The sequence below is a fragment of the Myxocyprinus asiaticus genome, chromosome 8, assembly GCF_019703515.2.
Source record: "Myxocyprinus asiaticus isolate MX2 ecotype Aquarium Trade chromosome 8, UBuf_Myxa_2, whole genome shotgun sequence".
Classification (NCBI taxonomy): Eukaryota; Metazoa; Chordata; class Actinopteri; order Cypriniformes; family Catostomidae; genus Myxocyprinus; species Myxocyprinus asiaticus.
In genome coordinates, this window is record NC_059351.1 from 54294110 (window position 1) to 54349630 (window position 55521).

General features: G+C 38.1%; 3 protein-coding genes across 10 annotated transcripts; 1 reads left to right on the top strand and 2 right to left on the bottom strand.

Moving 5' to 3' along the window:
- Positions 1-2252: 2252 nt before the first annotated feature.
- On the bottom strand, positions 2253-10464 carry LOC127444634 (NACHT, LRR and PYD domains-containing protein 3-like). 6 transcript variants are annotated; one of them, XM_051704119.1, is made up of 11 exons: positions 10250-10463; positions 9216-9367; positions 8988-9119; positions 8760-8891; positions 8532-8663; positions 8289-8435; positions 6262-8073; positions 5982-6155; positions 4909-5082; positions 4497-4543; positions 2253-2952 (listed from the first exon to the last, which is right to left on the bottom strand). In XM_051704119.1, the coding sequence occupies exons 1-11, from the start codon at positions 10274-10276 to the stop codon at positions 2423-2425; spliced, it is 3459 nt and encodes a 1152-aa protein (XP_051560079.1). In that variant the 5' UTR covers positions 10277-10463; the 3' UTR covers positions 2253-2422. The 6 variants fall into 6 exon arrangements, with proteins under 6 accessions (XP_051560079.1, XP_051560082.1, XP_051560081.1 ...); XM_051704122.1 differs by lacking the exon at positions 8760-8891 and having other exon boundaries at positions 10250-10464; XM_051704121.1 differs by lacking the exon at positions 8988-9119.
- An 11620-nt stretch (positions 10465-22084) lies between these two features.
- On the bottom strand, positions 22085-37430 carry LOC127444636 (NLR family CARD domain-containing protein 3-like). Of its 3 annotated transcripts, XM_051704127.1 has the most exons (9): positions 37390-37423; positions 35073-35150; positions 34551-34758; positions 33399-33558; positions 31266-33308; positions 30955-31128; positions 30688-30861; positions 24161-24207; positions 22085-24078 (listed from the first exon to the last, which is right to left on the bottom strand). In XM_051704127.1, the coding sequence occupies exons 4-9, from the start codon at positions 33515-33517 to the stop codon at positions 23498-23500; spliced, it is 3138 nt and encodes a 1045-aa protein (XP_051560087.1). In that variant the 5' UTR covers positions 33518-33558; positions 34551-34758; positions 35073-35150; positions 37390-37423; the 3' UTR covers positions 22085-23497. The 3 variants fall into 3 exon arrangements, with proteins under 3 accessions (XP_051560087.1, XP_051560088.1, XP_051560086.1); XM_051704128.1 differs by lacking the exon at positions 35073-35150 and having other exon boundaries at positions 37390-37430; XM_051704126.1 differs by lacking the exons at positions 34551-34758; positions 35073-35150; positions 37390-37423 and adding an exon at positions 34239-34389.
- Positions 37431-43535: 6105 nt separating this feature from the next.
- LOC127444659 (basement membrane-specific heparan sulfate proteoglycan core protein-like) lies at positions 43536-53584 on the top strand. Its single transcript, XM_051704170.1, has 9 exons — positions 43536-43635; positions 46013-46159; positions 46715-46849; positions 47650-47831; positions 47970-48156; positions 48592-48702; positions 49571-49639; positions 53106-53372; positions 53484-53584. The coding sequence occupies exons 1-9, from the start codon at positions 43587-43589 to the stop codon at positions 53486-53488; spliced, it is 1152 nt and encodes a 383-aa protein (XP_051560130.1). The 5' UTR covers positions 43536-43586; the 3' UTR covers positions 53489-53584.
- The last annotated feature ends 1937 nt before the right edge of the window (positions 53585-55521 follow it).

The following is a 55521-nucleotide window of genomic DNA, read 5'->3' on the forward strand; positions in this document are numbered from 1 at the left end:
AGCAGGGCTGCAAACTGTAGTGAGGATTTATAAAAATGGAAAAGTAATGTAATCAGATAATGTATATCGTTAAAAAATGGTGAAACTACTGACCATTGAGGAATTACATGTAAGAAAGCAGTGGCCTGCCTATGGAAATAATATAGTATCAAAATTATTAACACATGCGTAAACACTTATCCATCCATTTCATAAACGTCACACATGTATCTTACTAGCCTCAAACAAATGCCTTTCAACCGATGACTGTGAAATTGAAAACTAAATGCATGTGCTGTGATTTGTACAGATAGAGATATATTTGTGGATACAAAAGTTCCCTTTTGTACAAATCTATCGCAATTTGTGTATGCAAACATAGGAAGATGTTCCAAATCAAACACAAAACGGTCTTGTGAAGTGTTGAATGCATTTGTGGATCATATGACATGCGTGCACTCATTAATGTCTATTTGTGTCTACTCTTTCATTCATTTGAATTTCTAGACTTCCTTTCTGCTGGTTTTGCCTTGCATGATCCACACGTAACTTTGTGTAATAAAAGAAGCTACTACTAGATGGTGGTCTCATTTTACAGATGTACCATCGGGCATAGTGTGGTTTATTCACATTGTCACTTGGCATGCGCTGCGTTATTGACGTAAATTGGTGCCTTAGAACCCACCAGTCAATGGTAACAATTGTCACAGTGGCGATCGAATTTCATGGCCAAATTGTTTTAAATTCAGGACAGTAATATTGCTCATATCACACAAATTAAAGATACATTCCTTAATATTACAACATAAACATTATATTATAATATAAACAGATAATGGGACCTAATGTTAGAATTATAAAACAGACATAACACAAGAAAGACATGGCTGCCAGATCACCACTTCATAGCCTCCGACTAATCAGAAACAAACCTTACTGCATTGTTTTGAATTTTTTATTGAGAGAAATAAAAAGTATTAATGAAGAAGAACAGCAGTACAGCTAGAAGTGCCCATACAAAACATGAATCATGACAACAGACATACCATAAATACCTTTATATTAAGGTTTGTACAAGATCTGCTGTAGGACTGAAACGATTAGTAGACGTTATCGACAACACTGACAATACAAAATATTCATTGCTAAATAGTCATTTGATGTCACTTAACATAACATGAGATCACATTAAACTCTAATGATGACGCGTGAGAGCAGCACTGCAGTTCACTACTGACTGAGGAGAGGAAGAATTACACAGATCACAGTACAGATGCATTCTAAACTTTCCAAACAGCTTCAGCTGATGTAGATCACAAAGTATGAGGGAATTATAATGCAAAAATACAAAATAAGTAAGTACAGAAGCACTCTCGCTGTGGAATAAGTGGAGCTGGAGCTCTTTAAAGGAAACACTCCGGCATAACATCTTTAATGCGGTTATATTTAATGCGTTACATCTTTAATGCAGTTATATTTAATGCGTTATAGTTTTATTAATGTTCAAATAATACAGAAGCAGATCAGGTAAATAACTACAAACTCTGAAACGGTCATTTCTCTGTGCGGTCAGCGCCTCTTCTATGAGTTGTGTGAATGTCCCGACCTATGGGGGAGAGATTGAAACCGCACCTGGCTGATGCACATACAGGGACGCTCATCCCTTGAGCGCACACACTTAATGCAGTTGATTATAATGTGATGACTTATTGAATCATAATATATGTGTCACTGTGCATTTCTTATCGTGAAGAACATTGTCAATACGCAGCTTTATTAATAAGAGTTTGTTTTTTTGTGAGTTAAAGATGGATTGAAGTGAACAGAAAGGTGAGAGAGGGTATTCTTCACCCCATTATACACGGCAACAAAATAAATTTTGATTTGTTTTTGTTTTGGCTTGTTTTCCAATAAAAATATCTAAAACATTTACTTTAGTAGCTATACTGCAGAAGAAAAAATTGTTATCTGAGAATGTTGAATATAATATTAAAAATACAAATATTTCAAAATATCTAAAAATCCTTTAAAAAAAGATGCATTCACCTGAGAAGCAGCATATAAGATATTTAGACTTGCTTTTAGAGAATAGATCTTGAAGTATATTTTGTCTTTGCTGCACTCGCATAAGTATAACCAAGTGAAAAAATATACTTACCTACAAAATACAGTTATTTAAGATACATTCTCTTAAAGGTGCTTAAGTGATTTTTTTTATAAAATTACATGCAGAAAATGTCCTTATTACTTGACAGATATCACTGACATAGGTGCCATGAAATGTCAAACCTGTCTCTGTAAAGCCCAAGTAAACAGCAGTGAAAAACATTTCAGCTGAAAACATTTTTACATATTGTACGATTGTAAAAAAAAACAAAAAAAAACACAAAAAAAAACAATCAGGTGAGTAAATAACATATTTGTCGTTTCTCACAAGAGGCTATTAAATCTGACACAGAGACACCGAGGAATCATTAGAAACCATAAATCCAACATAAAGGGGTTCAGTGAATGTGGTGTGTATTGTGTGTAAGTGTGTGAGTCTGTGTGTGTCAGAGATGCTGTAGAAGGACAATCTGCCAGCCAGCCAGTCCAGATACACTCCGACTCTGTGACATTGGTGTGAAGGTACAAATATGTTTTTGTTCTTATTTTTGTGCCAGATATTGAATCCATTACTAGTGCAGAAAAGACTCCAGGACTTTTCATCGAGCCCAAACATACTGTTACTCCCTTCTTTCCTTCTGACTTCTTTATATGCCACAGCTATACGAGCCCAGCCACTATATTCAGCCTCCCAGTAACAGCGTTCGGTCAGACTCTCTCTACACAAAATTTGAGGAATGTGATCAAATCTCTCTGGATGATCAGGATATGGCTGCTTCTCTTCCACACATGTCACCTTTTTGTTCTCCTCAGACAGTATAAGATGAGTATTTGCTGTGTTTGGATCCACAGTGAGATCACAGAAATCTGAACACAAAGATATTTCCTTCTTTAAAGGGATCATGCCTTTGTTATTACTTTAGTATATTCCTTGAGATTCACTCATAGTATTAGTAAAGTTTTTTGCACAAAATTGTCATATATTTGTAAAACCCTCATTCTGACCCTCAGTCAGAAACACTTGGGCTGAGTTCGGAATGCATACTATCCATTCTATTATATTTTTGCCATATCAGTCTATGGCAAAAATAGTAAGAGTATGTGACGAGGAGGAGGGCGTGGGTCGGGCCGTGACTACACACGCCCGACCCCCAATTGGGCTAATCAGCTGAGGAGAGGGATAAATGCAGTGGAACGTGGCAGTTCGGGAGAGAGAGAGCCACATGCAGCTGCAGTGTGTGCGTTTGTGTTTATGTTTTAATTTATCATTAAACATTACTCTGATGGTTCGTCCAGTTCCCGCCTCCTCCTTTCCATTTTACCCTTTGTTACATTGGTGCCGAAGCCCGGGAAGGGGGAGGGATGTGCTATCATGGAGTCCTCACCACTACCAGCCAACCCAGGAGCAGCCACAGCCGTCTGCCTGGGGATGGAGACGTCACTGCCGGCCGCCGAGGATCTGAGGCACACTGCTGTTCCCCCCACAGAAAATAGAATAGAGAAAAAAGAAAAGAGGTGGGGAAGAACATGACCATCTGCCTGGGGCCGGAGGACCCACTACCGTCCACCGGGGGAGGAGCGAGCTGTTGTCTGCCAGAGGTTGGGGAGTGGCTGAGGGCCAGGCAACAGCTTATATGGGTGTCGGCGAACCAGGTATTTCCTCTCTCTCCTCTCTCTCTCTTGCTGTCACTCCGCTTTGTCCTTTCCCTCTCCTCTGTTTTTTTTCTCCCCTCATCCCCCTCCACAGCCCTAGAGAGGTTATCCCTCTCCTTGACTGATTAGCCCTCCTCCTTGTCACACTCCTCCCTCCTTTGCCTCAGGCCGGGGAACCCCTACCGGCAGTTCAGGAGAGAGAGAGCCACATGCAGCTGCAGTGTGTGCGTTTGTGTTTATGTATTGTCTTTATGTCTTAATTTCTCATTAAACATTATTTTGATGGTTCATCCGGTTCCTGCCTCCTCTTTTCCATTTTACCCTTTGTTACAGAGTAGTATGATAGTATGCCATTCTGAATTCAGCCTCAGTTGTGGTGGTGCTTCTCCTTGACAGTAAACAGCCACTGTTATGATTGGCTCTCTGCCATCTCACTCCTCACCACTACTGGGCGGGGCTACTGAAATTATAAGTTTAAATTAGGCTTTTATGTGCTATTGTTGAGGAGGACAGATGCAAATGTCTCACACAGTGTGACATCACGATGTGGAGGAAGTGGAGAATGAGTCGTTTATGCAGCTTGGTTTCAGCAAATGCTCTTTTTGCAGTGAGGAGGAAGTTTTAAGTTCTGAAACTTACAGTTTTATAGTACAATGTCTTCTATATGTCAAAAGGTCAAGGAAAATTGTATTTCTTGATCCCTTTAAACTAATTTGTTATCACTGAATGTGTATGTGATGGTCAGAAAGAAAACCTACATTTTTGTAGTCCCGGTTTCATCCTACAGGGATCTCCATAGTCCAAACTGTAAAGAGACACAAACATACACATAAAGAATGGTAAGTAGTTAGAAAACATTAGGTATTATTCAGTGCTGCGACACATACAGTCCATGTAAATAAAATAAAGCACTATAATGTGAGGACTTTGTGTAGGCTCATAAATAAAATGTTAGTCTTTACACAAAGTGACCATTTGGCTTCAAAGAATACACAGGTAGACATATGGACTATTTTATTTAATCTTTTTTATTGGCTTGACTGGATAAAGTACCATGCACTTTTGTTGTCCTTCCACAGAAGGAAAAAATACAAAGTATTGGAATGAGTAAATGAGTTGAAGTGAGAATGAGTTTCCATTTTTGGGGGAACTATCCCTTTAACTTCTTGCCTGAGATTGTCCAGACTGCAGTTTGGATCATTGAGTCTCTCATAGAGCAGTTTTACTCCTGATTCTCCTGGGTTATTGTAGCTCAGATCCAGTTCTATCAGGTGTGAAGGGTTTGAATTAAGAGCTGAAGCTACATAACAACAGCCGACCTCTGTCACCATACAGCCAGATAATCTACAGAGAGAAAGTAATTGGATTTTTGAAAGGGAACTTGTGTTTACAGATAGGAAAAGTTCAGATTCTGATTCCTCTAAATGATTCTGGTTCCTTTAAAGTAAATTATTTTAGTACTTTTGAAGATTTATTTGGAGATAAGAAATTCAATTCTTATTGAATTTACTGCCCTCAGCAGCCCGTTACCAAATATTTTTAGATTTCAACAGTGAAGTAAAAACAAATCAGAAATAAGTTTAACATAAATAAAAAATCTAAAACAAGAAATGTGATAAAACTCATGTGAGTCTTTAATTATACATTGAAATATCAGGGCTGTCCACTTGCTTTAGATGTAAGAACAATTGCTAATTAATTAAGCCCAAATTAAAATGTATTAGCAAACAGAAGAGAAGTTGAAATTGTTATCATTTTTTAATTATTTATAACCATTTTGTTTTATTTTATAAAACATTTAGCAAAATATCCCACTGTGCAATACCCACATATAACAACAACTCCTCCCGCAAAGCTGGTGCACATGTTGCTTTTATTATTACTGTACCGTATGTGAATATGTTGGACTTTACTGTATGAGCTTTTGATTTGATGTTTTGTGAAGCACTTTGTATATATATATATATATATATACATACATATAAATATATGTATGTATATATATAAATACACTACTATATAAATACAATTTTTAACTTCAGATTTCTTCCAAAATGGGCAAAGGAGATGTGTAGATAATGCAAATTACTTATTTGAAAAAGTACCTTAAATATTATGATGTAAATTTAAAAAGAAATGTGTACTTGTTACATGAAAAAATCTGATTACATAACACACATTTCTTGTAATGTGTTACTCACAACTGTAATAATGAAAATCATACATTTTCATATTTTAAATACCTCAGTATCACTACTTCACAGTTTGGACTCTTCAGTCCATCAGAGAGCAGCTTCACTCCTGAATCCTGCAGGTCATTGTTACTCAGGTCCAGCTCTCTCAGGAGGGACTTTGATGATTGTAGAGTTGAGACCATGATTTCACATTGCTGACCAGTGAGATTGGACTCAGCAAGACTGAAATAGAGTCAAACACAATTTTCTGTAAATGAATTGTTAACCTGACTTTGCAACCTTTACTGGTATATCAGCTTCATTCTTGTACTTAGAGATGGTAAATTACAGAGCTTTTCTGCAGTTGTTCATGGCAGGTATCAGTCTTCTTCTACCCTCCTCTGATGTGTTGTACTTCTTCAGGTTCAGCTCATCCAGCACCTCCTCTGACATCTGAAGCATGTAGGAGATTGCTGAACATTGAGCAGGAGAGAGTTTATTCTCTGAGTGTTTGTCTGATTTCACAAACTCCTGAATATTACTGCACAGAGTCTGATCTTTCATCTCCAGCAGACAGAGGAACAGATTGATGGATCTGTCAGTAGAGAGAGGTTTGTCATTTTTGATTGTGTTTTTAATGTACTGTAAGGTTTTCTTGATGCTCTCTGAGGTGTTCTCTGTGTGTGTCAGTAGATCCTGTAAGAGTCTCTGATTGGACTCCAGTGAGATGCCCAGCAGGAATCGCAAGAAAAGATCCAAGTGTCCATTATCACTCTGAAGGGCTTCATCTACAACTCCTCTGAGCAAATTATGTACTGAAGCTAAACATTTCAGGGCATCCTTAGTTGTACTTACGTAGTAGTGAAAAACATAGAAAGCAGCCAGAAACTCCTGAAAGCTGAGATGTATGAAGCTGTAGACTTTCCTATGATGAATCACAGATTCCTCCTTAAAGATCTCAGTGCAGATCCCAGAATACACTGAGGCATCAGTGACGTCTATGCCGCTCTCTCTCAGGTCCTCCTCATAGAACATGACATTGCCCTTCATCAGCTGTTTGAAAGCCAGTTCAGCAAGTTTAACAATCACTTCTCTGTTGGACTGCAGGAGTTTCTCTGGATCTCTCTCTTCATACTTCTGATTCCTCATATTGATCTGAATGAGCAGGAAGTGGATGTACATTTCAGTCAGAGTTTGAGGGATTTCTGCACTGTCATCTTGTTTCAGGATGTTCTGAAGCACAGTGGATGAGATCCAACAGAAGACTGGTATGTGGCACATAATGTGTAGGCTTCTTGCTTTTCTAATGTGTGAGATGATTCTGCTGGCTTGATGCTTATCACTGAGTCTCTTCCTGAAATATTCCTCCTTCTGAGGGTCATTGAATCCCTGAATTTCTGTCACACGCTTGATGTATTTGGAGGGGATCTGATTGGCTGCTGCTGGTCTGGAGGTGATCCAGATGAGAGCAGAGGGAAGCAGATCTCCTTTGATGAGGTTTGACATCAACACACCCACTGATGAACTCTCAGTCACATCAGAAACTTTCTCACTATCTGAAAACATCAGTGGAATTCTGCTTTCATCCAGACCATCAAAAATGAACACAAGTTTACACTCTTCATAAATCTTTGAGTCCATATCATGAAGTTCAGGATAAAAGTCCAGCAGAAGTTTGTGAAGACTGTACTGCTTATCTTTAATCAAGTTCAGCTCTCGAAATGGAAGCACAAACATGAAATCTACATCCTGATTGGCTTTTCCCTCGGCCCAGTCCAGAATGAACTTCTGCACAGAGACTGTTTTTCCAATTCCAGCGATGCCTTTAGTGAGAACAGTCTTTATTTTGTCTTTTCTCTGTCTTTTCATCTCCTTATAACCTGGTTCAGGTAAGGGTTCAAATATGTCATTGCAGGAAATCGGAGTGTCTTGTAAGTGTTGAGTTCTGGCTGTTCGTAAAACTTCATGTTCTTTATTCACTCCTTCACTCTCTCCCTCTATGATGAAGAGCTGTGTGTAAATTCTGTTCAGGAGGGTTTGATTATCTTGTAGTTTGAATCCCTCAAATAAGCTCTCATACTTGTTGTACATGCTTGTTTTGTGTTGACATATGTATTTCTGCAGGACATCATAGACTGGTTGGTGAGGCACAATGTTTGACCTGGACAACAGCAAGAATAAAAAAATAAAAAAATATATTATTTTAAAAACACCCAACCACAAAAACATTAGTGCTACAGATTCATGTATATAAATAAGCTCTAAATGTACTGAATAACTGTTTTCAAGGCTCTGACAATGCAGAATCCATACCAGAAATGGATGACTGATTGCATAATCATTCAGATTAAAGAAGTGGATTAAAGTGTATCTCACCTGGTGTAAGAAGGTTTTGTTCTTTGACTAAAATTGAAGTTTATAGGATTTATTTCAGCACTAAATGCAGGCCGTGCACCTAAAGACATGTCACTATTCATTGACACACCGCTGGGTTCTGGAGATACTGCTGAGTCGGTCTGCTGCCTGAAAATATCAATAACAACAAAATAACATGTAAAATGTAAAAGGACTCATTTTAGCAAGTATTGCACAAGTGTTGTTTTCAATCTCATGACTCACATTGTGTCAGGAAGTCCCATTTTGTCACTTGGGGGTTCTTCAGTACTGAACACAGGCCGTCCACCCATAGACATGTCACTCTTCACTGACACGCCACTGGGTTCAGGACATACAGCTGAGTCGGTCTGCTGCCTGAAAATATCAACAACAACAAAATAACAAGTGAAATGTAAAAGGACTCATTTTAGCAAGTATTGCACAAGTATTGTTTTCAATCTCATGACTCACATTGTGTCAGGAAGTCCCATTTTGTCACTTGGGGGTTCTTCAGTACTGAACACAGGCCGTCCACCCATAGACATGTCACTCTTCACTGACACACCGCTGGGTTCTGGAGATACTGCTGAGTCGGTCTGCTGCCTGAAAATATCAATAACAACAAAATAACATGTGAAATGTAAAAGGACTCATTTTAGCAAGTATTGCACAAGTGTTGTTTTCAATCTCATGACTCACATTGTGTCAGAAAGTCCCATTTTGTCACTTGGGGGTTCTTCAGTACTGAACACAGGCCGTCCACCCATAGACATGTCACTCTTCATTGACACACCGCTGGGTTCTGGAGATACTGCTGAGTCGGTCTGCTGCCTGAAAATATCAATAACAACAAAATAACATGTGAAATGTAAAAGGACTCATTTTAGCAAGTATTGCACAAGTGTTGTTTTCAATCTCATGACTCACATTGTGTCAGAAAGTCCCATTTTGTCACTTGGGGGTTCTTCAGTACTGAACACAGGCCGTCCACCCATAGACATGTCACTCTTCACTGACACGCCACTGGGTTCTGGAGATGCTGCCTTCTGGGTCTCAGCAGAACTCCCCTCCTGTCTCATCTCAGTGAGATAGTGATGGGAAGATCGGAACATTTTACTGACTTGAATCTTTGAGTCTCGTTCAGCAAAATGAACAAACCTTTATTCAAGTCATTGTGTTCATTTGAGCAGAATTAAATTAAAATGTTACATTTTCAATAGCCAAATCCCCCCCCCCCCCCCCCAACACGTCTACTTAAGCAAACTTTGATTATAGTCCCAATAAGGAAAAATTGATAATGCAGCCAAGGACAAATTATGAGAAACAGAAATGATTAGTACACCTCTGGAATCTTCTTGCCAGTGTCCTTCGTTCTTTTGTCACGTGACAGTCGTATTATGTGCATAGCCTATAAGGCTGTCACGTGACAAAAGAACGAACGACTCGGACCAAAATAGTTGAAAGGTGAACTATTCATTTCTGGTTCATGTACTGCGCCTATGCGGTTTTCACAACAAACGGTGGTTGCGCAATGCGCATGCGCGGCCAACACAAAATGAACGAATGAACGACCCATCACTACAGTGATATTTATTTCAGAACGTCTGCCCTTACTTCCTCAATCTCTCAGTCATGATGTTCAAGTTATTTTTAAATGAGGACACGGTAGAATGAGACAAAAAAAAAAACAAAAAAAAATCATTGGGGTCAAAAAACAAAACAAAAACAAAAACAAAAAACACCCATTTAAAAAAAGAAAGGCTTATTTGAAAATAAATAAAATAAAATATCCTTTTTTTAATCGTTCTTTCAACAAGATTGTGGTCAGGGCAAACAACAATCATAGCTGGATATACAGCCTTTTGTGTTTATGCAGATAGCATATAACATATTTTGGATGTTAATCAAGATAAACATTAATACATTTCCATTACTCGATCAAACAATAAATAGTAACTTACCATAGATTGCACCAGTGATCTTCGCATTCTTTTTGTAAGGCCCTGTTTAATGGTACAAAATAAATATGTCCTATCTTCATTTGAAGTCTGAAGTTATCAAAAGGATATGACGCACGTACACTTTCGGTTTCGGTTCCGTAAGTGTTCATCGCAAGAACAGAATTGTGAGCCTAATGCAGTAATTGCTCTAGTGTGTTTAACTTGGCAAATATGAAGGTGATTATGTATCCTCCTCTTCAGTGATTTTTAAACAGAAACATAAAACTCTAATAAATAATCCAGTCAAATGTGACTCCAGTGTCAAATGATCTCGTTAGTTAGTTGAGCATCTCCCTCTAGTGGCGCATATCATCATTACCACATTCTCAGGTGAGAACCCGAAATAAGAGAACATGAATTAATGATGTAAGAATTCATCTTCAGCTCAACACGGGAAACTGTGGAATTACACAGTTTTCCGTGTTGATCTGAAGATTCATTCATACTTATTAAATAACATATATATTCCCGTCAAGAGATATACTATAGGTCTAATGAACCAATTAAGACTTTGTTTGTCAACAATCGTCATCTACCAACTCCATCATACAATTCAGTGGCCTGTACCATGAAGCCGGTTTCGGTGGCTAGGATTTTCAGCAGATAAAGTGTTGTATTTCATTTAAAATTTAATTGCTTTTTACCCTCTTTAGCCATAGAAAAAAATATCTTTGAAAATATAAACATAATATGTTAGGCTATCTATAAAACAGCCAGTAAAATGGATTAATATGATTCCTGCAAAAAATAATTGTTTTTAAAATATTAAAAGCTTAAGATTGCCATGGAAAGGGGTCAATGCTACCCAAACCCCTTCTTTCTTTCATGGACTCGAGATGAGCATACAGTATTTTACTTGAAGTTATAATAATATAAGCAATAAGCAATATAAGCAGTACACAAAATATTTATTTTTAAAAAAAGAACAAATACATCTTATTATTGCATACAATTTCTTTGCATACAGTATTCCAAGTGCTCAATATTTAATTAATCAATAGTAGCCTTTTTTATGCATTTATTTATTTATTATTATTTACTAAAGACAATGTACAAATTGTACATCAAGAAAGAGAGAGAGAGAGAGAGAGAGAGAGAGAGAGAGAGAGAGAGAAACAGGATGTTATTTTGAATAACCATATCAAATAACCATTCACAGCATTTTCTATAAGTAACGTGTAATTCGTTCATTTACATGTTATATTTTATTTCAAATCAAGTGGAAAGAAAGATAAGGCATCACCACTTTTTTTCTTTCTTTCTTTTTATTATTAAATGAGATAGGACATCATACCTCGTATTTAAAATGTTTTTTTTTTTTTTTTCAAAAATCAAGAATCTGCAGCAAACAATCTATCTAAATTAATTTATAACATTTCTTAGCAAATCCCATTTATGTTCACATTCCAGACTTTAATTGCTAATTTTAAATGTTACTTTCTCCATTTGGTATATTTCTGAATTCGTTTCTCTCCATCTTTGAAATTGTGGGAGTTCTGGTTTAAGCCAAGTTTTTGTAATCTGTTTCAAAGCTGCCACAGGTGCTGCTGATACAGTTCTACTCAGCAGTCATTGAGTCTGTCCTCTGCACTTCAGTATCTGTCTGGTTTGGTTCAGCTACGAAATCAGACATCAGAAGACTACAAAGGATAGTTCGGACTGCTGAGAGGATTATTGGTTGCCCCCTGCCCCCCCTTCAAGAACTATACACTTCCAGAGTGAGGAAAAGGGCTGGAAAAATCACACTGGACCCCACTCACCCTGCCCACTACCTTTTTGATCTGTTGCCTTCTGGCCGACGCTTCAGAGCTCTGAGCACCAGAACCGTCAGACACAGGAACAGGTTTTTCCCTCAGGCTATCCATCTCATGAACAGTTAAAACTGCCCCATTGAGCAATAATTATGTGCAATAAACAGCTCAGTCTTTTTATATTTACCCAGCATATCCTACCTCTACTGCCATTTCATTCCCTTGCACTGTATATAACCGATTTGTATTTAGATTTGTACTATGTATGTGTATGTGTGTATGTATGTGTGTATACATATATTTATATATTGTCTATTGTGTATTCTATATATACTTTATTGTATTTTCAATATTTATTTAATTATATATTTTTTTTAATTCAATTTTTTATTATTCTTTAAAAGTCTTGTCGCTGTTTTTGTATTGTTGTGCACTGGAAGCTCCTGTCACCAAGACAAATTCCTTGTATGTGTAAGCATACTTGGCAATAAAGCTGATTCTGATTCTGATTCTGAAAGCTGCTATTCTGATTACCTTAAATATATTTTGTTCAGTTTTATTTCTTAAGGACAATGGCATTTTATCCAAAATACGTTTTTCTGGATGTATTTCTATTGTGCAGTTAAATATTAAATTAACCTGTCTAATCACTTCATTCCAATAATTTGTCCATTTAGAGCACTCATATAGAATGTGACTGTAATTAGACTTTTTTTCTCCACAATTTCTCCAACAATCCCCTTTTACCAGCTATTGTATTTACTTTGAATAACAGGTGTTATGAAAAAAAATCTCATTTGTATCTTCCAAGCATATTCCCTCCAAACACTGGATTGAGTAGTATGGAATGTATTATATGACACTTCTTCCCAGTCTTGCTGATTAATCTTTATTTTTAATTCATCCTCCCACCTACATGTCCTGTATATCTCTTTCAAGTGCACTCTTTAAAATACCTACAAATGTATTGGATTAGTTGTATTGTATATATCAATTATATAATTTATTAATGGATGCATTTCCTTTTTATTTATTTTACTTTAACTTCTTTTAATACATATCATCTTACCTGTAAATAATTAAATAAATATTAATTGGGAAGCTTATATGTTTTGCTAGGTTTGAAAAGGTATCCATTCCTTTATCAGGGAACAGTTGGTGATATCTTTTCAGACCTCTTTTCTGCCTAAAACTGAAATGTATTATCTAATCTATTTGGCATGAAATCTGGATCTTTAACAATTTTTAGTAAATTAACTATATCATTCTTAATTTTACAATTTGTATTTTTTTCTAACCAAAATCTAAATGTACTATTAATACAAATATTATCTATTGATTTAAATTTGTTTCTTTGTTTGGGTAGGAACAGGGATATACTAATAGATTCCCCCATTTGATACATTTCCATCTTCCTCCATTTCACTTTAGATTCTTCCTTCATCCCAATCAATATAGGTTGAATTTGGGCAGCTTTATAATAATTTATTAAATTAAGGAATTCTAGTCCTCCAAACCTTTTTAAAAACTTAAGAATTTTAAGACTAATTCTAGGTTTCCTATTATCCCATACATATTTACAAAGTAGTTTATTCCATTGTCTAAAAGCACTTTTTTGATATACTAACTGGTAGATTTTGAAAAAGGAAAATAAACTTAGGGAGAATATTAATCTTTACAGTCTCTATTCGTTTTGTAATCAATAGTAGCCTATTTTATTTGTTATAGTTTTGAATGATATATAAAGTTTTCAATTCAAAGAAATATAAAAGCTTTTATATTTTAAATACATTTAAGCTTTTAAAATCAATAAGCCTGTGTGATCTTGTTGTGGGCCTACATGAATTCACTTTGATTTCACACATTGATATACCAGCTGTTATATATATATATATATATTATCACATTAAGAATTTGTTTGCAGCAGTCCTCTTGAGCTCTCTTAGCAGCCGCTGTTTCTTCTTGTTGTGTGAATGTCTTGAATTGCTTCATAATTTTACAGTTATCCCTTGTACTGTGTAAATCGTGTATTAAGTCTTCATGATTTCATGCTGAACTCTTGAGCAGTGTAAATGCATTTTTATTTTATATATTTTGTGCAGAATGAATTCAAATTCTTATTTTCATAATCATCAGCTTTCAGCAGAGAAGTAAATCACATTCTCTCACATGATTGGTTGTGTGCTGCAAATGTCATTCATTCATGTGCACAAGCGCATAATCTACTCTTAAAGTCAGGATCGAAGCCTGAGTTGACGGAGAAAGTTGATGAGCTGCATCATGGTACCAATTAAACCTGATTGGATTGGTTTGAATTTGTCCACCTGAAACCAGTTCTGAAACCCTGAGTTCATTCAGCAGTCTTCATAGTTGCTTTACTTTAAGAGATCTCTTGAATTCTGATTAGCTGTTGCTTTGCTGTTTCCAAGATTTTGATAGGCTAATCTGTTGCTAGGTTGACATTTCCTCAAAATGTTTTGTACTATAAGTATTCAGCTGCTGTGTAGTTTGTACAACTCGGTTTGGGTCTTTCGCAACCATAAGAAAGTAATACTCGTGTGACAAACCGCTTTACAACTATAATCAATCTCTTTATTAATATTATATTTGATTGTACATTCCTGTCAGAAAAGAAAATAAGAGATTATTTGTTGTTAATCATCTTCCAGGAACACCATCACTAATTATGATTGGCTGTTGTGTTGCAACCACTCGAATTATGATTGGCTGTTGCGTTGCTAGGCTGAATTTATTTTAGAATGAAGCGCTCTGCAGTGATAGTGGGTGAGATTAATTAATTTTAGTGTCATAATGCAATTTAAATGTTCTGAAGAAGCTCAACAAATGCAATCCAAGGTAAAGAGAGTTAGATTTAAAATATTTAAAAGTTTTCAAATGTTCAAAATCTCATTTTCTGAAAGTGAACTCAGCATTGAACAAATAGTTCTGATAGTTTATAGTCTTGAAAAAAGTGTAGAACTTTCTGAGAATGTCATTTAGCTGACTTTTTCATCTACAAAACAGGGTAAGGCTAATTTAAGTTTGTGTAAAGAAAAGGTAATTAGATAGGCCTAACAATATTATTTTTTCGTTTGGTAATTTATTTAATCTAATACAGGGAATTTTGCCTGCATTTTTTCAAAAGTAAGCTAAACAATAATTTTATAGAATTGGGTTATATGTTAGTGTTCCAAAAAAGCACACTGATGCTTTTCTCCTAGTATTATATATTTATTTTAATTTAAAACACCTTTGTGCATAGAAATGCATTGTGCATATATGTTTTTTGTATTGTGGGCTTATTCCATGACTGCCATCTATTTTTTTGAATGGTGTGTAAAAACAACTTTAATAAATAAACAGATGGCTACTGCAATTAAATTAATCACAAAGAGTGGCCATTAATTTGTTCTCCTTGCACTTGTCGATGACAGGTCAAATGAAATCACTTTTATTGTCACACAACCATATACACAAGTGCAATAGTGTGTGAAATTCTTGGGTGCAGTTCCGAGCAACATAGCAGTCGTGACAGTGATGAGACATATACCAATTTACAATAAACATCAAATTTACACAAAACAATTTAAAATCTAATATACACATAATTACACACAACACAATATACAAATAATAACATACAATGTACAGTATACAATACACACAATATAGAATACACATTATACAATAAAAAAAAAAGGTATATATAGTATATATACAATGTGCAGTAGGTTGTATTGTACTGTATTGACATTCAGGCTGTCGGTTGATAGTCAGTTGCCAGTGTGTTGTTAAGAGAGAATATAATATAATAATAATATAATTTATGACAGTCCAGTGTGAGATAATAAGATTAATAAAGTGCAGTGCTGATGTATATTGATCGTGAGAGATCAAGAGTTCAAAAGTCTGATTGCTTGGGGGAAGAAGCTGTCATGAAGTCGGCTGGTGCGGGTCCTGATGCTGCGATACCGCCTGCCTGATGGTAGCAGTGAGAGCAGCCCATGGCTCAGGTGGCTGGAGTCTCTGATGATCCTCCAAGCTTTTTTCACACACCGCCTGGTGTATATGTCCTGGAGGGAGGGAAGCTCACCTCCGATGATGTGTCTGGCAGTTCGCACCACACTTTGCAGGGCTTTGCGGTTGTGGGCGGTGCTATTGCCGGTGCTATTGCCATACCAGGTGGAGATGCAGCCAGTCAGGATGCTCTCTACAGTGCTGGTGTAGAACCATGTGAGGATGTGGCGGTTCATTCCAAACTTCCTCATCCATCTCAGGAAGAAGAGGTGCTGATGAGCCTTCTTCACAATGGCCTCAGTGTGGACGGACCATGTGAGTTCCTCAGTGATGTGGACACCCAGGAACTGGAAGCTGCTGACTCTCTCCACTGGTGCTCCATTGATGGTGATGGGGCTGTGTTCTCTTTCTCTTCTCCTTAAGTCCATCACAAGCTCCTTTGTCTTACTGACATTGAGGGAGAGGTTGTGTTCCTGACACCAGCGTGTCAGAGTGTGCACCTCCTCTCTGTAGGCTGTTTCATCATTGTCAGTGATCAGACCTACCACCGTCGTATCATCAGCAAACTTAATGATGGCATTGGAGCTATGTTTTGCCACACAGTCATGTGTGTACAGGGAATACAGGAGTGGGCTAAGAACACAGCCCTGTGGGGCTCCAATGTTGAGGGTCAGTGATGAGGAGATGTTACTGCCCATTCTAACAACCTGGCGTCTGCTTGAAAGGAAGTCCAGGATCCAGCTGCACAGCGAGCTGTTTAAGCCCAGAGACCAGAGTTTCTCATCAAGCTTGGAGGGCACTATGGGGTTGAATGCTGAGCTGTAGCCTACAAACAGCATTTTCACATAAGTGTTCCATTTTTCCAGGTGGGAGAGAACAGTGTGTATTGTAGATGCAATGGCATCATCAGTGGAGCGCTTGTTGCGGTAAGCAAACTGCAATGGGTCCAGTGATGGAGGCAGCACAGAGCAGATTTAATCTCTGATTAGTCTCTCAAAGCATTTGCTGATGATGGGGGTCAGAGCAACAGGGCACCAGTCATTTAAGCAAGTGATTTTGGATTGCTTTGGTACAGGCACAATGGTGGACATTTTAAAGCATGTGGGGACTACAGACAAAGAGAGGGAAAGGTTGAAAATGTCCATAAAAACACTAGCCAGTTCTGATGACGCGGCCCGGAATGCCGTCTGGACCCGCGGCTTTATGGATATTCAACCGTCGGAAGGATCGGGTTACATCCGCTACAGAGACGGAGAGTGAACTAACCTCTGTAGGTTCGGCCACGAGAGCTCTCTCCGCGAGGGCTGTGTTATTTCCCTCGAACCATGCATAAAAAGTATTTAACTCATCCGTGAGAGAGGCAGCGGTGTTCACGGCAGAGTTTTTATTCCCTTTAAAGTCCGTGATGATATTAATTCCCTGCCACATGCTTCTAGAGTTGGTGGTGTTAAACTGTCCTTCAATCTTGTTCCTGTACTGGCATTTTGCTGCTCTGGCATAACTGGCTTGTTTATGCTCCTCCGCATTCCCGGAATTAAAAGCGGAGGTCCGCACATTAAGTGCCGCGCAAGCATCGCTATTAATCCAAGGTTTCTGTTTCGGGTAGATCCATATTGTTTTGGATGGAACAATATCCTCTACGCACTTTCTGATGAAACACGTTATGCTATCAGCGTACACCTCAATGTCGTCATCAGAGGCGGACCGGAACATCTCCCAGTCTGCGTGATCAAAACAGTCTTGTAGGATAGAGTCTGATTGGTCCGACCAACACTGGATCGTTCTGAGAGTGGGTACTTCCTGTTTCAGTTTCTGCCTGTAAGCGGGCAGAAGCAGAATGGAAGAGTGGTCCGATTTGCCAAATGGTGGGCGGGGGAGGGATTTGTAGCCATCCCGAAAGGGAGAGTAGCAATGGTCCAAAACCCAGTCCCCTCATGTGTTAAAACTGATGTGTTGGTGGTATTTTGGTGCAATTGATTTAAAATTGGCTTTGTTAAAGTCCCCGGTCACAATGAAGGTGGCCTCAGGGTGTGCGGTTTCCTGCTTGCTTATAATCCTGTACAGTTCCTTGAGTGCCCGGTGTGTTGGCTTGTGGGGGGGATGTACACAGCTGTGATCATGACCGCTGTGAATTCCCTCGGTAGCCAGAATGGTCGACACAGAAGCATGAGAAATTCCAGATCAGGAGAGCAGAAAGACTTGATAGAATGTACGTTCCTCTGATCACACCAGGATTTGTTGATCATAAAACATACACCACCACCTCTGCTTTTACCTGAGGGGTCTTTTGCTCTGTCCGCTCGGTGCACGGAGAACCCCGCAGGTTCGATGGCTGAGTCTGGAATCTCCGCAGACATCCAAGTTTCTGTAAGGCAGATAATGCAGCAGTCCCTCGTCTCTCGTTGGAAAGAGATACGCACTTTCAGCTCGCAGAGCTTGTTGTTCAGAGACTGAACATTTGCCAGTAGAATACTGGGTAGCGGGGGTCGATTTGCACGACGGCTTACTCTGATGAGAACGCCGGCTCTGTTTCCCCTTTTCCTTCTGCGTTTTCGTGGCCGGGCAGCCCAGACAAAGGGCTCCGCTTGCGTGTTTGTAAACAGCGGGTCGGCATTGAGGAATTTGAAGTCCGGTTTACGGTGTGTAATTGCAGAACCAATGTCCAAAAGGGTTTGTCTGTCATAGACAATAAGGCAGACAACATCCAAGACAAAAATCATAAGAATTGTAAATAAAACAAACAAAAAACTACAATGTTGTTTCGGAGCTCGCAACGCAGCAGCCATACTCGGCGCCATCTTGAGCCAAGGTGCATGGTACGATATATCTGTGTTGAGACACTCCTGGAAGTATCATGACGCAGATGTGTTTGCAGCATCGGATCTGTGCAGGTATGCCATTATGACCAATCCATAACAGTGCGAGTAATGCTTCATGTACGATGAATTGGCTTTCAAGGATGTACAGTTGCAATCAAAATTATTCAACCCCCTGACCAGCAATACATTCTGGTGATGTGAATTAAAAAACATCAACTAAAACCTCAATAAACAGTCAAAGTAAGTTTTTAATACATATTTGAGTGATTTTGAGAACAAAGAGTTCCGTTTATCCAAATTTTAAAATAAAAAAGAACTAATTCTCTCCACAAATGTCATGTCAAAAATATTCAACCCCCAAGTCAATCATTTGTGGAGCATCCTTTATCCTTAATAACAGCAAGTAAATGTTTCAGGTAAGTGTTCTCAGGACACCTCTCTATTAGAATTTTTACACATTTCTCATGAGCAAAAGCTTCCATCTCATTGACATTCTTTGGTTTCTGTGCTGCCAAAGGTTTGCAATGGGATTTTAATGATGGACTGAAAGGGCCATTTAAGGACATTCCACGACCTATCCCTGAACCAGATTTTGGACAACTTGGATGTATCCTTGGTGTTATTGTCTTGCTGGAAAGTCCATTGATCACCGAGCTTCAATTTACACCCTGAAGGCATCAAATTTTTTCATGCCAAAATGGCCTGATACCTGAAAGAATCCATGGCGTCAGTCACATAGTCAGGATAGCCGTTTCCTGCAGCCGCAAAACACCCCCATAATAGGACTGACCCACCTCCATGCTTGACTGTGGGGATGGTGTCGTTCTTGTCATCACCATGTCATCTTACTCCAGACGTACTGCTGATCCATGGGTCTAAAACTCATTTTCAGTTTAGTGTCATACGTCTATAAAACCTTCTTCCAGGACTCCACAGGTCTTTCCTAATTACTTCTTAAATATTCAGTCAACTGGAGGCAACATTTCCCTTGGTGAAGTTTTGCTTTCTTCAACATCCCAAGAAGGTTGCTGTTATACCATATTTAAAAAATGTATGAATGGTGCTGCCAACTTTGTCTATTGGAAATTGAAGTGCCTTGGAAATGTACTTTTAGCCATGACCTTTCTTGTGTTATGAAATAATCTCCTCTATTAGCTTTTGAGACAGCTTATTTTTAATTGCATTTTTTGCATAGAAATACATTTTTGCTTACAACGCTAAACTTAAATTTTAAAACTTAAATAAGTGCCATTGCAGACTGATGACTTAATTTTGTTTTAAAACAATTACTTGTGTAGCCTTACACATTTAAGAAACAGCTACATGCAATTGGGGTTGAATAATTATGACATGGCTGTATTTTAAAAAAATCCTGCTATTTAGAAATATTAGGTCATACACTATATTGCCAAAAGTATTCGCTCACCCATCCAAATAATTGAATTCAGGTGTTCCAATCACTTCCATGGCCACAGGTATATAAAATGAAGCACCTAGGCATGCAGACTGCTTCTACAAACATTTGTGAAAGAATGGGCCGCTCTCAGGAGCTCAGTGAATTCCAGCGTGATACTGTGATAGGATGCCACCTGTGCAACAAGTCCAGTCGTGAAATTTCCTCGCTACTAAATATTCCACAGTCAACTGTCAGTGGTATTATAACAAAGTGGAAGTGATTGGGAATGACAGCAACTCAGCCACGAAGTGGTAGGCCACGTAAAATGACAGAGCAGGGTCAGCGGATGCTGAGGCGCATAGTGCACGGAGGTCGCCAACTTTCTGCAGAGTCAATGGCTACAGACCTCCAAAGTTCATGTGGCCTTCAGATTAGCTCAAGAACAGTGCGTAGAGAGCTTCATGGAATGGGTTTCCATGGCCGAGCAGCTGCATCCAAGCCATACAACACCAAGTGCAATGCAAAGCATCGGATGCAGTGGTGTAAAGCACGCTGCCACTGGACTCTAGAGCAGTGGAGACGCGTTCTCTGGAGTGACGAATCACGCTTCTCCATCTGGCAATCTGATGGACGAGTCTGGGTTTGGCGGTTGCCAGGTGAACGGTACTTGTCTGACTGCATTGTGCCAACTGTGAAGTTTGGTGGAGGGGGGTTTTTCAGGAGCTGGGCTTGGCCCCTTAGTTCCAGTGAAAGGAACTCTGAATGCTTCAGCATACCAAGAGATTTTGGACAATTCCATGCTCCCAACTTTGTGGGAACAGTTTGGGGATGGCCCCTTCCTGTTCCAACATGACAAAGCAAGGTCCATAAAGACATGGATGAGCGAGTTTGGTGTGGAAGAACTTGACTGGCCTGCACAGAGTCCTGACCTCAACCCGACAGAGCACCTTTGGGATGAATTAGAGCGAAGACTGCGAGCCAGGCCTTCTCGTCCAACATCAGTGTCTGACCTCACAAATGCGCTTCTGGAAGAATGGTCAAAAATTCCCATAAACACACTCCTAAACCTTGTGGAAAGCCTTCCCAGAAGAGTTGAAGCTGTTATAGCTGCAAAGGGTGGGCCGACGTCATATTAAACCCTATGGATTAAGAATGGGATGTCACTTAAGTTCGTATGCGTCTAAACGCAGATGAGCGAATACTTTTGGCAATATAGTGTACATCCACACTGTGACTTTGAATGTGTCACTCAACTGAGTCATCAGAAAAGCTTACCTTTGTAAATCCTTACTGTCTTTGGGGGGGGGTGGGGAGTTGAATAATTTCGATTGCAACTGTATACCTTGTCATAATGATTAACACAGGCTTACGATTTGGGTAAATTCTGTCATAATGTGACACTATATTTTTGCGTTAATGCCTATTTTCTCGACAAAAAGTGTTTCTAAACCAGTTTTTCATGACATTTGGATTATCGACATAGAGTTTATGTGCTAAAGTTAAACGGAAAAATATTATGTCGACCCTTGTGAAATTTTAGCAATAATTTGCATTTCCAAAAGCTATATTGATAAACTTTTTGATGCACTACAATTTTTGTCGCCAAAAAACCCTTGGAATGGATGGAAATGTAGTTATAGATGCAACACAGTCAGGCAAAATTTAGTTTAATATATTAGAGTCAAACACTGCATGCAAGGCCTGCTACTTGTAAAATAATTCCCACTGGTGATCTTTGGATAAGGGATATTCTGTTCAGATGATCTAGTAGTCCAAAGCACTCAAGAGTAGGGTTTAAATAAAAAAAGCCTTTATTAAGTCATGTCTATTGGATTAAAACATACAACAAACTGACACACTGGTTTAAGATACAATGTATCCATCAGTGTCTTAGTGTGGTGTTGTCTGCAAATTTAAGGAACTTGACAGAAAGGCACTAAACAAATAAAATATTATTTTTGTAATTATAGAACTTACATCTTTTCACACCTTTACAAGGGTTAAATGTATTAAAGATTTTTTATTTTTTTATTTTTTTTGAAAATCGTGTTGCAGTCAAGAAATAGTGAAAAGGCAAGTCAGTCTCTCAGTCCCCCTTTACACCTTGTACTAAGATGCGTCTCGGTTGATTCGATCACATGTGGTCAGGTGAGACACATCACTGTTTACACCTGGTCGTTTAAATGTGTCTGCTGTGACCACTTGTGATCGGATTTGGAGGGGAGGGAGTCTGTTTCATGATGACATACATCATTCACTATGTCAGTGTATAACTGCATGATAATAAACCTCAACAAAGTCAGAAAAGACAAAGACTGGATGCATCTGAAATTTTATCTAAGCACAAACGCAAGAATTGTCAGTTGTTTTAGTAGATTACCTGTATTAACCTGAGCTACAGATGTTCATGCTTCTCTTAAGTGTCCTTGCATGTTGATTTCAGCCACACTGAAGAAGATCTGTGAAGTTCTCATGTTTGTGTTTTGGTGCTGAGCGATCCAGGTGACGGAATTATTTCACTCAACTCAGATGATTTGCAGAAGGAATAACAACTTTAATTTGTAAAAAAATAATAAATGAAATAAAATCAATATAAACATGTATATTGAATAAATGAAACTTATTATCCAAAAAACACCCTGTGGACTAAGTCCTAAGACTGATAGTACAACTAAGTAAGTAAATGAAAAAAGTTTAACATATGAGCTGAGGCCTCAAGGGTTGGAGTCAGATGCGGAGAGCCAAAAGAGTAAGATGATTTAGTCTGCCCCTGAAAGATTGGTTAGGGTCTCTAATACCCCATGTGTATGTACAAAAGCACTTTCTTTTTAGGTGCAATAGTTCTGCATGATGTTAGGCAATAACTAAATTGAGGTACGAAAACTGTGGTTAAGTCTAAGTGTCCAAAACATACCTTCTTGCATGTTTGAGCTAGGTATTGTAAATTATTGAGCTCAGCAAGATAAGCAAAGCAATCAAGACATCCTTTGTCTGTCTCAACTGCACAAACGTTTAGACAATAAATCATAAAACCCAGATATTAAGATCTCTTGCCCCAACTATGAGGTCTCTGGAGGTCATAGAGTTTACACGAAAGTATAATATCAAGTTAGCAATGTATAAAAAGTATAACATAAATAGAAAAATATTTTTTGTGATCTGATCACAAAACGTTTTAGACCCTGTTTACACCTCTTTTAAGCGCTAACCATGTGTGATCGAATCACTAAAAAGGTGTAGACAGGTGTAAACAGGATCTCAGTTGTTTTTGTTCAATCTGACAAAGAGACACTGAAGTATTAGGATAAATTCCAAATCCAGCATAGAGTGGTTCAGTGAATGTGTTGTTGAATGTGTGTAAGTGTGTGAGTGTGTGTGTGTCAGAGACGCTGTAGAAGGACAGAGTGCCGGCCGACCAGTCCAGATACACTCCAACTCTGTCAGACGTGGGTGAAGGGGTGGGTATGTGTATGTAGTTATTGTTGTACCAGGCACTGAATCTGTTATAGGAGTAGTCCAGAGACCAGGACTTTTCATTGCATCCAAACAGACAGTCATCATTCTCTCCTTTCCTGCTGATTGCTTTATATGCCATTGATATATAAGCACCCCTCCCGCTCCATTCAGCCTCCCAGTAACAGCGTCCAGTCAGACTCTCTCTACACAGAACCTGAGAACACTTTTCAAATCTCTCTGGATGATCAAGATATGGCTGTTGCTCTTTCATATATGTTGCCTTTCTGTTACCTTCAGACAGGGAGAAACGAATGTCTGCTGTATTTGGATCCAGTGTGAGATCACAGGCATCTGAAAACAAGAAGAACAATTAGAACTTAAAACTGCATGCGAACATGTGTCTGTAAAAGAGAAATCAGCAAAGACTACCTACATTTCAGTAGTCCTGGTGTGATTCTGAAGAGGTCATTATGGTCCAGACTAAAGGAAAACACAAGAAGAGAGTAACACAAGGGATGTAAATAGTTGGATGAGTTCAAATCATATAATAAATAAAACTAGACAAGTAAAGTTTGTCTAGACAACCTTTGATTCTGGCTTGAAAAAGCATTGTCTGAAAGTTATAAATAGTTTTAAAAGTTTGTAGTTTGAAGGTTTTACAGGCCCAACAGTCAGAAAGACAGGCAGAACAAATGTCAGACAGACAGATGAATACAATTTAAAAAAAAGCAAGAAAGAGAGCTTAACCAAAGTCATTCAAGCAACTCAGTCCACTGTCTGCCATCTTTGGAATGCTCTCAGGAGGCTATTTCCAGTCATGACAGTGCAGCTCCTATCTACTTGAATGGGAAAAGACCGAAATCTCCAAAACGGTTGGTTAAAATTATGACATATTTCAAATCAGCAATAAAATTTGATAATACTGATATCATAAATTGTGCTTTTTTACCTCATATTATGCTAAAAAAACATCTTAGATCGTTGGACGCTAAAGCTTCTTGGTTGGGCGTTCCAATTTCTCCCATTCATTAAAATAGAAGTGGCCCATCTCTGCTAAATAATCTCTGGCTTAAAGGTGCTGTAAGCGATTTTTTTTCATGGAAAAGTATGCAAAAAATGTTCCTACTCCCTTAAAGATATTAATTAAATAAGTGTCATGAGATATCTCACCGATCTCTGTGACAGCTGTAAACTCCTTTAAGGACAACTCTCACCCACCTGTCTTTACTTCATTCTCGCATCCAGAGATGCCTGCGGTTATACTGGAGGAGGAATGGGCATGAGGCAAATACATAAAGGCAGACAGGGTATTAGACGCTGCTTCTAATTCTTCATTTGCCGAGTAGAGTGAGTAACATAAAAAGAAAGATTTTGGCATATTTTTTAGATAACTCAACAAAGCAAAAACAACAATTATGGACTTTGGTGCCATTCTCACTTTCTCAGCCTTTCTCCGCTTCTTCAGAATGCAACAACTGACGCTTTTCGGATGTGCAGAAGTTTGGTTCGGAATACATGTAATGCACGATTGCAAAGTTTAGGGAACATATAAACAGTACATTTGGAATCTGCAATCGGACAGAATTTATTTGGATTGACGAAAATTAGTGCATGTAAACATAGCCATTGAGACTATGATTCATAATGTTTGTCAGTTGAGGGTGCTATTGTGCTACTGTTGAATTTGACAGCAACAGGAACAAACAATGCTGCTCTTTTGCTCGGTTTTGGTCTCAAAATTATCTTTGGAGGCAGGGTTTTGGAATGAGGAGGTGTGGCTAATTCAATGGCTCAGTCACGTTAAAGCTTCAGAAAGCTAAAATCGCTTAGTTTTTAACCTTGTTTATATGTCCATATGGTGTTTTTATATGCTAGAAGACATACCATGAGTGAAATCAGCAGTCAGCGCCATGGCTGAGAATTTTCGCCTTGGAACTGCAGTGTACCAAGACAGTTTCAAAATCACGGATTCAGACAGCCAGGGTTTCATACGTCACAAACCTAAGGAATCAATCCCGTTAACTTGCGGGGTGGGGCTTTCCATATCATTAACATACGCTACGGTGAAACAGGAGAAGCTAGGTGTAGCTACGTATCAATATTTTGCAAGCTACATTTTACTATTTTCAAGACGATGGCAGAGACGTGTTCTGTTTTCGGATGCAAAATTGCAAAAGGTCAAATGTTGAGCCATCATGTATTACCAAAGGATCTGAAAATCCGAGATAAATGGGTGCAGTTTATTTGGATAAATCGTAGTGACCCAGCAAAACTTCCAGAGAACTGTTTGGAAAATGTTACCCAAAAACAGATGGGTTTTGCCACTAAACTTATATTGAAGCCCAACGCAGTTCGATTAGTTTATCCTGGGGACACAGCGAGTACGAGCCAACATGTTGGTCAAACGGTAAGTTTCTAATTTGCATATTCATAGATCCGCGCATACTAAATGAGGCAAAGGTGTAGAGTTATATCTAAGCCATTTTAAGGCATGAAGGGATTATTTTCATGGAAAAAACTTTTAAATATGTAATTTTGATGAACAAATATTAGTTTTTAGGGGTTAAACCAGGACTGGAGGGGGACTTTAAAGCAGATTAAAGGCCTTCTGTGGGTTTGTTTACATTTAAATTTTTGAGAGTTGGAATTTGAATAGTCTTGTCCTGTTTGAACATTCCGTCAATGTGAGTCTGTGGGATTTTTCACAGATTTGATTGTCCAGTTTAGACCAACATAATGAACCTTACATAAATGGTGGCATCTGTGTTTTACTGTAAAGCAGTTCTTCAACTTTCTCTGCACAGGGCCCAAATATATTTTTTGTGTTAATGGGACCTGCACTTACAAAACTGTTCAATATGCTGTATTTGCTATATCTGTTCATTTGCATACTTTTATGACTAAAACAATGAGACAGATTCTTTTAGAAATTGTTATTATTCTTTCAAAGGTTTGAAAAGAATTTGAAGTGAAGTTAATCATTTGATCATGCACACACACACACACACTCACACACACACACTTAATTAAAAAAGTATATATTGAAACTAAAAAGATTAACGGAGTGACTATTTGCAACCCAGTGTAAATAGCATCTACCACACAGTGCAGCTATCTGCACCCAGTAGTCTGGTGGAACTACAGAAATATACAACAAATTAACCAATAGGTGTTGCTGCAGTGGCGTGTGAATGTGTAGTGTCATCCTAGCAAACCTGGTTTGATTTCGCCTTTTGTCCCACTTTTTTTTTTTTTTAACCATACGATTTCCTGTTCCCACTCTTAAAATTCCCTTTCCTACTACTCCAATAATAAATAAAAAATTAACATAAAGGTTGATTTAATTGCAGTGATTTGGTCATGTTGAATGTCGGGGAGTGCAGAGAAGGGTTTGACCCAGTGTCAGGGTCTGTCGATCACACTCGTTTGTTCATTTTACAATGTAGTAACCATGTTTGTTTTGGCAGAAACCATAGTTTGAATGCAATTAACCATGGTGTTACTACAGTAACATGGTGGTAATATAGTAACCATGGTTAATTTTGTGACAAATCACTTCTGACCAATGATTATTCTGTCATTTGAGAAAAAACATTTATTACAGGGCTGCACAATTTGGTAGTGCTGGGTTTGAGTCCACCTTAGTCGAGTCCAAGTCAAGTCTGAGCCTTTAACCAATCGAGTCTAAGTTGAGTCCAAAGGGGGCCGGTATCATAAATTGTGCTTCTTTTACCTCATATTTACCACTTCCATGCGCATTGCAAGGCTGACTTTTTATTTACAGTTGAAGTCAGAAATTTACATACACCTTAGCCAAACATATTTAAGCTCAGTTTTTCACAGTTACTGACTTTTAATTGTTGAAAACATTCCCTGTCTTAGGTCAGTAAGGATCACTACTTTATTTTAAGAATGTGAAATGTCAGAATAATAGTAGAGAGAATGATTTCTTTCAGCTTTAATTTCTTTCATCACATTCCCAGTGGGTCAGAAGTTTACATACACTCTGTTAGTATTTGGTAGCATTGCCTTTAAATTGTTTAACTTGGGTCAAATGTTTTGGGGAGCCTTCCACAAGCTTCTCACAATAAGTTGCTGGAATTTTGGCCCATTCCTCCAGACAGAACTGGTGTAACTGAGTCAGGTTTGTAAGCCTCCTTGCTCGCACACACTTTTTTAGTTCTGCCCACAAATTTTCTATCGGACTGAGGTCAGGTCTTTGTGATGGCCACTCCAATATCTTGACTTTGTTGTCCTTAAGCCATTTTGCCACAACTTTGGAGGTATGCTTGGGGTCATTGTACATTTGGAAGACCCATTTGCAACAGAGCTTTAACTTCCTGGCTGATGTCTTGAGATGTTGCTTCAATATATCCACATAATTGTCCTTCCTCATGATGCCATCTATTTTGTGAAGTGCACCAGTCCCTCCTGCAGCAAAGCACCCCCACAACATGATGCTGCCACCCCCATGCTTCACGGTTGGGATGGTGTTCTTCAGCTTGCAAGCATCGCCCTTTTTCCTCCAAACATAACGATGGTCATTATGGCCAAACAGTTAAATTTTTGTTTCATCAGACCAGAGGACATTTCTCCAAAAAGTAAGATCTTTGTTCCCATGTCATGCAAACTGTAGTCTGGCTTTTTTATGGTGGTTTTGGAGCAGTGGCTTCTTCCTTGCTGAGCAACCTTTCAGGTTATATTGATATAGGACTCGTTTTACTGTGAATATACTGTAGATACTTGTCTACCTGTTTCTTCCAGCATCTACACAAGGTCCTTTGCTGTTGTTCTGGGATTGATTTGCATTTTTCACACCAAACTACGAGACAGAATGCATCTCCTTCCTGAGCGGTATGATGGCTGCGTGGTCCCATGGTGTTTATATTTGCATACTATTGTTTGTACAGATGAACATGGTACCTGCAGGCGTTTGGAAATTGCTCCCAAGGACTTCAACCTAAGTGTATGTAAACTTCTGACTTCAACTGTAATTTGAATGAAGACCATGGTTTATAAAAATGTTGTTATCTTGTTTTTAATTTAATTGTATTTGGAATATGGCAAATACGTAAATAAAGATGTAGCATGGTGCATTTCATAAGCAAACCAGGGCATGGACTAAAACCAAACAGGATCAGAGGGGCATTTAGTGAACCACCGCAAATGGCGAGCGGACCTCACGGCTCATTGTCATGACAATCAGGTTGCCTCAGATGATTCTTGGCTGTTCTTTTCTCACACCTGATCTCCACCAAAATTGCATGAGTAATGTAACTACTGAACACAATACAGGTGTGCAAAAATTCAACAATAAAACAACTTACGCTACATTTTATGGATGTATATAAAGTTATGTTTGAAAGCTGCATGGCCTGTTCATTTATAATCAGCTTCGAGAACAGAATGAACAATCATCATAATCTGATTGAATAAATGTGTCACCAGTTTTAATCGTCGCTTTCCAAGTTAAAACATTTCTTCTTTTATGATCTCAATGTCTGTATATGAAAGACTTGTCATGTTCACAAGTTATTTTCCTCAAGTTGAGTTCAGTCTGAAGTCTTTTGAGGGCTGAGTCAGAGTCATGTCTGAAGTCCGTAAAAATGCGACTCAAGTAAGACTCGAGTCCGCGTCTCTAACTCTAATGCCCATGTGGCAGTTCGTCCTGTCTACATGTTATACAAAGGTATTTTGATGCAAAACTAAAGCTAACAAAAAAGTTAAACATCTTATGCAGACCTTTTACACAACCATTAATAAAGCCCTGTTCTATACAAAGGAAGAAAATTAAACTTCGGGTTTTTGAACACGCTTTTGTGATTTTTCTCCCAAACTTTAACCACTTATCCAACCCCATAACTAAGCCTAACCATAAAGTGGAACCCTGTACCATGATTTTAATGGGAAAATACAGTATATTTTTTGTACTACAGAAGACAGGAACTATTATGGTAGAGGGAGATGAAGGAAACCTATGTAATTTGTTGGTCTACAAGTCATACAATATCCTATGATATTGCCATCTAATTCAAATCAGTACAAACTGTCATGAGTGACAACTGTTGTGTTGGCCTCGGCTGACACCTCGGAGAGATGTCATTTCTCTTGCCTGTGAGTGCGGGTAATGATATTGCAGAGTAGTATCTTAATTAAAAGAGCAGAGACAACTCTTATAAAAAATGACTGTAGTACAAGTGTGGTAATTTGGACGCAGTATTATTGCAGTTTCCTATACTGCAGTACAAGTGTGATAATTTGGACAATGTTTTATTGCAGTTTTCTTTACTGCAGTACAAGTGTGGTAATTTGGACAATGTATTATTGTAATTTTATTTACTGCAGTATAAGTGTGGTAATTTTGATGCAGTATTATTGCAGTTTTCAAAGTCCTTTTTTCAAGGAAAGTCAGTCCACTTGGTGACCATCTTTGAAAGTGCAGCTCCTATCTACTTCAATGGGGAAAGACTGAACTCTCGAAGACGGTTGGTCAATATTACGATTAAATCAAATCAGCAGTATAATATGACAACAGTGGTATCAATAATTGTGCTTCTTTTGCTCGGATCACACTAAAAATGCAACTTTTCTGGCAGGTTCGGCTAATGATATACATTTATTGACAGGAGATCTCTCTATCAAAATGCTGATTGGTTCTTTTAACTGTGAGGCAGAAGTTACTTTTCAACATCCACTGGCTGTTAGGTTTTCCAATTTCTCCAATTTACTTAAATAGAAGTGCTCTGTCTCTGCTAAATCTGGTACTGCAGTAATACTGCGTCCAAATGACCACACTTGTACTGCAGTTATTTTTTGTAAGGGAATTCCTATAGCACTCAGTAACAGTTAAGTTCATGCAAATTGCGTGACTACTAATGACTACTGACATTTTGGTAATGTAACAACCACAGTTCTTACGTACAGTACACTTTTTTCCATGGGTACTTGTGCTCAACATACTTGAGTTTGTCCAGTTTGCAGTTTGGATTGTTGAGTCTTTCAGAGAGCAGTTCGACTCCTGATTCTCCAGGATGATTGTAGCTTAGATCCAGCTCTATTAGGTGTGAAAGGTTTGAACACAGAGCTGAAGCCAGATAACAACAGCCGACCTCTGTCACCATACAGCCAGACAATCTAAAAAGATAATAAAGATTTGAACAGTTATTTGTATTTGCTATAATGCAAAACTTTCACATTGATAAATTTGTGGACTAAACAAGGAAATACCTCAGTATCTCTAGTTTACAGTTTGTACTCTTCAGTGCATCAGAAATCAGCTTCACTCCTGAATCTTGCAGGTCATTGTTACTCAGGTCCAGTTCTCTCAGGAGGGAGTTTGGTGACTGTAGAGCTGAGACCACAATGTCACAAAACTGACCACTGAGATTACAGTCAGCAAAACTAAAAGAGATTACACCATTTTCAGTAAGCAGTTAGAAACATAATAAACCCCAAGTTGTGTACAATACCACAGCATCTTTCTAGTGGAATGCACAGTCTCTTAATTGTGGTTATATACATCAGAAATTTTCACTCACAGAGCTTTTCTGCAGTTGCTCACAGCTGGTATCAGTCTTCTTCTACCCTCCTCTGATGTGTTGTATTTCTTCAGGTCAAGCTCATCCTGCACTTCCTCTGACATCTGAAGCATGTAGGCGATTGTTGAACATTGAGCAGGAGAGAGTTTATTCTCTGAGTGTTTGTCTGATTTCAGAAAATTGTGAATCTCTCTGTATAAAGTCTGATCTTTCATCTCCAGCAGACAGAGGAACAGATTGATGGATCGATCAGCTGATAATCCATGTCCCTCTTTGAGTTTACTTTTAATATAAATAATAGTTTCCATTATGCTTAATGAGGTGTTCTCTGTGTGTGTCAGTAGATCCTGTAAGAGCCTCTGATTAGACTCCAGTGAGATGCCCAGCAGGAATCGCAAGAAAAGATCCAGGTATCCATTGTCACTCTCTACAGCTTTATCTACAGTTCCCTTAAGTAAATTATACAATGAATCAAAAACCTTTACTGCCTCCGTAGTACTACATACATAGCCGTGAAAGCAATGAAAAGCAGCCAGAAACTCCTGGAAGCTGAGATGTATGAAGCAGTAGACTTTCCTCTGATGAATCACAGATTCCTCCTTAAAGATCTCAGTGCAGATCCCAGAATACACTGAGGCCTCAGTGATGTCTATGCCGCTCTCTCTCAGGTCCTCCTCATAGAACATGACATTGCCCTTCATCAGCTGTTTGAAAGCCAGTTCAGCAAGTTTCACAATCACTTCTCTGTTGGACTGCAGGAGTTTCTCTGGATCTCTCTCTTCATACTTCTGATTCTTCACATTGATCTGAATGAGCAGGAAGTGGATGTACATTTCAGTCAGAGTTTGAGGGATTTCTGCACTGTCATCTTGTTTCAGGATGTTTTGAAACACAGTGGATGAGATCCAACAGAAGACTGGTATGTGGCACATAATGTGGAGGCTTCTTGCTCTTCTAATGTGTGAGATGATTGTGCTGGCTTGATGCTCATCACTGATTCTCTTCCTGAAATATTCCTCCTTCTGAGGGTCATTGAATCCCTGAATTTCTGTCACACGCTTGATGTATTTGGAGGGGATCTGATTGGCTGCTGCTGGTCTGGAGGTGATCCAGATGAGAGCAGAGGGGAGTAGATCTCCTTTGATAAGGTTTGACATCAACACACCCACTGATGAATTCTCAGTGACATCAGAAACTTTCTCACTGTCTGAAAACATCAGTGGAATTCTGCTTTCATCCAGACCATCAAAGATGAACACAAGTTTAACCTCTTCATAAATCTTTGAGTCCAGATCAAGAAGTTCAGGATGAAAGTCCAGCAGAAGTTTGTGAAGACTGTACCGCTCATATTTAATCAAGTTCAGCTCTCGAAATGGAAGCACAAACATGAAATCTACATCCTGATTGGCTTTTCCCTCTGCCCAGTCCAGAATGAACTTCTGCACAGAGATGGTTTTTCCAATTCCAGCGATGCCTTTAGTAAGAACAGTCTCTTTTTGGTATTTTCTCTTCTCCTCACATCCTGGTTCAGGTAAGGGTTTAAAGATGTCATTGCAGTAGATTGGAGTGTTTTGTAAGTGTTGAGTTCTGGCTCTTTTCTCCATGTTTAAAACCTCATGTTCTTCATTCACCCCTTCACTATCTCCCTCTATGATATAGAGCTGTGTGTAAATCCTGTTCAGGAGAGTTTGATTCTCTTGTAGTTTGATTCCCTCAAATATGCTCTCATATTTGTTCTTCATGCTGGTTTTGTGTTGGTCTTTGACTCTCTGTAGGACATCATCTACTGGTTTGTGACAATCCTGCTGTAGGTCTCCAGCCTTCTCCAGAAGGGCTGATTTTGTGAGAGAAACAGGACATGCTTTACATTTCTCTTGGCATTGCGGACATCCAAAGTCTTCTGTTGAACTGCTCTGGTCCAAGCAGCAGCTGAAACACTTTCTGCAGGCATTATGTCCACAGGTGATAGACACTGGTTCTCTCAGAAACTGCTCACAATCTTCACATTTTGACTGAACCTCGATCAGTTCATTCTTCACCCCACTGCAGAAATCCATGAGAAACATTTTCTGTACTTTAATTTTCATATGCATACAATAATCCTAAATAAACAAATAACCACCAATGACATACCTTTGATTATTGATTCCTAATTTGTCACAAAATTCAACAGGTTGATTAATGGAATTGTTGCTCTTCATAGAGACACAGCTGACAGCATTCCCCTCCTCGTTCTTTTCATAGAGATTCATTTTAGATGCATTCCTAACTCTCAATAGCTTTTGTTTAAAGCCTACAAACCAACATATAAAACATATTAATTGTTTAATGTTACTGTAATGATTTTTTTTTTTTTTTTGACATTCAATGTTTATACCACAGTAGCAAAATCCTCACTATGATAACTAGACTTTTTTTTTCTCTCTTGAAATTTAACTGCAAAGACCACAATGACAACTGCACAGTGGTGTATCCTGAGGGGTTAATTTGGAATTTTGGAGGTTGGGGAACCATAATATCATATGGTGATTCTGGTGCCTTGTAGGCAAAATATAACATGATCCCTGATTCAAAACCCCTCTGGTTGCTGGTTATTCAGCGTTTTAAATAAAACAGGTAAAATTGCAACTGCATATCAAGTCATAAACGGGTGCGCAGTAGGTTTAAAATGCTGCAGTTTATATGGAACAGAGAGTGGATCGTGGAGCAATAGTGGAATGCATGTCAGTATTCAGAGTAGAACAGTTTCGTGCTGCTCTAGAACGGTGCCACCCACGAATATGCTGCCTTTACTATCATCCGCAGCTGAATATAGCAAACCATAATGAACTTACACTAAATGAGGACAGAATGTGTGAAATGGATTAGGGCTGTAAAGATTACTCAAATTTAAAATAAAAATCCTCAAATTACAAAATGGCCTAATTGATAAATCTTAAATAAAGCAGAAGTAATGCAGTCCACTCCACGCACAAGGTTCTGAACACTGTGACTTGATGATCTCCTCCCCTGACATCAGTGACACCTTGGCCCTTGGATTAGCTGCCCTTATTAGGCTCCCAACGGGAGTGGGCAGGAGAGGAGGAGCACCTTTCCCATTTGACAGCGTGCAATGAGGTGTATCTGAAGCTGATAGAGCCTCATCATCACTGCCTTTAAAAGCTAAGCGCTGCTCTCTTTGAGAGGCCGGTCTCATTCCATCTGTGCATGTATGTTGTTTGTAACGATCGATAGTGAGAACAAACAGACCCAAGAGCAGAGGAAACATTCAAAGGATATATTTACAACAAATTATAGCAGTCACTGGGCAGTGGAATTCAGGAACAGATTTGTAGAATCTTCCGTTGAATCTTAGTGAGGTGCAGAACAACGTCCGGCTGAGATGGGCGATCTTACTCCTGATACGTGGAAGACCAGCTGAAATGCAGCAAAACTGGAAGGCAACCACACACCCGGCACGCGGGCAACCAACAGATACACGAGACAGGACCAACTAGACAGAGAGGGTGAGGTTAGAACTCAACATCAAACAACAATTCTCAAACTACATTTAACATTATACAATCCAGCAAAGGACATGACACATGAGGGGATTAATATAGGCATGAACAAACAAGGTTCAGGTGCCGCTCGTAGCTGAAAATTGGCATGATCAGCATTCCCAAGGAAACAATCAGGATTCCCATGGAAAGGCTGATTCTGCATGCCAGTGGCACCTGAAACACATGAGGGCAAAAACTTCAACATGTTTGGAACAAAACAAACAGGGAGCGATGATGCCATGGCCCTAGTTAGACAAAACCCTACCTGACAAGGTGACAGGACCGTGACATCACCGGAGAGCGCACGGCGGTGACTCACGCATGGAGATAACAACAATCGGACCTGTGTGGTCACACAAAGAACGTACAAGAATCACGAGACAGACAGGGGTTGATAATGCCACGGTCCCGTCAGACAGAAACCCAACTTGACAAGGTGACAGGACCATAACATTGGTGTCCTCTCAGGTTCAGGAATGGAGCAGGTAATGTATCCACCCCACCGCAAGTTCAGCCAAAGCATACTTTGGTTGTCCACATTGCTGATTGGAACATGCACAGTATGCATGACACCCCAAAAAGCACACATTCATCTCTGAGATATCTGTTTAGATCTTTGCATCTCGAAAGCATCACAATCTAATTAACATCTGCTAAACATCTTAAAAAGGTCAGATTTACAAACTGTAATAAACATCTCAAAGACATCTGCTGTATGTCTTATTGACATTCAAGACATACTTATTGATTAATATTTTATATACCTATTACAAATAAACAGATATAAAATAAAAAATAATGCCATTCCAGATGTAAAAACACAAGAAAGTCATTCACATCTGGGATGGCATGATGCAAGAATTTTCATTTTGGGGTGAATTATCCCGTAAAGAGCATTTTGCATGGTACGTGGCAAGCGACAGCATGTAGCACAAGCACAACAATGCCCGCAACTGCTGCAGCTCAACGCAAGGGAGAAAATCATGTATCTGACCTGATTACTGTAAATATTAAATAATGATATTTAAAAAATAAAATAAAATAAAATAAAATAGGTTTTATATCTTCATTAAATAGTTTAACAATGAATATAACTCAATACACATGATTGTTTGGCAGACATTGTTTCCAGAAAGATAAAATATTTTATTTCCATGGCCTGTTTTTTCCATATTGGCATTCTAAACTGAAATGGAAAAATCGCATTGAACTAGTTAATGTTAAAGTAGATCTTGCATTCCAAAAATGTGGGCACACCTCGAGTAGTTTCCAAAACACCAAATAGCAAAAAAAAAAAAAAAAACTACCACAGCACTTTCTTAAACACATTTGTCACTATGCACTGCAAAATTTTCCTGCATGAGGTCATCTTGTACAATGTCTGAAGGCTGATTTTAGGGTAATGTGATCTAATGTTTAATAACTTTTCAAATGTTTCAAATTTATTTAGCTAATAAGAATACCTGAAATGATCACATTTATTTTTTAGATAAAATACTCATTATAAAATAGTCATTTTCAGTTTTAAAATTTTTTTCATAACAAATATACAGTATTTGCCCACTTAAGAAAAACAGTGTGTTTTATGGGGGCTTTAGCTAACTTTTCATTTAATCTGCTTAAACACAAAAAGTGTCTTGCGGTTTCAAAATTATTTGCATAATTTGACAATTTTTCCCCTATTACTATTGTCCCAACATCTAAACTATATCACTATTATGCCTTGGGGCCTTTTACCACAACTGTGGAGGCCATCTTACCACCTTTTTTAAAAAACATGTGTTTTGATCAAAACAAATGTATGTTATTATTTATTTTCAACAAATGATGTTGCTCCTTCAATATTCATACACTTTGTGACCAGGAAAAAAAATGCTAATTTTCCTTGAGGGTGCCTTTATCCCTGTCCTATATTATAGATATGCTTTAGGTGTCTCTTGGCTTTAGATATTTTTGCACAATCATTTAGTTGTCATTATCTTTCTAACATAGTGTACAATCAAACTTAGGCTATTGAACACATTTTAGCCAAACGTGACTTCACATCAACAACATTATGCAATCTAAGGTATTAAATGTTTTTTTCTGATTACTTAATGAATCGTCAGAATAATCCTCAGATTATTTGATTATACAAATAATCGATAGTGACAGCCCTAAAATGAATCAAACAAACATATATAATAAGATCAAATTCCATCATGTTTTAAATTCCAAAGTCAAAGACACTAAGCAGATATGAAACTAGGAACAGTAGTTAACTCGACAACAACACGGCATTCACTTAAAATAAAAGATCTGTCATGGTTTTACCAGCTACTACAATAAATCTCTTTCTTTTTCTGTCGAGTGATGAAAGTTTTCATAAGCAGGCATTACATTAATCACAGTTTGCTTCAACTTGATTTCTATTAAGTGCCCCCCCACATGCACACACACTCCCCCTCTTAACAAATTAATATCTACATGCACCTCCTGTGTGATTGAATTGAACTTGTAAGGTTAAGAAATTAATACAATTTACAATTTACAATATTACATAATACATAACAGATTTTAAGACAAAATACTAATGCACTCACCTTAAAATGTGACGCAGCAAGGTGAAGTACATCTTTTCTCGTTGGATTCTTCCTGTTAAACCAGTTGACTTGGAGTTCTTCCTCAGGGCTTATGCTAAAACAAAATGCTGTTTTTTGCCACTCAATATTCTTCATGTCAACAGGATTACCTGAAGGAGAAAATAATTAGCCTAAATTATCTCAGTCAGCTCATTAATTTGCTTTACTATGTTCTCGTTGCAGTTCCTTAACCACATGTTTGCCATTCTGCAAGAAAACTTTTCTCCAGTGCATACAGTTATGTTCAGAATATCAGCATGTATACAGTATAAAAAATTATTTTTTAAGTTAACAATGTGAACACATTACAAAAAGGTTGCATTCTGCAACACTAGTTAATATCAAGAAGATCTAACACTAAACACTGATTTTTAAAGAATTTATTAATCTTGGTTAATGTTCATTTATCAAAATACATTTGTTCACTGTTCATGTTAGCATATTGCATTAACTACTTGTAAAAGTAACATACAACTTTTCTCATAAAACCTGTACAGTATTAGTAAATGCTGATGCTGTACAAGTTGTGCTCATTATTAGTTCATGTTAATAAAGTAAACTCATGTTAAAAAATACAACCTTATTGTAAAGTGTTACTGTAACTATTTATTATTGGGCAGATTTTTTTAAGTTTACAGTTGCCTAGTGTAATAATAATTTTCTACATGTTAAGGTCACATTGGAGATGTAGGCTTATCCATGTTATAAATTACATTGATATATGTTAGGGTCAAGGGTGGAAAGAATACTGAAAAATCATACTCAAAGTCTGAGTAAAATTACTGTTAATTTACAAAAATTGTATTGTGCACAATACATGTCCTAAAAATGGCCTTATTATGAGTAAAAGAGTAGCTCATTTAAAAGTACTCAAGAGTATTGATTGAGTTGCAAAGGCAATGTCCCCTTTTAATAAACACTGTACTCTCCAATGTAAAAATATAGCATACATACTGTAATTCACATTCGCTTTTATGGCTATTTTAAAATTATGCTGGGTGTAACATAGTTCTTAGTTTTTCATGGCAAGGAGGAAGTAGGAGACGGTGAGATCCAACTCAAAAGGGGCTTTATTTCCCATACTTTACACAGTCTATAAATCACACTTTTCAGTAGACACACTCAAAAAAGGCTTTTCAGCACAACACAAATATTGCACTCTGGAACACTCTACTCCGTGCAGCTCTCTCTATCTCACTGGCATCTGGCTCGCTCTTAAAAGCCCATCTCCACTCTCACTGCAATGACAAACAGCTGTTGGAGGCAATCATTGCCAGCTGATGATCCTTACCATTCTCATCTCCTGATCTCACTCTCCATTCACAAACTGTTGCTTAACCACGCCCCCAACACCACATACCCTCATTGCCCGACTCAGGCCGGGGAGCCATCTGGCCTGCCCTGTACTCCCCCACATTTCTGGAGAGAAAGTCCACGTCCATCTGTGCCCCTGGTCTGTAGACCACCTCAAACTTAAAAGGCTGAAGAGCCAGATACCAACTGGTGATCCACGCGTTGGTTCCTTCATGTGATGGAGCCACTGGAGTGGGGTGTGGTCCGAACAGAGGGTGAAAGCCCGTCCCAGAAGATAATACCGAAGGGTGAGGACTGCCCACTTGATGGCCAGACACTCCTTCTCAGTGGTGCTGTACCTCGCCTCTCTCGCCGAAAGCTTACGGCTGATGTACAGCACTGGGCACTTTTCTATAATCCACACAGAACCGGACTGAGACATCACTCTTTGGAACCAGCACCACTGGGCTGGCCCAGTCACTGTGGGATTCTTCTATTACCCCCATATCGAGCATGGCCTTTAATTCTTTGCGAACCAATTTTTTCTTGTGCTCGGGTAATCGGTAGGGACGACTGCTTACCACTACCACTGGGGTTGTTTCGATATGGAGTTTTATGAGGTTTGTACAACTGGGAAGGGGCGAAAACACGTCCGAAAATTCTCTTTGCAACCAGGCCACATCCGTGATTTGTGACGTTGAGATGTGGTCTCCGCAAGTAACTAGGGTGCTGTGATTGGCTTTTAAGTTCACCTCCGTCCCGAGCTCCTCCCTCTCCAGTACCACTGTCACCAAAGCCATGGGGACCACCTCCCCCCACAGTTTTAAGTTTAAATTTGCTGTGCTCCGTCCCTATCCATTCGTTTAACCTCATAATCGACTTTCCCGATTCGCTGTGTGACTTCAAATGGCCCTTGCCACTTTACGAGTAATTTAGAGCTTGATGTGGGTAGTAGTACATGGACTTTATCTAACTGTGTAAATTCACATAGCCGAGCTCCTCTGTTATGCAGCCGGGTCTAACATTCTTGAGCCTGTAGCAAATTCTCCTGTGATAGTTGCCCCAATGTGTGGAGTTTTGCTCTCTGGTCAAGAATGTATTGAATTTCGTTCTTGCTGTTTGAAGGTCCCTCCTCCTAATTTTCCCTCATGACATCTAAGACACCGCGAGGCTTACGCCCATACAATAATTCAAATGGGGAGAACCCTGTGGAGGCTTGCAAGACCTATCGAACTGCGAATAACAAGGGTTCAAGCTACTTATCCCAGTTCCGAGCATCTTCATGCACAAGATTACGAATCATGTTTTTTAGAGTTTTATTAAACCATTCGACCAAGCTGTCCATTTGCGGGTGGTAGACGCTTGTCTGAATTGATTTACTGCCCAATAATTCATATAGCTTGCGTAGCGTATGTGACATAATAGTAGTGCAAATTTCCCTTAATAAAAATGCTGACCAATTCGTGCCCAAAATTAGTGGATGGGTGAGGCACGAATGAAACCCAGCCTGGACACTATGCTTTTGTCCCTGAAATTCAATCATCACGGTCACAACAGGATAATCGTGGATATCCCCATGCACATACCTTACCTTCATCTTGTGACTAGCACCCAAACCTCGTCTTGAACCAGGCATTGATGGATGGAGGTTTGGCTGCAACCCGAATCCACCAAGGCCTGGTATGTACCCCCCTTAATATTCACAGTTATGCGGTATGTCCCAGCTCAATTGGGGGCGGCCTGCGGTGCATCGGGGACCCGAACCAATGTGCCCACCTCCATCAGGGGGCACTGGTCCTGGAAATGCCCGGGCTCCCCGCAGCCCCAACAGACCGCCTGCGCTCGTGACACCATATTTTTATTGTATACAGTCTTCTTATTTTGTGTATACTGTATATTGTATATTATTAGGTGTATATTGTATATTGTGTTGAGAAACGAGATGTATAAATTGCGTTATGTGTAAATCAGGTGTTTATTGTAATTGTCATACTGCTATGTTGCTTGTAAATGCAACTAAGACTTTCACCCACTGTTGCTCTTGTGTATATAGTTGAGTGACAATAAAGGGATTTGATTTGATTTTGATTTGACACTCAAATAAGGCTTTTCGGCACAACACAATTATCGCACTCTGGAACACTCTACTCCGTGCAGCTCTCTCTCCCTCACTGGCGTCTGGCTCGCTCTTAAAAGCCCATTCCACTCTCATTGCAATGACAAACAGCTGTTAGAGGCAATCATTGCCAGGTGATGATCCTTACCATCCTTGTCTCCTGATCTCACTCTCCATTCACACACCGGCACTTAACCACGCCCCCACCACCACGCTGGGTTATTTTTTAATGTAGAATGCGGGAAGTCTGCTGGATTATTTTCACAATGTTGGGTAGTTTTTAACCAAACCTGCTGGGTTAGTGGAGAGGTGATATTTTGTTTCAGCTCTTGTGATTGGTCACAAGTCTATTGGCCCCACCCCCACCCAAGCCTGGCTATCTTCTCTCTTGCATCTGGATTTAAAGTGCACAAGTGAGTTTTGTTTCAGGTTTATTGCAAATGTTGTTGCAAAAGTCAAGGCATGAAGATTTGATGTTGCTGTACCAGATTTGAGAGGTTGTAAGTCCAGGCTTGTTGTTGTATTGCGAATAAAAGTACAAATGTTGTAATATATGTTTGTGTCTGTTGTTGTATTTATATGAATGTCATTTTAACATTTGCAACTTTTAATTCAGTTTTTGATTACTGTCTGTGAGTGCAGAAGAAATCTGAAATTTACTTAGATATGTCACTATCAGAAAGACTCGCAGGCTTGGTAAATTTGACATGACATTTATCTGATGAATTGATATGGAACCACAGAATATATTTTCACTTGGCGTAGCCTAAGCCCCATCTGGCGGTCCAATGAGATTGCTACTCGAACTGTCAGATCCTGCCGGAGATAGGAGGCAGGGGGTGATGAGCCTAACCCCGTGCAGGACGGGACTTGACTGGTGGTGGTGGGGAGGTGGAGGTTGCCGTGTTGGCACACTGAAACAGCAAAGAGGTAAATTGAAAGCAGGCTTTTAAAGCATCGGCTGATGTATGATTGGCTAGGAGATAACTAGATAATGGCGTGATGATGTACAGCTGCGAGTTTCCTGCTAGAACTATGCTTACATTTCTTCAGATTAGAGGTAGAATGCTTGAATGCTGATATCTCGACTAGCTTTTAGGCAAGCAAAGCTGACATGACACGATCACACAATTACCCTATTGTGAAAAGCCCTTTCTGGTGTGGCCATCCAGGTGTTGTACAGCTGCTTGAGGAATCCTCCACATTACCCCCCACCTCCACAGTTGGTGCCAGGTCAACTGACTAAATGGCAAGTGTGCAATTTGATTTGACGGGAGTCACAAGAGTGATGATTCACTCTTGATAGTCAATCATGTTGATAGATAAAATAAATCTGGACAGGGATAGCGAACACAGAAGGAGGGAAAATAGCACAGTAAAATTACAGTTACAGCACTTAAATTATTTTAGTGCACAAACGTTGAGGCAGAGAACCACTTGATGTGAAGGAAGTCCCACCTTACAAGTATCACTTTTTTAACATACAGACATAGCCTGTCAGTTGACTCATGAACACACCTGCACAGTTTTAGGAACGGCCCAAAAAATAATACCAATGCTGTCAGATTTTACTGCTGATTTGAAATATGCTCTTGATCATCATCTTGACCAACCTTTTTAGAGATTTTGGTCCTTTCCCATTCAAGTTGGTAGGAGCTATACTTTTATGCTTCTTTTATCCATAGAAAACAGCTGCCTGGGAGTGTTCCAAAGATGGTCGAGTGGACTGATTTGCCTTAAAGAAGGACTTCTGTAAAACAGACTAGAACTGTCAGTGCATTAAACAGTTTTAAAGAACGCATTCCAACCAATCAGAATCGAGTATTCAAATAGACCATCTCAAAGATCATGATTTTTCTAGATGAAACTTGGCATTGATTGATAGGATTATACTTTCAGAGGGTTCACTGCTAGATTAGTTTCTTGTCGGAGCTGATGTTCTGGTTTAATATCAATCTGACATCACTCAAATATTTTTTCATTCAGCATTAAACCTGGCCTCTGAATCTCACTGTTGAGTTACTTTATCAACTTAATGTTGGGTTATTTTATCAAACTTTAATTTTCAACACAGAATTGTGCATTGCCATCTGTAAACGGTGCTGTTTGGATTTGACTGTGTGTTTGTGTGAATATACATTATGCTTGATTTAAAGTCCTCTGCTTTGATCACTCACACATACTCGTTTAACCTTCTCATCCCAGTCAGACTCTGGACTCGTGTTTGCACATGACGAAACTCTCTTTAAACACCAGATCAGAGATACAGTTCAAACAATACTCAACCTACATTAACTTGTATTTCAGGATTCAGAAATGTTTAACTGATGTGGTAAACAAGGGTTTACATTTCCAAATATTCATTACATACCCACAGACTTGCAACACAATATTTTAAAGTTTAAGTGTCACACTTGAAGGAAATAGCTTGCAGCTGGTTTACGAGTTTGAATTCCATTGATATTCTTTGTGATGGTTTGGAAAATGGAGGATGCAAATATTACTGTGGCCAATGTGGGCATTTTATATGATTTTCAGGTCTTTATATTCATATTTGGTCCCTATAAATTTAAAAACGATATAGATGGCATGCTGTTTCTGATTCAGTTAAACAGCTGCAATAGCAGATTAGCTCTCCATTCTGAGAGAGAGAGAAAGAAAGAGAGAGAGAGAGAGAGAGAGAGAGAGAGAGAGAGAGAGGGAGTTGTAAAACAGTGATTCACAGACAGATCTTCAGTAAGAGTCCATCATGAAGGTTCACATTGCAGCGGTGATTTTCACTGTTCTTCTGCACACAGGTGAACAAACTCTAATATCAACATTGACCTTTATTTAATATTAATTCATTACATGTGTATGATAGGGTCATTATAGTTTTTGTTTTTTAAACTACAATTGTTTATTGTGTATTTTATTTTGATTTTCAATTTTAGTTAAGTTTAAGTTAGATTTAATTGCTCATTAATAGTTTATATTTTATTTGTTCACTCAAAAAAATATTTATAAAAATGTAATTGTGTACTGTTTAAAATGTTTTTATTAATACACATTTTATTTTATTAAAGATTACTCAATTCAATTTGATGAAATTTTGTTATGAAATTGAAATGGAAAAATATTACAATTATTATAATTTTTTTGTATGTATCTCTGGAAAATGAACATTTTCTTTTATTTTGTTTCATTATTCATTGTAGTTTATAGTATCACTTATAACCTCTGCACTTTATGCATTGAGTGAAATGTGGTTGGTTGTTTTACATGTCTGTCAGGCGAATGTCAGACACTGAATATGTAGTTACTTTCTTTGCTATGCTTTCTTATTATCTTACATGATAATTCATAGTTACTTGTTAAATTAATATATATTTTTTTCTTATCACATTCACTGGTTTTGCTTGGTCATTGAGGGTTTCTGTTGGGTTCTGTTTGATTTTTGATTGCGTTTGTTTACAAGAGCAGAGAGGGTCAGCGAGAGTGGAGGGTTCATTTGACAAGAATTTTACAGTTTAAAGGAATATTCTGGGTTCAATACAAGTTAAGCTCAGTTGACAGCATTTGTTGCATAATATTGATTACCACAAAAACGTATTTCCTTTCCTTTAAAAAAGCAAGACCACTGTGCCCCCTCTGCCAAAATGTTGAATCTGAACCAGTTTTAATAATTTTGTTATTATCTTTTAAATTAGTTGTATTTTTTTAAATAAATTAATAATAGTAATAATAATAATAAAATAATAAATACATTAAATAAAGCAAATTAATTCTTATTTGTGGTGAGTGCTTGAACGTTTCAGGTGAAACGTCAATTGACTGCTCTTTTCTCAGTTAGAAAAAGGAATTTAACTAGGATAAGGATTTAACTAAATGGCACATTCAGTTCTTCTAACTGTGAGTCCAGCGGTTTACTATACCTATTGTTTTATTTTGTTTATGACTATAAGTAAAGTTGTCTTGTTTTATTTAGGTTGATAAATGGATAGAATTTCCTGCACTCAAACAAACAAAATCATAACAAAATTCCATCAAATTGAATTATGTTTTTAAAAAAAAAATTAATAAAATGTAAATATATTGAGGTTTTATTCAATTAATTTTGTTATGAAATTGAAATTCGTAAATCTTATATATAGGCAATTTTTGGAGTGTGCACTGCACAGGATCATTTGATTAGACATTTATGAAACAAACAATTTTAGATTTTGCCTTTTGTTTATTTTGTATATTTTTGGCATATTTTAAAGTGCTGATATGCCATGATTTCAGAAAAATAAGCGTATTCTGGCTGCAGTCTCTGCTTCACAACACCAGGAAGTGAACATATATCATGCACTCTGCTTGAGGAAGTGTTTAGTTTAGTGTGGTATTAATTTGATGGAATATTATAGTTCTTTCATTAGTAATTTTAGTTACTGTTAATTTTTTAATTAACATTTGCTTCATTATTAGGAAAGTGAGAAAAATTGTAACTGTCAAAGCTTTTTCAACAGATCTGATTTATTTCGAATGTTTGTCGATGTTTCAGTTGAGCATGTGCATATCTATCAAAGCCATGACTCGTGCTGCCTTTCAGACGACAACGAAGGTATTAGGGGGGAAAACACTTCATTTTCAGCAGCGTTACTTCTTAGGGTAAAGTGACAAATCTGTGTCCCCATCGACATTTCAGATGCCCCCTCGGGTAAATTATCCTGGCTCCGAATCTGCATTGGGGTCAATCCAAAAACATTAAAATACTCACTGTTTCAAAAGTACAGACACAAGACATAAACAATATGTGTGTTAACATGATTTTACTGGGATTAAATCACTTAATAATGACATCTGTGGAAAGTTATAGATATGAACAACCCAAAAAATTATGATTTAAACATCTTTTCAGCTCAAATAATACTCTATAAGAAATCAAGTTTTAACAGAAGAATTAATGTAAGTTCTTTTATAAAATGTTAAGCTTCACATTTCTGCCTTTAAACCCTCCATAAATAGGCCCCATTCACTTCCATTCACTGTCACCTTAATTTTTTCAAGTTTAACTTGTATTGAACCCGAAATATTCCTTTAAACAAAGCCAGATTTCTCACGGCATTCATCTTTAGAAAGCATTATGTTTTGTGAAATGTCTGACTAAAATAAGGTGCGACTGACTCAAACTGTGTCATTTAATCATGACAGTATGGGGTCAGATCCCAGTTGTGTCCATCAGGCCCCGCACGGCTGCCGTTAAACCCGGCGAGACTGTGAGCTTCCAGTGCCGCATGGTGAGCGGGTCGCAGCCCGTCCAGCTGGAGTGGAAGAAGATCAACAACCAGCAATTGGGAGGTGAGTTTACATTACGAATGATCTGATGGATTATAAGTAAAGGCAAACAGATTCTGGATTACATTGAAAGAAAACGTATTTAATTGAATCGTAGTTTACTCATATTTCCATTGATCATGGTATAAATATTGGAGGGGGGGGGGGGGGTTACTTGCTTGTTTTGATTATTGGGGGGTAATGTCCCCCCATTCCCCCTGGAATCTGCGCCCCATAGTAAGAAAAATAATCTCTTTAATATTGCAGTATTTCCTGCAGCATTGACATTAAATGGAGAGCACATTGAGGCTAAGGTCTTCTGCTTCTCAGATGTTTTTCCTGATAAATAGACTTCAGTAATCTCACATGTATCTGCTCTAGAGTTCAGAAGAGATCTCAATCATGTTTCAAGCTGTGCTCAGATTTGCCAAGATATCAAATCCTTCCTAGTGCAAATGATCTGAGCTATGTATATTGGATGTATTTTTCAGCTGTTGATAAATGATCTGAAAGAAATATCTGCACAATTACGATTAAGGTTTTAAATTGTTTACATGTCATGCTTTATTTCTGTTGCAGATAATGTTAAGATCGGATCTGATGGTGCTGTTCTGACTATCACCAATGTCCGTCTCAATAACCAGGGCGGATACCGCTGCATTGCAACTAATGCACAGGGAAAAGGGACTGTCACTGCCTCCCTGTCCATAAAACGTGAGTTTTAAGTGTGTTTTTCAGTGAGTATTTTGAAATGGACAACAATTTCAAGTTGCTGTACCACCAGTGCCATAACAGTACCAGTCAAGTTTATCATTAACAAAAACTATTAAACTAGCATTTTTCATAGGCTAAAATTTGAGTTAAAACAGGAATTTCAAAAAGGAAACTAAAATCATGAATGTGCACTAATTTTTTTATTTTTTTTTATTTTTTATTTATTTATACGTTTTCATATATTTCAATCAATTGGATGGTCTGATTAAATTCCCTCTAATAGCTTGACTTTAATCTATCTATATATTCTGTCAAAAGAAACACAATTAGACAAGAAATGACATCTGATTGTTAAACATGTAAAACAACCAATATGGTGGCCCAGGGGTGCAAAGAACAACTATGCTGAATATGAATATGTAAATATGCTGAAAACACAACGAAATTAAGCCACAACAAAACAAAAAAGCCAGAGCACAACAAATTTTAATCACAACACAACAATATTAAGCCACAACAAAATGGAAAAGCCACAGAACAATGGTAATAAGCCACAACACAACAAAATTAAGCCTTTTCTTTTCTGATCATTTTGTTGTGTTGCAGCTTAATTTAGTTGTGTTTTCTGCTTTTATTTGCTTTGGTAAATCTGCTGTGTTGTGCACTCCTGTGCAACCGTAAATCACAGTTTACTTGATGGATCCTCTGATAAAGTGCCATTGTTAGCAGATAGAATTAATTTTCAAAACTATACTAAATATTATAATATATCATAAGTGTGTGTGTGTGATGTCATTTAGAGCCTCCAAAGGTTCGAGTGACGCCATCCAGCCCACTGATGGTCAGAGTGGGTGAGACCGCGTCTCTAGAATGCAACGCCTCAGGGAGGCCACACCCCTCCATCAGCTGGTACAAAGAGAAAGGAGGAAGTGAGATGGCACTTAATTCCATCATGACAGCAGAAACCACAGCTGTGCTGCAGGTGCTTCACTTGCACTTAGAACAAAAGTTTGAGATCACAGTGAAAATCTGTGATTTATCCTTTCACTTACATTTAATCAATGTCACAAACCTGGAAATAAACAAAAAGTTCTGATGTAAAACTATTTTGTGCTTCTAGGTGACTGTGATGACAGCAGAGGATGCTGGGATATTTGTGTGTCGTGCTCAGAGCAGAGAGGGGCTTGCTGAGAAGAGGGTGGAGCTTAAACTGGAGGGCGGGGCTGATATGCCCCAGGCATCAGTAACCGATACAGATCTCACAGCCGTCGAAGGCCATACGGTGACCATGCACTGCCATGCTAGAGGTAAAGTCACTTTCTGGACGCTTTCACATTAGAGCTTTTGGTGCAGAGACGAGTTTGCTTGAAAAGGTGGTCAGGGGTTCACGTCATGTGAACTTGTCTATTAAAGTATAATGTATTTATCATTGCTGCTCATCTCAAGTGTCAATGGGACAAATACTGCAATGAAACTGGCATGTTCTCCATCGTTACCTAGTTAACGCTGCTAGTACTCACAGTTATATGCAAGTTGATAATGCAAATAAATCATAGTTCAGAAGAGGTACAGCAAGGCAAGGGGGTGGAATCGAACTCGAGTTCAGATCAAGCAATTGAACTAAGTGTTAAAGTCTCTGACACTGAACCCAAAATTTGCATCTTTTCAGCTATTATCTCATTTGATTCAGTTGACTTTGTATAACTCAATAAATTCATCATGCATTTAAATAATTTTCTCAGGTATGCCCACTCCAGTCATTTCCTGGTCTAAACTGCGAGCACCGTTGCCATGGCAGCACAAGGTGACCGGAGGAAGTCTTACTCTTATTAACGTGGGACGACAAGATTCAGGTACATTATTAGGTGCATTTCTTGAGCAAACGTGTGTACAAATGAGGTAAATATTGAACTAGCATTTGTGCTTAAAGGAGTCACATAATGAGAAATTAAATTATCCTGGATATTTTGAGGAAAAAAATAGTTCATTGTACTATGAAATCATACTGTAACTTTCAGAACTTTATATTTCCTCCCCAGGCCACAAAGAGCATTTATTGAAACTAAACAGTAAAAACGACTCGTTCTGCAACTTTCTAACATTAGACAGATGGAATTATTTGTAAATAATTAAAAGGAAGTAGGATGCATTATATTCCTGAACACCAAAAAACGAATGATAAGAATCAAATGTGATAAAGTGTGTGAAAGTCTGCATGTAGCACCTACCGCTCTGCAAATCCTTCTGAAGAATCCCAACATTAGTTATTCTCCACAAGATTCCTGATCGTTTCAGTCCGATCTCAACCGTTTGAGCGGCACATTTCAGCACAGATTGCTGTATGAATTTGTCGCTATGTAATGCAGCTTTACAAAAAGGCTGTTATTGAAGGATGCGGCAGTTAAAAACTAGGCTATTGAACTTGACAGCAAACCCGCAGCTCGTGTGTAAACGCAGCAAAGCACTGTTACTCTTTCACATGTGAAGAGGATGTTTCGATTGAAGACTTAAAGCCACTGCAGCAAAAAATGGGTCAGAGATCAATTTCATTATGACTCTTTTTTGGTGCAAAAAACCTTTGACTAACATTATAATCGGACCTCAGGGGAAAAGAATAAGGTATGATATGACCCCTTTAACAAATACAACAACATACTCAGTTGGACTTTCTCACAAATATCTCTCTCTCTCTCTCTCTCTCTCTCTCTCTCTCTCTCTCAGGCCAGTACATCTGCAACGCCACAAATGCTTTGGGATTCAGCGAGGCGTACGTGCAGTTGGAGGTGGATTGTGAGTGAGAGAAACACACTGTTATCACTGTTGACCTTAACTGGAGATAAACACTAACAGTTCAGTCAGACTCCATCAGAGTTCAGACAAGACTATTGTATGCTGGTCACAGGTCAGTGTAGATGGAACACTGCAAAAAAAAGTATACAGTTGCAATCAAAATTATCCCCCCCATGACAGTAAGGATTTACAAAGGTAAGCTTTTCTGATGACCCAGAATTAAACTTTACATCTATATCAGTTGAGTGACACATTCAAAGTCATAGTGTGAATGTATAACCTAATATTTCTAAATAGCAGGATTTTTTTTTAAATACAGCCATGTCATATTGCATGTGGCAGTTTCTTAAATATGTAAGGCTACACAAATAATTTTTTTTTTTTAAAACAAAAGCATTTCCAAGGCACTTCAATTTCCAACAGACAAAGTTGGCAGCACCATTCATAAAAAAAATGTTCCTCCCCAATTTGGAATGCCCAATTCCCAATGCGCTCTAAGTCCTTATGGTGGCATAGTCACTCGCCTCAATCCGGCTGGCGGAGGATGAATCTCAGTTGCCTCCGCGTCTGAGACCATCAATCTGTGCACCTTATCACGTGGCTTGTTGAGTGCGTTACCACGGAGACCATGGAGACTTCATGCTATTCTCCGTGGCATCCACGCACAACTCACCACACGCCCCACCGAGAGCGAACCACATTATAGCGACTCTACCCTCCCTAGCAACTGGGCCAATTTGATTGCTTAGGAGACCTGGCTGGAGTCACTCAGCATGCTCTGGATTCGAACTCGCGACTCCAGGTGTGGTAGTCAGCGTCAATACTCGCTGAGCTACCCAGGCACCCGCCCATTCATACATTTTTTAAATATGGTACAACAGCAACCTTCTTGGGGTGTAGAAGAAAGCAAAACTTCACCAAGGGAAATGTTGACTTGAATATTCAAGAAGTAATTAGGAAAGACCTGTGGAGTCCTGGAAGAAGGTTTTATAGACGTATGACACTAAACTGAAAATGAGTTTTAGACCCATGGGTCAGCAGTACGTCTGGAGTAAGATGACATGGTGATGACAAGAACGACACCATCCCCACAGTCAAGCATGGAGGTGGGTCAGTCCTGTTATGGGGATGTTTTGCGGCTATCCTGACTATGTGACTGACACCATGGATTCTTTCAGGTATCAGGCCATTTTGACATGAAAAATGTGATGCCTTCAGGGTGTAAATTGAAGCTCGGTGATCACTGGACTTTCCAGCAAGACAATAACACCAATGATACATCCAAATTGTCCAAAATCTGGTTCAGGGATAGGTCGAGGAATGTCCTTAAATGGCCCTTTCAGTCCATCATTAAAATCCCATTGCAAACCTTTGTTGGGATTTCAAGGATGCAGTGGCAGCACAGAAACCAAAGAATGTCAATGAGCTGGAAGCTTTTGCTCATGAGAAATGTGTAAAGATTCTAATAGAGAGGTGTCCTGAGAACACTTACCTGAAACATTTATTTGCTGTTATTAAGGATAAAGGATGCTCCTCAAATTATTGACTTTGGGGGTTGAATATTTTTGACATGACATTTGTGGAGAGAATTAGTTATTTTTTACTTAAATATTTGGGTAAACTGAACTCTTTGCTCTCAAAATCACTCAAATGTGTTTTAAAACTTACTGAGGTTTTAGTCGATGTGTTTTAATTCACAACACCAGAATGTATTGCTGGTCAGGGGGGTTGAATAATTTTGATTGTGTGTGTGTGTGTGTGTGTGTGTGTAAACATCTTTAAAAAAGATACATTTAGAATCAAATTTGACTTGTCAAATAAGACTTGTTTACATAGTTGGAATTAAGTTATTTAACTTACCCCATTGGCAAATAGTTTTTTCTTCTTGTTGTTTTATGCATAAATCTACAGTATGTGCCAGTGAGGTCATAAAAATAAACTTAATTGAGATATAGTTGAAAACGTCTTATCTTATACAATTTAGTCAATTCAAGCAAATTTACTTTGTTTTGCAGTAAGAATGTTAAGATATTACAATGGAAAAGTACTACTTAATTATACTGGAACAGATGACATTTATTTTTGCAGTCAGCATTGATTCAAAGCTTTAATATAAAGCTGATATAGTTTGAAATCTGAGTTTAAACTAAATCAGTTTTGATGTCTGAACTCTGATTGTACCTGGAGTCAATGCGCTGCCGAAGGGTATGTAAATACAAAAGAACTAAAAAAAAAAAACACATTTCTATTTGAGATAAATGAAAAATAGTAATGAAAATGAAAATGTGTAATCTTTCATCATTTACTCATGCCATCCCAGATGTGTATGACTTTCTTTCTTCTACTGAACTTAAATTATGATTTTTATGACAATATTTCAGCTCTGTAGGCCCATACAATGCAAGTGAATGGTGGCCAAAATGTTGACGCTCACAAGGCAGCATAAAAGTAATCCATAAGACGCCAGTGGTTTAATCCATGTCTTCTGAAGTTTTATGATAGGTGTGGGTGAGAAACAGATCAATATTATTATTTTATTTATTTTTTACTATAAATTCTCCTCCCAGCTCAGTGAATCTCCACTTTAACTTTCACTTTGACATTCTTCTTCTTGTTTTTTTGGTGATTCCCATTTGTCTTGCATACCACCCCCTACTGGGGAGGGAGAAGAATTTCTAGAAAAAATGACTTAAATATTGATCTGTTTCTCACCTACACCTATCATATCACTTCTGAACACATAGATTATAACACTGGAGTTTTATAGATTACTTTTATGCTGCCTTTATGTGCTTTTTGAAGCTTCACATTTTCGGCACCCATTCACTTGCATTGTATGGACCTACAGAGCTGAGATGATCCTCTAAAATTCATAATTTGTGTTCTGCAGAAGAAAGAAAGTCAGACACATCTGGGATGGCAGGAGGGTGAGTAAATGATGAGAGAATTTTCATTTTTGGGTGAACTGTCCCTTTAACTGCGTTATATGCATAAAACGCAGACAAGCACAAGCCAGCCATGTACACTTTGGACCTAGGCACAACAAGGGAATGTGGTCAAAGACCTTTACATAAATAATGAGGGACTTTGGAAAAAGAGAATTGATTTTACATCAACGATAAATGAGTGAATCTCATGACAACATGTCCACATTTTACCAACAAGATCAAAAGAAAATAAATGATAATATTTTGCATAAAGTAAATGAAGCCTATTTAGGGACAATTAAAGCTGAAGTGGGTAATTCGTGCGCCACCAGCGTCACCAAATGAAATTGCAAAAATAAACATTGTTTTCAAACAGCTGTCTTGAACACTCCCTCTGTTTTCCATTGGTTGGACCATTGATATAATGAAAAATCATTACTTTGGTCATAAATTCTGTTTGGCAATGTTAGTGGCACAGGATTTGTGAGATTCACCATAATAACTAGCACATAATATTAACTAACTCACCTCCTCCTCAGCCCCTCCCTATGCCACCACATTGACGGAAGAAATAGTCGCGCGTCGAGGAGATGCCATGCGTCTGCAGTGTCTCGCCCATGGCACTCATCCAATCCGCTACCGCTGGACACGTGTGGGCGGGGCAGCCATGTCCCCAGGGGCAGAGACCACCAAAGATGGCTTGTTGAAGATTGGTCAGCTGAAAGTAACGGACAGCGGAACATATAAGTGTGTGGCGACTAATCACGTGGGCTCCAGTGAAGCTATAACCAAAGTCACTGTGAAAGGTGGGTGAGAAGTACAATTCATTTGAAAAATGTGCTTCACAGTAAAAGGATTTTGGAAATCATTAGGACTTTCAAATGTTAAAATAACTTTTGCTATCTTCTTCCTTACAGCTTAATTACAGACCATCTTCAACAGTCTGCTGCTGATGGTAAAGATTTGTACATTAATTAATATATATATATATATATATATATATATATATATATATATATATATATATATATATATAATTACAATTAAAAAAGACCTCAGAGTCAGAGACTTTAACAGACCTGAAATGAAATGATGTCCAAAGATGCAACACACATTTAAAGTTTTGCTAAGACACTTAGAACAATGGGGAAAACATATTTAGCTTTGTCTTATATTCTGCTACGTTTATTATTTCTGAAATGCTTTTAATTTGCTTCTCTGTCAAATAAACACATAACAAAGCTCACCATCGCCAGACAGTGTGTTTACAGTGTTTTTACTTGTTGCGTCTGAATCTGTCTGCTTACAATGAGTTATTCATACAAGAGATAAACATTTTCCATTGGATTTCCACAACAAATCCACTACATTAGATTCCTGGGGCAGTCTGTATATAATAAATAAAGGAATCCAATGGTTGCTACCAAATATATACAGGTATAATAGCAACCTTATATATATATATATATATATATATGTTGTTTTTTATTTATTTTTTATTTTTTATGCAAGACAGCAAAAAATACTGTTAAAAGTTTTTGTAAAATAAAAAGAGACGGAGAGAAAAAGACCCAACATTCTGAAGTAGGAAGACCATTATGACATCATCAGGTATCCAGAGGTCTTACATCACTGGCAGTTCTATTTTGAATGGTGAACATTTTAACAACCCAGATAGCACATGTACATCTCTGTGATGTCTGTTTAAGAGCATTTAATCTAGAAAGCATCATATTCTAATTAACACCTACTAAACATCTTAAAAAGTCTTATTGACATCCAAGAGTAAATGTCTTATAGATGTATTACAGACGAGCAAACAACTTAAACAATATCTCTTCCAGATGTAAACACACACATCAGATAGAATTCTGGGGGATGCACGTGTGCTTTTAAGGGGATATGCAATTCAATAAAAGATTCTCTAGCTTTTAAATTAAAAAAGGGGGAAAAATAGACAACTTAATGGACGCTATGCCTAAATAATGTAAATAAAGTTTGTTTGGAGGGAGATCTATCTGATTAAATTGTGGAGAAAAATGAAGAACAATATAAATAGATAGCATTTGATAGCACTCTTATTTCCATCATGCAGATATTAAACCAAGAACCTGCTTTGTATATATTAGTTTCATCAGATATAGTTTGTAGCTGTAGCCTACAGAAGACATTTGTTATGCTATCAATGTAGAAAATCTAAGACTGTTTTGAAGTAGTTTATCACCACTCGGTGGAGACATAGTCAGCCACTGAGAGTAGAAAGAAGGTTAAAGAGTTTTTTTTACAGTATGTACATGTATGGATGAGTAAACACGAGGCTCTTTTCATTTGAACGGACAGCGGTGGAATATTCGGCATTGTGACGTCGTTGTCTGGAATGCCAATGTGAGTAACTAACAAACTGTTTCTCTCAAATATTTCCACTGTCATCATGCCGACATACTGATTTATGATGTTGGCCTCACGGTCCCATTGAAGAGGTATTTTGTCAGGAGGGAAAAGAGACAAAGAATATGAAAAACCTTAAATGAACAAAAAAATATACGTTTAATCTCACAAACTTGGTCATCAACAAGTGTTTGTCCAAGTCCAAAACATTTCCGTATGCCTATCATGTTTGGTTTCTTCTGTGGCAGATCGGATGAGATCATTCATTTGGAGTATGCATATTAAAGCGAGTTTCTTAATAATTCACTGGCTGTTGATTGACAAATGAGAAATGTCGAAAAGTAGTTTGTCTCATAGCATTCCACTGGGTCACACAGTAATGTTCGTTCACTTCCTGCCCAAAGGTCATGTCAGCATGAACAAGGAAAGTTCAGCATTAGTTAAGATTTTCTGCTTTGACTGATAAATAAATAAAAAATAATTAAAACATTTTCTAAACTTTCAAGCATATTGTAACTCACACTAAAAAAGATAGGCCTATATGATACTGGAATATTCTAGTTAAAG

What these genes read in the sequence shown, in the direction of transcription:
- LOC127444634 (XM_051704119.1), bottom strand. Translation starts at nt 10,276, where the DNA reads ATGCGAAGATCACTGGTGCAATCTATG. An exon ending in ACAAAACCTTCTTACACCAG is followed by an intron (nt 8,074 to 8,288) that starts GTGAGATACACT and finishes GCTGTTGTCCAG; the next exon opens with GTCAAACATTGTGCCTCACC. An exon ending in TGCAGTCTGGACAATCTCAG is followed by an intron (nt 4,544 to 4,908) that starts GCAAGAAGTTAA and finishes GTCTCTTTACAG; the next exon opens with TTTGGACTATGGAGATCCCT.
- LOC127444636 (XM_051704126.1), bottom strand. Translation starts at nt 34,281, where the DNA reads ATGTCAGGGGAGGAGATCATCAAGTCACAGTGTTCAGAACCTT. An exon ending in TTAGGAATCAATAATCAAAG is followed by an intron (nt 33,309 to 33,398) that starts GTATGTCATTGG and finishes GGATTTCTGCAG; the next exon opens with TGGGGTGAAGAATGAACTGA. An exon ending in TGTAAACTAGAGATACTGAG is followed by an intron (nt 30,862 to 30,954) that starts GTATTTCCTTGT and finishes TTATCTTTTTAG; the next exon opens with ATTGTCTGGCTGTATGGTGA.
- LOC127444659 (XM_051704170.1), top strand. Translation starts at nt 43,587, where the DNA reads ATGAAGGTTCACATTGCAGCGGTGATTTTCACTGTTCTTCTGCACACA. An exon ending in CAACAACCAGCAATTGGGAG is followed by an intron (nt 46,160 to 46,714) that starts GTGAGTTTACAT and finishes TTTCTGTTGCAG; the next exon opens with ATAATGTTAAGATCGGATCT. An exon ending in AAACCACAGCTGTGCTGCAG is followed by an intron (nt 47,832 to 47,969) that starts GTGCTTCACTTG and finishes TTGTGCTTCTAG; the next exon opens with GTGACTGTGATGACAGCAGA.